This window comes from Dermochelys coriacea, chromosome 4 (assembly GCF_009764565.3).
Source record: "Dermochelys coriacea isolate rDerCor1 chromosome 4, rDerCor1.pri.v4, whole genome shotgun sequence".
NCBI lineage: Eukaryota > Metazoa > Chordata > Testudines > Dermochelyidae > Dermochelys > Dermochelys coriacea.
In genome coordinates this window covers 9,557,181-9,628,725 of record NC_050071.1, presented here as the reverse complement: position 1 = coordinate 9,628,725, position 71,545 = coordinate 9,557,181, and the positions used below count along the sequence as shown (strand labels likewise).

The 71,545-nt window shown below is 46.2% G+C and overlaps 2 protein-coding genes across 4 annotated transcripts in view; both read left to right on the top strand.

Annotated features, from left to right (window-relative positions):
- Window positions 1-24,581: 24,581 nt before the first annotated feature.
- On the top strand, window positions 24,582-45,635 carry LOC119854522 (transmembrane protease serine 11E-like). Its single transcript, XM_043513230.1, has 8 exons — window positions 24,582-24,753; window positions 26,704-26,771; window positions 28,184-28,416; window positions 32,085-32,123; window positions 40,094-40,271; window positions 40,696-40,961; window positions 42,072-42,214; window positions 45,039-45,635. Exons 1-8 carry the CDS (start codon window positions 24,643-24,645, stop codon window positions 45,198-45,200), a joined length of 1,200 nt encoding a protein of 399 aa, XP_043369165.1. The 5' UTR covers window positions 24,582-24,642; the 3' UTR covers window positions 45,201-45,635.
- Window positions 45,636-63,541: 17,906 nt separating this feature from the next.
- Window positions 63,542-71,545, top strand: part of LOC119854521 (transmembrane protease serine 11D-like) — a 48,228-nt gene continuing 40,224 nt past the window's right edge. The window contains exon 1 of one of the 3 annotated variants that reach the window (XM_043513634.1): window positions 63,542-63,668. In XM_043513634.1, the coding sequence (XP_043369569.1) occupies window positions 63,640-63,668 (29 nt within the window). In that variant the 5' untranslated portion in view covers window positions 63,542-63,639. Of the gene's footprint in view, window positions 63,759-68,508; window positions 69,027-71,545 lie in introns of those variants that run through there. The other 2 variants (XM_043513633.1, XM_043513632.1) reach the window with 2 other exon arrangements.

Here is a 71,545-nt window from a genome sequence, read left to right as displayed (position 1 = left end):
ACCAGGACTGTGTTGGTCTTAAAACCTTAAAACCTTACACAATTACACAAACATATTTACATTTTCCAAAAAACATTTTTGCTTAACATCCCTTGCACTGCTCTGATTATTTGTACACAACTGTACCCAGATTACATTCCCTTCTTGTACATTCAGAGGCAGTCAAGTTCCAGTGGAAACCCTTTATTTCCTGTTAGTGATTTTGACTAAATCATCTATAGTCAAATGATTGTCTCTCTGCCTGCAGCAGTTCTTTACAATTGATTATTTACAGATCCGTCCTTTGGGAAAAGGGTCCATTTTCCTTCAGAATGGCTGTAAAGGCACCTGGGAACAAAAACAGTGATGGTAGCAATGGTATTGGAACAATTTTTATAGTGGGGGTGCTGAAAGCCATTGAACAAAACTGTAAACCCTGTACATGATGGAAACCACTTCAAGCCAGGGGTTGCTGCTGCACCCCGAGTTCCAGCACCCCTGGGTGGTGGTAGCCACAACCAACCCCCATTGTATAATTTGTTTCACTACCAGGGTTCCACCTGGTGTGACTGTAATGCCATAACTGGGTTTTATTATCAAACCAAGCATTCTCTTCTTACAACATTTCCATAACCCCCTACTGTTTAATTCCCTCTGAACTCTGCAGTGTTAATGTGCACAAATGCTCCTTTTAACTCTGCACTCTCTTTCCTTCAATCACTTATCTCCCAGAGTAACCCCTTCATCTGCCAATGTCTCTTGGAGGTGCGGAGCTTATTTTTGTGCTTTTTTTGCACTCCTCCTTCAAGGTGGTGCACTTTGCCTGGAAAGACTTAACCACCAAGTACAATCCCTGTAAAGCAGTAACCTTCTGTATTTTCTTTACCTAGGGATTGTTTAAGAAGGCTGTATTGATATTTGTCTCTGTGGGCACCCACAGAGCATTTGGTTTTAAAATTTCAGTGGCCGTGTTCTGCCAGTAATGTATCTATTTACATCATTCAACTGATCTTTGTTGTGCTCTGCCAGGAATTCATTTATGGTATTCAGTGGATCTCTGCCATCCTCTACCAACATTCTTTTGCATGGGTATCCAAAGTACCTCCTGTAGTCTCCTTATGTTACTGAATTTCTCTTTAGGAGAGAAAAGAAGTACTTGTGGCACCTTAGAGACTAACAGATTTATTTGAGCATAAGCTTTCGTGAGCTACAGCTCCACTGTATGCATCCGATGAAGTGAGCTGTAGCTCTTGAAAGCTTATGCTCAAATATATTTGTTAGTCTCTAAGGTGCCACAAGTACTCCTTTTCTTTTTGCGAATACAGACTAACACGGCTGCTACTCTGAAACCTATCTTTAGGAGAGAATTCTATACTGGCCCAAGAGGACAGGCACTCCCCCTTCATCCTGGGGGGTTCAGAGCAACTGAAATTAATATCTGGGGTCCCATGTGGGTTGCCAAAATGTTGGAATTATTATTATTTGAAATTATTAATATGAGAATCCATCAAATACTAATTTAACCATAAATTCCTTTATTAAATCCAAAGGCCAAATGGTATTTATACAGTTACTGTAAAGGTGCCTAAAGCCTAACAAATAAGTAATTTACTCCAGTACACCCTTACTATAACGAACCTCTCAGAATCCAAGCCTTTTGTTTATTATAGCGAGGGGTTTGGTGGGGTTGGGAGGTGTGACAGCTCCTCCTGCCCCCTGCTGCAGCCACAGGTCTGGCAGGGCTTGAGAGGGGATCCAGGGACCTGCTTTGTTATATCTGAAAGTTCATCATTATGAAGGGTGCTATAGTGAGGGTGTACTGTATATCCAAACAGTAATAAAACGCTTATAAGCATTTGATCAAGATACTTACAAATGGGCTAAACCCAGGGTTGCTCAAACCCCTATTGGTTGGCTCCAACATGGTCAGGCAGGTATTCGCAATGAACCCTTTAAGACTTTACTTTCTATATCCTATAACAAACCAGTGATGTCCTTGCCAATGACTGGCTTCAGCTAAAAACTAATTGGAGACCGTTCATCCTTATTTCCAGTCTTAGCCCGGATAGGCCTTTCCTACTTATTTGTTCCCCTCCTTCCTTGTGACCAGCAGCTTTTTCGTGGCCCCTAGGTTCACAGAGGAGATAACACTGATCTGTGGGGTGGGAAGGGCGATGCTGGCTCCTTTTAAGAGAGATTCTTTTTTGTCTTATTGAAAGGCATCTGCAGTTACCCATGTCAGTCAGAGGTCTTCTTTTTTTTAGAAACTTTCCCTTTAATTATTCTTAGTTATTCTTTGACCCAGATGTCCTCCTATTTCAGTCCTTTTGGCCTTATAACTCATTATTTTCAAGGCAAGGTTCCTCATGCTAAGGGCAGGTGGTAATGAGGGGCCTCACAACCCTGGGTGTCTCAGGAAGCAACACATTGGTCCTGCCTGGACATAAGGGAGAGCCTTGTGGAAAGGAACTGACCCTGGAAGGAGCTGGAGGGAGTTGAAGAGGTGGCTTTGGTGTTCAAGCCAACCAAGGAAAATGCTCTTCTCTTAGGGGATGCACTTATGCTCACTTGCTACATGGTCCAGTCTACAAAGGCAAAGGAGACACTCAGGTCACCATGGCCCAGAGTTCCTCATCCACCTGAAGGAATCCAAGTTTCCATTGCTTGAGACCATCTCATCAGCTGGAGCAGCATTTCTTCAACAAGCTGGAGTGACAGACCTGGGCAGCGCATCCCCCCTCATGCACACAGAGAAAAAAACATGGAGATGTCACTGGTGCACTCAGGTGTGAATCACCAGGCTCTCTATATAACTGCAGAGGAACTTGTGTCAGGAACTGTGCAGCCCCCATGACAAGCATAAGGCTATGCCAGAACAGCATGTAATGCAGAATACATAGTAGTCAATGCTCCATGTCAGGCTAACAAAAACATGAAGACTCTGAAAATGAGCAGAACTGGATATAGTTGTGGCAATCACTGGAAGAATATAAATTTCCTATTGTAAAACTGATAATCTGATGTAGCTTTGGAAATCTTATCCAGGGAGAGAGAAGCAATAGGATGCCTTCCAGTCACTGTAAAGGACAAAGGGACCTTCCTACCATTATAGCTAATTGTGACAGAAGAAAATGAGCCTGAATTTGTTGACAGTTTATTTTGGTTTGGAGTACTGTGTCCTGGGCCACACTTTGCTCTGTCCCAACGAAGTGGGAAGTGCCTTTAGAGTCAGACTCCAAACAGTCCTAGCCGGGAGAGCATACCCAATGGGCTTCTTAGACCACAAGCTCTGTAGAGGAGAGATTGTCTTTGTTCTGCTTGTACAGTCCGAGCACCTTGGAGCCCTGGGTTCCAAGGTGCTACTACAATATAAATAATGCTCAGTTATGAAATGTTCCCATTGGGTGTAGCCGCTGAAACAGCAGCGTTTCAGAGAGCAATGGAGTAGGCTGTTGTGGGATTAAATCATTTCCTCTTTGGGTTGCGTTCATATTAACACCAACATCATTAACAGGATGACAGTGGAGCAGGGTGGAACCCTCAAAGGGTGCAGACACCATGCAAAACATATGGTGAGGGAAGGGAAAGACTGTCTCCTCCACAAATCAAGTCGCTTATTTGGGAACTAGCATCCCTGCAGAAGGGATATGTTCCTTCAAAACACACAACATTGATCTGCACCCCCCCCAAATGTTTCAGAGCTGAGGTCTTTCTTTGGTGAAGTTAAACTATTACAGCTGTACAGCAACTGGAATTTTTGTTGTGAGGCAGATTTGCTATTTCAAAATTTGTTCTGGTTCTGAATTGGAGCAAAGTGCAAAGAACTAACTTCCTACAAAACAACTTTGAAAAAAAATTGATTTCGGTTCAATATTGTTTCCATTCTGACTTTTCATATTAAATTATAACTAATAATATAGCACTTCAAAACTTTTTACATTTTTTTCAAATGGCTTTCATTGCAATTGACGCACTCTTGGAGAATGCGCAGACTGGGACAAATTGGTATTGCCCAACAGAAGAGCATTCCACTGGGTGACTTTCAACCAAGCCTATGCATTATTACACAACATTAACTCCAACTCTATCAACATCAACCGGCCCATTCTCAAGAAAAATTTGTGAAGTGGGGTGGGCCCAAGGGAGCAAATGAAGCTTTTGAAGATGCAAAAGCAAAACTATGAATAGCTCCAAGGCATTGGTGTATTTCAGTTTTGACTTTCCACTCCCCTTAGCACGAGGCCTCTCGGGTAAAGGTGGGAAATATCCAGGCTGTTGGAGAGAAGTTTCTCTCTCAGAGAAGCATAAGGCGTTGTTTTTTTGAGTCCTTTTTCATGAGCGTCTTCCCACTGAGTGACTTCAAGTAGATTGCAGGTTAGAGCTAGGTGGGAAACTGGTTCCCATCCTATGCATTTTCAAGACTTCAAAAGTTTTTCTCCATTCTGGATCAGGACAAAAAGTTGAAACCTTGAAAATGTGTTTGAACCAAATAAATTAAATAAATAAATAAAAATGCAGTTCTGGTCAACCAAATTTTTTTTGTTTCAACCACTTAAAAAAAAATTATTCTAATTTGCTTAAATTTCTAAACTTAGTCACTTTGAACCAGAAGTTCATTCTAAAAATGAGAGAGGCTTTTTCAAAAAGTTGGAGTTGAGAAATTTGGTGAAATTGACCCTTTCCTGAGGAAAGTTTTTTTGTTTTGGCAAATCAATCTATTTTGACAAAAAAATCAACTGAAAAATTCCCAACCTACTCTGGTTGCAGGAGGATAAGTCTTGGGGTTCTCTCACCACATCCTTTACTGTAATGCGGCCAAGATTTTCATTGTGAAAGAGGAGTAGCTGGAAGGAGTATTTCTCACCTCTACTTCTGAATCCCCTTCAATCTACTTCATTTCCCTACTCTCCCAAGTATCTCTTCTCCCTTGCAAATCTGTTAAACTTGCACTAGGAGGGGAGGAGGAGAGAGCATGGGAGGGGGTGCTATAGCACATGTTTCTCCTGCACTTATTTTGAGCAGCAGCTAAAACTTATTACATAATGATGAGTTTGTACATTATGCAAAATGATTAGGGATGAGATGTGCTCTAGCACTGTCAATCAGAGCACTAAGTCCAACAGAGAGCTGCGTTCATTTTCCAAGCTTGATTATTCTGAGCAGAGGGGCTGAAAGCTCAAGTTTTCCCAGCTTGTGTGAGGCTGCATCTCAATGAAGTGGGCAGACTCTTTCTGGTGGGGAAGGAAGTTTGCCATTTGGAAAGCAAGCAAGAGAGAACCTCTGTCCCCACATCTGCAAGTATGTGAAGGGCAAATCTCAGTGTATCTGTAAAACTTGAGAACTGAAGCCTCTGTTGACCCTAGTGGTTTGGTGGTCTTTTATTTGGAACCCGGTCCTTGTTTAAACCTCTCAACCCCACTCAGATGAGATTTTCTGAAAAAATTCTTCTCCTGAAAATAGTGCACCTCTCTTTAAAACTCACGTGTGCATTTGCTCAAAAAAAAATGCATATGCTGTTGTGCACTTCATTTGTGCATGCAGTTACCATGATTGCATGGGTGGATTGGGGAACGGCACACGCAAAAGTCGTCTTGCACAGGCTTCCAGGATTTTAGTGCTGAGGGCCTGGACCTCCTGAAAGACATGGGATGGAAGAGAGGTCCATGTGTCCAGCAGATTGGAGGGAGGTAGCAGGCACCACACAGGATATAAATGGGGTTTGCATGGGGTGAAGGTCCATGTGGCCTTGTGGTGTCCATAGGTCATGCCCTCAACCTAACCTGTCCAGCCCCATTGCCTTCAAATTATGCACTCATCAACACCCATGCAATCCCAGCAAGACTAATGAGGTAGAGCCAGTGCTGCTGAGAAAATAATGTGAAACAAAGGGGTTGTGTGCCAGTGTCACTGAGGAAATAATCTAGGTGGCGGAATCTTCATTCCAAGTGCTGATGCCAGAGATGGAAAGACCCAGGTTGATGTTTGGAAGCAGGGCTGGTGCATGGTAAAGACAGCTTATCTGATAGGGAGTTGGTGAGGCTGGGTAAAGCTGGAACTGCCCAGTGCAAGAGGAGAACTGCTGCCTCTCAGGCAGAGAATCTGCACTGCCCTCATCACCAGTAGACATCTATGTTGTGGGGTAACCGCTCCTGCCTGGCAGAAATCCTAGCCTCTCCAGTGCAGTGCCCCCAGGAGTATAATACCTTGGTGTCCCAGGTAGGCTAACTGCAATATTTTGCTCCCTGTGTGCAATGATTGTTCCCTTTCGTGGTGGTGATCTTGGTCTGGAGTTATCTCCTCTCGTCTGCCCCCCAGAGTATAAAATCAGAATATTAGGGTTGGAAGAGACCTCAGGAGGTCATTTAGTCCAACCCCCTGCTCAAAGCAGGACCAATCGCTAATTTTTTCCCCAGATCCCTAAATGGCCCCCTCAAGGATTGAACTCACAACCCTGGGTTTAGCAGGCCCATGCTCGAACCACTGAGCTATCCCCCTCGTTATTGATTTGCTTTGCGCCAGCCGTGTACCACTGACTTGGCTGTTCCAGAGGAGAGGGAGGGGATGTCTGCCAGGGACCTACAATAGCTTCAGACAAACCTTCCTATAAAAGGATTAAAATGTGAGTCACCTCCAGCTCCTCTCTCACTTGCCACACACGTACAGGCTGTATCAAAATCTGGCTGCTTTCTTCTCCATGGCCTTTCTCAGACCTGGCCTTTCCCCGGGCGTGCTCTCGCTTGCTCTCTCTCTCTCTCATCCAACTCCCATCACCTCTCTCACTCTGGGCCTCCAGCACCCACCTTGCCCCTCTCTGGTCCATTCAAACACTGCTGCTAGATTCATTCTCCTTTCTGGCTGTTCTGATGATCACACCCCTCCCATTCTTGAATCCCTCTACTGGCTCTCCCTGTTTGGCCACCTCCAGTTTGAGATGCTTGTCTTCACCTTCACCACTTGGCCCCTCCTTCTGCTTTCGTAGTGTGCCGCGCTGCTAGCCTCGTTCGCTTGTTTGTCAACTTCTCACATGAATGCCCTCCATGCCGCCTGCCTCGCCACCCCGCACGCGAAGGACAGCCTGCTGGAATGCATCTGCAAGGTCTGTACCCCTCTATGCTGCTCCTCACGTGGCCCACTTCAGCTGGGGAGCTTTTAAGACATCAGCCAGTCTGTAATGGCTGCACTGAGGAGCGCATGGGGAGAGAGTTAGCACCTACTCTGCTGTGTCTAATGAATGCAAATGTGTGTGTACAGATATAAAACTATGGTGTAGCTATTGGCCTAAATCCCTCCACCCCGCAACCTTCTGCTGTCCCTAATCTTAGACTATAAGCATCTTCGGGCAGGGACTTTATTGTCCCCTATGTTTGTACAGTGCCTAGCATGATGGGGCCACAATCTTGACTGGAGCTCTGTGTGCTATTATAATAACTTTTTGGCATATCAGTTCCTGGTGAATTTTCAACCCTTCTGATTGCAGGCTGTAGGCTGCGTTCTAGCTGATGGGCATTAGGGAGCTGTACTGACTCACCACACTCTTCCAGAACTCTTCCCCTTAGGACAGTGCAGCATGTGACATTCTTTATGGCTGGCCAGCTTGGCGGGCAGGTGCAGTGGGGTATAGCCAATATCCCATCTTCTCATCCCTTCCCAGTCTCTCCCTGACTCCTCAGAGGAGGCTGCAGCCCCTGGGATTTGCTAAGTGGGAGCCGACCCTGTGCTCCAAAGAGTGCCTGCCTTGTGATCGGCCAGCCCTTGCGTGGTGAGACGTAAGTGATGGAGGCTCCTTGTGGATTTTCTCCCTCCACTTCTCCCCCGGGTTCAGTTCCTGGCTCTGCTACAAATCCCTCTGTGGCTTTGGCAAGCCACTACCTCTGTGTCCGTTCCTACATCTGTGAACAGGGGATGGCAACATTTCTCCCACCCTATATTAGTTTTTCGCTTATTTCGATGGTAAGCTCTTTGGGGCTGGGACTGTCTCTTGCTATGTGGTTACACAGTGCCTACCACAATGGGACCCTGATCGCAGTTGGGGGGGGGGGGCCTGTGGGTGATACTGTTGTATAGCTGCTGCAGAAAAGAGTCAAGGAAATTGGCTCATGGGTTGGGTGTTTTGCACAGTGCTGAAACAAAGCATGCAACAATTGGATTTAATTATCCACGCTGTGTTACGCTTCCATTCAAACGACTTTATGAAATCAAGCACATTACACATCTTACTGGTACATCTGACTGCACAATACTTACTGCGTAAGAAAATCCAGTGGCAACAGCTGCTTTAATCTGGAATGAAAGAATAAAATCTAAACAGAGAGGATTACTACATGCATTTATACATTGCCCCTAATCTTGGTAACTGGACTCCCTTCACCTTACTTTGATCAAGGGAATGCAACACTTTCCCCCCAGGCAAAGAGCATACTCTCCCATCAGTGACAAACTACTTTCCTGGCATGAATTGGAATCAAGGGACTACCAGCCAGGAGATTAATTGTGCGTGCTTTTTGAATAATCTGATAATTGCCTCTCAGGACATGCATGGTTGTATTTGAAACTTGCCAGATGAAGATATCCAGACATAATGACTTTGCTTTATATGGGAACAAAGTTTTGTTGTAAAATTAGAATAGTAATTGCTGGAGAGATTCCATCCCTTATTTTTTTTGCAAAAAGCGTGAGCCAAGACAGGCATTTTGTGCTGTCCCCCAAGAGTGGGAGCTCTCCTCTTTGGCTTCAATGGACTTTAAATCAGACTTCAAAAGCAGCCAGGAGCAGTTTAGGATAAGGTAGATTTCTGCAGGGAGGAAAGACCCTGGATGAGGCCCTGCTGCTGAGAACAGCTATTGGCATCTCCTGCGAGTTTGTTGCTGGGGATGGAAGGATTCCCACTGAAGGTGGCGGGGAACAGGCCAAGAAGTAGTCTCTGAAATATCTAGGTTCTACCTTAATGAGGGCTTTGTATCTCGGAGTTGGCAGCCTGTGAAATTGGCAATGCAACCATTATGTTCTTTGTCACCTACTCTACCCAACAGGCAGGCAGTCACGGGTTGAGTTAACATGAAGTGTTGAGTGGCACAGCAGTATGGAGAAGACCAGCCTTGAGGTGATAAGGACATGGACTGCAACTTTCAAAAGTAGGGGCCTACAGTTATGTTCCTTCACCCATCTCTAGACCTCTAAGCAAGTGACCTCATTTTCACAAGTGCTGGGCACCCGGTCACACATTTACGTACCTAAATGTAGCCATCAGAGCCCTAGGGGGTAGATTTTCAAAAGCACTTAAGAATTTAGTAGCACAAGCCTTTTGGAAATCTCCCCCAGATGTGGCCAAACACAAGGCTGGTCCAGTGGTTTGGGGACTAGCATGGGAACCAGGTTTGATTCCTAGTTCTGCCACAGCTTTTTCTGTGTGACCTTAGTCAAGTCACTTAGTCTCTTTGTGCCTCAGTTCCCATCTGTACAATGGGGATAATAGCACTGCCCTTCCTCACAGCGGTGTTGTGAGAATAAATACATTAAAGATTGTGAAGAGGTCAGGTACTACTATGATGGGGGCCATGAAGATATTTTTCAGATCAGGTTTATCGTACTCCAGTGTCCCCCTCCTGCTGCCTGGTGTCCATGGCTATTTCTGTCCTGGTTTCTGATTTGGTGGTAAATTTAAATTTATGCTCAGCACATTGTATAGGACATCTGACATACCCCAGATTTTGCTATACTGATCGATTTGTATTACAATATAGATTTCAATGGTTTGGGCTGTGGTATTTCAAGGAACAATTCCGGTTATATGAGAAAGTTTAACTAATTCCTTACCTTGCCCTTTTACACAACTGACTCCTCTTCAGCCTTGTTATTTGGCTTGGGAAAGGTTCATTACTTCAGATTGTTAAAAGAGTACTTGCTCCTGTAATTAAATGGATGTCTTGGGATTAAACTCATTGTCACAGAATGTAAAAGAAAGCACAAGCTAGTCATGATTAAAGGCAGGATATCCCTGTAGCTATCCGGGCTAAGACTGAAAATAAGGGTGTCCAGGTTGTCTCTCCTTACTCAGATGGTGCAAAATAGCTGGAATTTGGTCTTAACTGCTAGCTGTGAATTCCCCTAGCATAGGAGTGCTCTGAGCTGATGTAAGATGGTATAGCTGGCTCTTGAACATTGTGAGAAAGGGGTGGAATGTGCCTGCATTATGCCAGTTCATACCTGGCGTATGGTCCTATAGAGACCAGGGCCAGTTGATGTAAATTAGAGCAGCCTCTGAGCTGCTCCAAGTTACACTGATATGACTGGCACAAATGTGTCGTAAGAGTCAGTGCAAAGTTACTTTCTTCATCCCCTTCCCACACCAAGCATATCTGTTTGCAGTACAGAATCTGGACCTATATCTTAACAAATAAGCCAGCTTTCAATGAGAAGGGAGGTAGAATAATAATAATAAGGGCAATGATATAAGGAGAAGAATTAATCTTCTATAATATTTATGCACACAGCAATCCTGATCCCAGGTTTTATTTTTAGCAGAGTCCTCTCCCTTCCTTTGCTCATTCAAGAAAACTCAACCTGGTGTGTGTGTGGGTGGGGGAATTTAATTATAGCCCAGAATCCATCTACTTCATATACCCCCACCCAAGAGGCTATGCTAGCATCTGCTGAGGGGTTTGGTTGCAGACCTTTTGCTGATTGATATGTGGAGGTTATTACACACTGAGGAATCCAACTTCACTTCATTTTCTTGGTTCAGTTTTCATGGTTCACTTTCTAAACTAGCTCCTTAGTAGAATATGTCTCATCAGCTACCACTAGTAATACTGTAATCTCAGACCAGACTGTTATTAATGTAATAATGGACCAAGTCCCTCTGCAGAGGGAGAGAAAAACCAATGGTGGGTTATTCTCTGATTCAGCATTCAAAGCATATCCAGAGCATCCGTTTTGATTCTCTGTAGAAATGAATCCCATAAAGGATAGTAATGTATTTCTCATAGAAGAAAACAGCCACGGAGCTAACCAGTCAGATTCCTGAACCAGCAAAGGGAGTCAGATGTAAAGATTTTTGAAATAGGGGGGCAAATAAAGGACTTGCAAGTCAGGTTCCTGAAGAATGGCAAAGTAGAGGAAGGAAGTGGTGAGCAAGGAAGGCCCAGGAGTTAAGATGGTAGCTGGGACTTAGAAGACAGGTTCACTTATCTGCTCTGCCACAAACTTCCTGTGTGACCTTGGCCAAGTCTCTTAGACTGTCTGTCCCTCAGTTCCCCATCTGTACAACAGAGATAATAGCACTGCCCTACTTCACAGGGTGTTGTGAGGATAAATATGTTAAAAAATGTGAGGGGCTCAGAGACTATGGTGATGGAGACCAGATAAGCACTTTTGCTAGATAGATGGCCAGTTCAACATAAGAAAATTATTTCTACTCTTTTCCCCTTAAGGTAGGATGAGTTCTCCTCCTGGACTTGATGAGCTTGCAGGGGGATGAAATTTCACAGGCATTAGTGAATTCTCTAGAGCTTTAACCCTGCAATTGACAGCATGCAGGCATACTGTCACCCGCTGTACCATTAAAGTCAAGGGAGCTCCATATACGCACAGCAATTAACCCGCATGCTGTTAACTGCAGGACTGAGGGATAGATTTATTGTATATTTGCAATATTTTGACACTGGAACCCTCCTATTATTTTCCAATCTGGCCAATATCACCTTCATTTTAAAACCTGATAAGAATTTCAAATACAGTGTGTGGGTCCTATTGTCCCAGATTTTATTTCTTAATCTAGGTGTCTAAATACTTTCCAAGGTTGTAGCTTCACCCTTGAAGCCTCTTTTGTCACCTGATCAAACTGAGTTTGACAAGGAAAGGCGTTAAGTAATAAATAATAGATGATTGCTCTGTGCAATGGGATCTCTGTCTCTGGGAAGCCTTTGGATGCAGAGAAAGCCTTTGACAGTGTGGAGTGGGAATCTTTCTTTTTCTTTTTTTCTTTCTGAGTCCATTGCTTTAATTTATGGCATGATTTTAAATATGTATTCTAGGCAGGGCCGTCCCTAGCAATTCTGGGGCCCTACGCAGCCTCTGTGGGGGGAAGGGGGGGCTGGTCCCAGGCCTCCGTGGGGGGACAGGCCCCAGGCCTCTGTGAGGGGGGGGGTGGTGGTGGCTTGGGGGGCAGGGGAAAACCACACCCCAGCACTCACCAGCGGTGCAGTTGGGGCCAGGTCCCTGCACTTCCCACCGCCGGTGAATGCAGGCCTGGACCTGTTGCACTCCTCAGGGGAGTAGGGGCAGGGCTGGGGCAGAGAAGGGGTGGGAAGAGGTGGGGCTGGGGTGGGACAGGGTGGGAAGAGCTGGAGCAGGGGATGGAGCAGCACACAACTGCACAGGGCACTAGGAAATTTGGCATGGGTACTTTGTATATGGGTAAGGATGGCCCTGATTCTAGGTCTTGTCTCCATCCCCAAAACTTCAGTGCTTTCTGACAAGGTGTTCACTAAATATTTCACCCAGGAAGGGGGCAAAAGTCAGGATGTGGCTTTATCTGCAGCTGTAGAACTTCTCACTGAATGAGATTCTAGTTATGTCTCTAGACCTGGGGGATGTGTGAGGAAAGTTGCCTTTTACTTAGATTGTAAACTCTTTGGGGGCAGGGATCATATTTGTTCTGTGTTTGTACCATGCCTAGCACAGTGAGATCCTCATCCGTGATTGGGGCTCATAGGCACTACTGCAGTCCAAATATTCAATAATAATATATGCAGACATATTTTGTTGTTTAACCAAACATCCCTGAGGTGACTGATTTTATTGGATATTTGGTTCTTTCTCTGGGTTTTCTCACAATTTCTCCCTCCCCCCACCCCAGTCACTTTGACTCTTCTCCCACAAGGGAAAAAGGATTTTCCCCTTTTAAGTTAAAGAGGACTATCCAGTACCACAGTATCAGGATTCCAAATAAAGTTTGTGATCTGTGTGGGAGTAACATCCCCTTCTCAGGTACAATTGTTAGGGGTGACTTTTCAAGGTGGTTGCAACTCGCTGGCTAATTATTTGAGACATTTTGTCTCTTTTCAAATGACAGTTGTGTACTGTGAGACAGGTCCTCAGGTGGGCCATAGCATCGTTAGTGAGGAAGGGCACTAGCCTAGTACTTAGGAGACTTGGGTTCAAACCCTTTCACAGCAGACTTGTGTGACCTAGAGCAAATCACTTGGTCTCTCAGTTCCCCAGTATAAACACTTACCTCACAGGGTTATTGTGATTAATACATTAAAGAGTGTGAGGCAGTGAAGATACTACAGTGAAGAGGGACCAAATAAGAAGTATCTAAAACAGGAGTGGGGAGCAGTGCAAAGGTGGCTTCTACTCACTTTTGTGGTTCCCCACTCCAGAGGCTGATAGGTGAAATCACTGCAAAACAGACCAGCCTCAAGGTTGCTCATTCATACACGACTGCCCTTGCTATCACACGGCAGCCCTGGGTTGATGCAGGATGATTCATAGATTCATAGATACTAAGGTCAGAAGGGACCATTCTGATCATCTAGTCCGACCTCCTGCACAACGCAGGCCACAGAATATCACTCACCCACTCCCACGAAAAACCTCACCTATGTCTGAGCTATTGAAGTCCTCAAATGGTGGTTTAAAGACTTCAAGGAGCAGAGAAGCCTCCCTCAAGTGACCCGTGCCCCATGCTACAGAGGAAGGCGAAAAACCTCCAGGGCCTCCCCAATCTGCCCTGGAGGAAAATTCCTTCCTGACCCCAAATATGGTGATCAGCTAAACCCTGAGCATATGGGCAGGATTCACCAGCCAGATACTACAGAAAATTCTTTCCTGGGTAAGTCAGATCCCATCCATCTAATATCCCATCTCAGGGGATTAAGCCTATTTACCCTGAATATTTAAAGATCAATTAATTACCAAAATCACATTATCCCATCATACCATCTCCTCCATAAACTTATCGAGTAGAATCTTAAAGCCAGATAGATCTTTTGCCCCCACTGCTTCCCTTGGAAGGCTATTCCAAAACTTCACTCCTCTTCATCTAATTTCAAGTCTAAACTTCCTGGTGGCCAGTTTATACCCATTTGTTCTTGTGTCCACATTGGTGCTGAGCTGAAATAATTCCTCTCCCTCTCCTGTATTTATCCCTCTGATATATTTATAGAGAGCAATCATATCTCCCCTCAACCTTCTTTTAGTTAGGCTAAACAAGCCAAGCTCCTGAAGTCTCCTTTCATAAGACAAGTTTTCCATTCCTCGGATCATCCTAGTAGCCCTTCTCTGTACCTGCTCCAGTTTGAATTCATCCTTTTTAAACATGGGAGACCAGAACTGCACACAGTATTCTAGGTGAGGACTCACCAGTGCCTTGTATAATGGTACTAAAACCTCCTTATCCCTACTGGAAATGCCTCTCCTGATGCATCCCAAAACCGCATTAGCTTTTTTCACAGCCATATCACATTGGCAGCTCATAGTCATCCTATGATCAACCAATACTCCAAGGTCCTTCTCCTCTTCCATTACTTCTAATTGATGTGTCCCCAACTTATAACTAAAATTCTTGTTATTAATCCCTAAATGCATAACCTTACACTTCTCACTATTAAATTTCATCCTATTACTATTACTCCAGTTTACAAGGTCATCCAGATCCTCCTGTATAATATCCCAATCCTTCTCCGAATTGGCAATACCTCCCAGCTTTGCATCATCTGCAAACTTTATTAGCACACTCCCACTTTTTGTGCCAAGGTCAGTAATAAAAAGATTAAATAAGATTGGTCCCAAAACTGATCCCTGCGGAACTCCACTGGTAACCTCCCTCCAGCCTGACAGTTCGCCTTTCAGTAGGACCCGTTGCAGTCTCCCCTTTAACCGGTTCCTTATCCACCTTTTGATGTTCATATTGATCCCCATCTTCTCCAATTTAACTAATAATTCCCCATGTGGCACGGTATCAAATGCCTTACTGAAATCTAGGTAAATTAGATCCACTGCGTTTCCTTTATCTAAAAAATCTGTTACTTTTTCAAAGAAGGAGATCAGATTGGTTTGGCACGATATACCTTTTGTAAAACCATGTTGTATTTTGTCCCATTTACCATTGACTTTAATGTCCTTAACTAATTTCTCCTTCAAAATTTTTTCCAGGACCTTGCATACTACAGATGTCAAACTAACTGGCCTGTAGTTACCCGGATCACCTTTTTTTCCTTTCTTAAAAATAGGAACTATATTAGCAATTCTCCAATCATTCGGTACAACTCCTGACTTTACAGATTCATTAAAAATTCTTGCTAATGGTCTTGCAATTTCAGGTGCCAATTCCTTTAATATTCTTGGATGAAGGTTATCTGGGCCCCCCGATTTAGTCCCATTAAGCTGTTTCAGTTTCGCTTCTACCTCAGATATGGTAATATCTACCTCCATATCCTCATTCCCATTTGTCATGCTACCATTATCCCTAAGATCGCCTTATTAAAGACTGAGGCAAAGTATTTGTTTAAATATTGGGCTATGCCTAGATTATCTTTAACCTCCACTCCATCCTCAATGTTTAGCGGCCCCACTTCTTCTTTCTTAGTTTTCTTATTATTTATATGGCTATAGAACCTTTTACTATTGGTTTTAATTTCCTTTGCAAGGTCCAACTCTACTCGACTTTTAGCCTGTCTCACTTTATCCCTACGTGTTCTGACCTCAGTAAGGTAGCTTTCCTTGCTGATCCCTCCCATCCTCCAGTCCCTGTATGCTTTCTGCTTCTTCTTAATCACCTCTCTAAGATGCTTGCTTATCCAGCTTCGTCTACAACTCCTGCCTATGAATTTTTTCCCCTTTCTTGGGATACAGGCTTCCGATAGCTTCTGCAGCTTTGATTTAAAGTAATCCCAGGCCTCCTCTACCTTTAGATCCATAAATTCTTCAGTCCAATCCACTTCCCTAACTAATTTCCTTAATTTTTGAAAGTCAGCCCTTTTGAAATCAAAAACTCTAGTTGAAGATTTATTTTTGTTAATCCTTCCGTTCAGTTTGAACTGAATTAGCTCATGATCACTTGAACCAAGATTATCCCCTACAACCATTTCTTCTATGAGGTCCTCGCTACTCACCAAAATTAAATCTAAAATGGCATCCCCTCTAGTCGGTTCAGCAACTACTTGATGAAGGAATCCATCAGCTATCGCATCTAGGAAAATCTGAGCCCTATTATTATTACTAGCACTGTTCCTCCAGTCTATACCTGGGAAGTTAAAGTCTCCCATGATCACGCAGTTTCCATTAGTATTTACTTTATTAAAAACATTAAAAAGGGCTCTATCCATATCAAGATTAGATCCCGGCAGTCTATAGCACACCCCAAGCACTATCGTAGGAGAGGCTCTACTAGTTATCTTCCCCAATGTAATTTTTGCCCCAACGGACTCTGTCTTATCCATTGCATCGCTTCTTATTTCTTTACATTCTTCCTCATCATTGATATACAATGCTACTCCACCACCTTTACCTTTATTTCTGTCTTTCCTAAACAGCACATACCCTTCAATACCTGTAGTCCAGTCATGACTACTATTCCACCATGTTTCTGTTATCCCTATAATATCTGGTTTCACTTCCTGCACCAGTAGCTCTAGTTCCTCCATTTTGTTACCTAAGCTCCTCGCATTCGTGTACAAACATCTTAATTTTTGCTGTTTGGCCTTGCTCACATTTTGTACCCTATTAGGCACAGTCATTCTACAGCCAGTATAACCTATTAGACTGGTATCCACACTGCCCTCGCTCCTTATATACATTCTCCTACCCACGGCTGTATCCTTTCTTACTTCATCTTCTTCCCTCTCAATGCTAAAATCTGGAGATTACCTGGACATCTCTCAACCATTTCCCCCAAATTCCTAGTTTAAAGCTCTCTTTATCAGTTGTGCCAGCCTCCATCCTAGAAGTCTATTTCCTTCCCTACTCAGGTGAAGTCCATCCCGAGAGAACTATCCTCTGTCCATGAATGCCTCCCAGTGGCCATACATCCCAAAGCCCTCCTTATAGCACCACTGCTTAAGCCATCTGTTGACAGTCATAATCTTGTCAGACCTTTGTTGCCCTTCTCTAGGAACAGGCAGGATCCCACTAAAGATCACCTGAGCCTCGATTTCCTTAAGCGTCTTCCCCAGCCTAGCATAGTCTCCCTTAATACTTTCCAGCGAGAATCTAGCCGTATCATTTGTTCCCAAATGAAGGATAATTAGGGGATTCTTTCCCACTCCCTTTAGGATCCTTTTCAACCTCAGGTCTACATCCCGTATCTTAGCACCCGGAAGACAGCACACCCTTCTATTCTTTGGATCCGCTCTAGTTACAGGCCTGTCTATTCTTCTCAATAAAGAGTCCCCGATCACATAGACCTGACTTTTCCTGGTGACGGTGCTATTCTCCAGTCTCTCACCTGTTCCCTCTGGCTGCAAGTTCTTTCCATTCCTATTTTCCGTTATAATCCTCTTCAACCCATCCTGTATCCTCCTGGGGCTCATATTTGGTGTAGTCTCCCTTGACTTTTCCCCTTTTCGTATAGGACTAGCCTCCCTTCTCTTCTTCCTTGCCCTTCCACCTTCAGCGACTACCTGCTGAGCCCCTCCTTCATTTTCCAACTCTGCAAACCTGTTCCTAAGCTCTCTTCTCCTTCACTAGCCCATCTTTTCCTCTGCCTGGTTCTTTTAGTCACATGCTTCCACTGACCACTTTCCTCACCCAGTCTCCCCTCAAAATTCCCCAGCCCTGCTTCCATCTGTGAGTCTGAGCATTTCCCTTCAGATACCTCATGTCTTTGCTCCATCATCTGCTCATACCCCTTCCTAAACTCAACCAGACTTTCCACCTGCATCTCCAAACCTCGGATCTTTTCCTCCATCAGCTCTATCAGATGGCATTTCATGCAGACAAAACTCTTACCAGGTCCCCCCTCCAGGATCATGTACATACTACAGCTTCCACATCCAGTCCTCCTCATTGTGTCTTCCACTACAGGAGTCACTCCCACAGCTGCCTCTGTATCCGTCATCGCCTTCCCACCTAAATCCTGTTAATCTGGGAAACACAAGCCACACCAAAAGACCCCCCCCCCAGCAAAAACAAACCCCAAACAAGCACCACAATACAAACTCCCCTTACAAACTCCCACTCAAACTCCCCTGTTTACAGCTCTGTTTGCTAGCTCCTGTGCCACTACAGCTGACTCGGGAAGGAACCCTCAGATAGATGGCACTGCTGGCGTTACAGTGGCTTTCAGAGGATTAGATAAAGTGGCCGGCCTGGGGGCCAGGGCATATGTTGCTGATCATGATATATGGAGCACCACACAGGAGTCTGCCTGGCCTGTCTGATTCAGACAGGGAGGTGGGACTGGCAGAACCTGCCCTTCAACTGTCTCTCTGAGCTGGGCAGTTGGGAATTGTTTGGGACTCCTGACAAGAATTATACTCCTGCCCGAGGGCTAAAATGGGCAATAAAATAGTACTGGTGGCACTTTTATCAGCTCTGCCCACAGCTCAAGGTCCACCCGCTCGAGATGCCAGAGTGAGATGCCATTCACAGCAGCTTGTGGAGCTGTTCAGTGTGGCACGATGTGTGCTGTACTCAGACAGGAAGTGCATGTTCATGGCTACGCTCCTTTCACTGCAGTGTGAGGAGCACCCTGGGCCATGTCTGCTGATTGGTGGGTGGTCCGATAGACTAACACAGCTACCACTCTGAAACCTATAGGCTCTGTGTCCCCCTTTAGACTGATTCACATCCCTGAGGGCACTAGAAGGGAATGAAGTTTGGTCTGGCCCCTGAGCAAGGGAGTGAGGCTCCTTTTACCTTCCCAATCTCTTGTGTACCAACTACAATCTGGCCCTTATGTGAGCAGTATTTGTGGCTGGCACCTCTGTAGAGACTGAGTGTTCAGCATTCTCCATGGATTGTACCCCCAGAGCCTGGATTCTCTCCCAGCCCTAGGGTATTGAAGGCAATTATTTTGCTCTTTGGGCACCTCCTGTAATGTCTAACAGCGAGGCCAGCAAGTTCCCGCTACAAGTTCCCTGCTTTAGCTGAGTTTAGCTGAAAGCATTCTGCTGCATCCAGGACTGCCTGATATTCGTTTCAGCTTGGAGGATGGGGTGTTCACAGCTTTGGATAGGACATAAACAGAGAGTGATCGTAGAACAAGGCGAATGTTACAATGGGAAACCGTACAAAAGCATGTTTGTTTTAAATTACTAAAATAGAGACTTGGTGTAGGAAATGAGCATTTCCTGTCTGCCCTTTGGGTCCAGAGTAAGCGCCTTACAGAGTGTATGTCAGCTAGAAAGCTCCTGAAAGGAGAGGTACAGTATATGCGCTTGGAGCCTCCTTTATTCCTCCTCTAAGTGCAGAAATGCTCAATGCACCCATGTAGCCATCCTCCTGGCTAAGCACAGTGTTGTTGCTATTCCGTCAGAAGGTGGGGTGTGTGAAGGTAACTGCCCAGATCTCCAGCTCAGGTAAAGCAGCGTAACTCCATTGAAGTCAATGGAGCTGAGCCAATTTATCTGTGCAGACAATCTGGCTCAGGGATCATTATTATAGTTATGACAAAGTCTGATTTTTTTTTCTCCCCCCTTCTTAGGCTGACCCAGCTGGACATAAGAATGAAGCTTCTGGAACCATGGAAGTTAGCCCTTATTGTTCTGGCAGTCGTGTTCTTTCTGGCACTAGTTATCGGTCTGCTTGTCTATTTTTTGGTCTTTGGTAAGTGCGACAGTCATGGTAAATTGTACGTATTGGGAGTTTTACTGTTGTGATCTTTGTGTATTGTACAAAGGATGGAATTCACCCCAGGGTGTGAGCCCACTTAGGACCTTTTAGTCCCATGCCAAGGGTGTAATTAACACTTTTCTAAAAACACCTCTTAAAAACCAGCCATTTGTCTAAAGTAGGGATTTAAAGTCTCTGTCCATTCTATTTCTGTCTCCTCTGCTGGGGTCCAGGTAGAGCGGTCGATGGACAGTTATCACAGTAAGTCCGAGGTCTACTAGCATCCAGCCACTGGAGGATTATGTTCCTATTTTATTACTTTATGTAATGATGTCCCTAGCTGGGTTGTCTTCAAGGACTGAACCTAGGATGTCTGGATCCAGCCCCTACTGCTTCAGCTAAAGGAGCAACATTTAGTTGAAAGAAGATTGCAAATTCATAAACTTGGCACGTGGCCCATCCTGTTGAGGGTGGCGGATAGAGCTGACTGGGAAAGCCTCCAGTCACTTTGTAGCTCTGGTTCCGTGATGCACAGTGCCTTCTGCTGTCTTGCTTCAGAGTTGGAAATCAATGTAGGCTCGGATGCAATACCCTGTGTCGAATCCTCCCCTTTACCCCTGTGTGGACCTGAGCCTTGCGCAGGGAAGTTGAAGGTGGTGTAGCCAGCTCTATGCTGCCTCTACTGCTCCCTCTTGGGGATAGGGACATGCCAGAGCAGGGCATGGAGCAGAGGGGAAGGGTTGTGCTGGGACGGAACGGGTATGTGGCTGGTGTGCCTTGTATGCTGCCAATCCCTGGCTGACAGAATGGTCCCTAAGGGCTCTATTGCAGCTGGCCTACCTTAGAGCATCTTAAAGGGGTGGTGGTGGTCGGGGACTGGGTGGTGGTGGTCGGGGACTCTCTCCTCCGGGGGACTGAGTCATCTATCTGCCGCCCTGACCGGGAAAACCGAGAAGTCTGCTGCTTGCCAGGGGCTAAGATTCGTGATGTGACGGAGAGACTGCCGAGACTCATCAAGCCCTCGGATCGCTACCCCTTCCTGCTTCTCCACGTGGGCACCAATGATACTGCCAAGAATGACCTTGAGCGGATCACTGCGGACTATGTGGCTCTGGGAAGAAGGATAAAGGAGTTGGAGGCGCAAGTGGTGTTCTCGTCCATCCTCCCCGTGGAAGGAAAAGGCCTGGGTAGGGACCGTCGAATCGTGGAGGTCAACGAATGGCTACGCAGGTGGTGTCGGAGAGAAGGCTTTGGATTCTTTGACCATGGGATGGTGTTCCATGAAGGAGGAGTGCTGGGCAGAGACGGGCTCCATCTTACGAAGAGAGGGAAGAACATCTTTGCCAGCAGGCTGGCTAACCTAGTGAGGAGGGCTTTAAACTAGGTTCACCGGGGGAAGGAGACCAAAGCCCTGAGGTAAGTGGGAAAGCGGGATACCGGGAGGAAGCACAGGCAGGAAGGTCTGTGAGGGGAGGGCTCCTGCCTCATACTGGGAATGAGGGGCGATCAACAGGTTATCTCAAGTGCTTATATACAAATGCACAAAGCCTTGGAAACAAGCAGGGAGAACTGGAGGTCCTGGTGATGTCAAGGAATTATGACGTGATTGGAATAACAGAGACTTGGTGGGATAACTCACATGACTGGAGTACAGTCATGGATGGTTATAAACTGTTCAGGAAGGACAGGCAGGGCAGAAAAGGTGGGGGAGTAGCACTGTATGTAAGGGAGCAGTATGACTGCTCAGAGCTCCGGTACGAAACTGTGGAAAAACCTGAGTGTCTCTGGATTAAGTTAGAAGTGTGTGCAACAAGAGTGATGTCATGGTGGGAGTCTGCTATAGACCACCGGACCAGGGGGATGAGGTGGATGAGGCTTTCTTCCAGCAACTCACGGAAGCTACTAGATCGCATGCCCTGATTCTCATGGGTGACTTTAATTTTCCTGATATCTGCTGGGAGAGCAATACAGCGGTGCATAGACAATCCAGGAAGTTTTTGGAAAGCGTAGGGGACAATTTCCTGGTGCAAGTGCTAGGGGAGCCAACTAGGGGGAGCGCTTTTCTTGACCTGCTGCTCACAAACCGGGTAGAATTAGTGGGGGAAGCAAAAGTGGATGGGAATCTGGGAGGCAGTGACCATGAGTTGGTTGAGTTCAGGATCCTGACGCAGGGAAGAAAGGTAAGCAGCAGGATACGGACCCTGGACTTCAGGAAAGCAGACTTTGACTCCCTCAGGGAACAGATGGCCAGGATCCCCTGGGGGACTAACATGAAAGGGAAGGGAGTCCAGGAGAGCTGGCTGTATTTCAAGGAATCCCTGTTGAGGTTACAGGGACAAACCATCCCGATGAGTCGAAAGAATAGTAAATATGGCAGGCGACCAGCTTGGCTTAATGGTGAAATCCTAGCGGATCTTAAACATAAAAAAGAAGCTTACAAGAAGTGGAAGCTTGGACATATGACCAGGGAAGAGTATAAAAATATTGCTCGGGCATGTAGGAAAGATATCAGGAGGGCCAAATCGCACCTGGAGCTGCAGCTAGCAAGAGATGTCAAGAGTAACAAGAAGGGTTTCTTCAGGTATGTTGGCAACAAGAAGAAAGTCAAGGAAAGTGTGGGCCCCTTACTGAATGAGGGAGGCAAGCTAGTGACAGAGGATGTGGAAAAAGCTAATGTACTCAATGCTTTTTTTGCCTCTGTTTTCACTAACAAGGTCAGCTCCCAGACTGCTGTGCTGGGCATCACAAAATGGGGAAGAGATGGCCAGCCCTCTGTAGAGATAGAGGTGGTTAGGGACTATTTAGAAAAGCTGGACGTGCACAAGTCCATGGGGCCGGACGAATTGCATCCGAGAGTGCTGAAGGAATTGGCGGCTGTGATTGCAGAGCCCTTGGCCATTATCTTTGAAAACTCGTGGCGAACGGGGGAAGTCCCGGATGACTGGAAAAAGGCTAATGTAGTGCCCATCTTTAAAAAAGGGAAGAAGGAGGATCCTGGGAACTACAGGCCGGTCAGCCTCACCTCAGTCCCTGGAAAAATTATGGAGCAGGTCCTCAAAGAATCAATCCTGAAGCACTTAGAGGAGAGGAAAGTGATCAGGAACAGTCAGCATGGATTCACCAAGGGAAGGTCATGCCTGACTAATCTAATCGCCTTTTATGATGAGATTACTGGTTCTGTGGATGAAGGGAAAGCAGTGGATGTATTGTTTCTTGACTTTAGCAAAGCTTTTGACACGGTCTCCCACAGCATTCTTGTCAGCAAGTTAAGGAAGTATGGGCTGGATGAATGCACTATAAGGTGGGTAGAAAGCTGGCTAGATTGTCGGGCTCAACGGGTAGTGATCAATGGCTCCATGTCTAGTTGGCAGCCGGTGTCAAGTGGAGTGCCCCAGGGGTCGGTCCTGGGGCCCGTTTTGTTCAATATCTTCATAAATGATCTGGAGGATGGTGTGGATTGCACTCTCAGCAAATTTGCGGATGATACTAAACTGGGAGGAGTGGTAGATACGCTGGAGGGGAGGGATAGGATACAGAAGGACCTAGACAAATTGGAGGATTGGGCCAAAAGAAATCTAATGAGGTTCAATAAGGATAAATGCAGGGTCCTGCACTTAGGATGGAAGAATCCAATGCACCGCTACAGACTAGGGACCGAATGGCTCGGCAGCAGTTCTGCGGAAAAGGACTTAGGGGTGACAGTGGACGAGAAGCTGGATATGAGTCAGCAGTGTGCCCTTGTTGCCAAGAAGGCCAATGGCATTTTGGGATGTATAAGTAGGGGCATAGCGAGCAGATCGAGGGACGTGATCGTTCCCCTCTATTCGACACTGGTGAGGCCTCATCTGGAGTACTGTGTCCAGTTTTGGGCCCCACACTACAGGAAGGATATGGATAAATTGGAAAGAGTACAACGAAGGGCAACGAAAATGATTAGGGGTCTAGAGCACATGACTTATGAGGAGAGGCTGAGGGAGCTGGGATTGTTTAGTCTGCAGAAGAGAAGAATGAGGGGGGATTTGATAGCTGCTTTCAACTACCTGAAAGGGGGTTTCAAAGAGGATGGCTCTAGACTGTTCTCAATGGTAGCAGATGACAGAACGAGGAGTAATGGTCTCAAGTTGCAATGGGGGAGGTTTAGATTGGATATTAGGAAAAACTTTTTCACTAAGAGGGTGGTGAAACACTGGAATACGTTACCTAGGGAGGTGGTAGAATCTCCTTCCTTAGAGGTTTTTAAGGTCAGGCTTGACAAAGCCCTAGCTGGGATGATTTAACTGGGACTTGGTCCTGCTTTGAGCAGGGGGTTGGACTAGATGACCTTCTGGGGTCCCTTCCAACCCTGATATTCTATGATTCTATGAAAGGCTCCTTCAGGTTAACACTGAAGACAAAAGAGAGTCTCTGGTTGCCCAAAAAGAAAAGGAGTACTTGTGGCACCTTAGAGACTAACAAATTTATTAGAGCATAAGCTTTCGTGAGCTACAGCTCACTTCATCGGGGAATGCATCCGATGAAGTGAGCTGTAGCTCACGAAAGCTTATGCTCTAATAAATTTGTTAGTCTCTAAGGTGCCACAAGTACTCCTTTTCTTTTTGCGAATACAGACTAACACGGCTGCTACTCTGAAATCTGGTTGCCCAAGGATCGGAGGAGCTAAAGGTGGCTTAGAGCCCCCTTTGCCCACAGCACTGAGCAGAGCTCAGCTGCAGATCTAGTCCATGTAACTCCACTGACGTGGAATAAGTGAGATTAGAACCAGAAACCCAGAGTCCTGTTCTGCCTGCCTGGGAGACATGACATCTGCTACCGAGCTCTGCCATGCTACCTATCTCCAAATGGTAACATTGGCATTGACCGTTCCTTCTCTCTCCCTCTATAGATCAGGATATGTACTTTTACAATGGGACCTTTAAAATCACTAATGTCCGGTACATCCGTGAGTTTGACAAGCATACCTCAAAAGAGCACAGAGACCTGAGCATAAACATCGAGCAGCTGGTAAGTCAGAATTGTTCTTTCTCCCCCTGAGAGTGTCCCTGAGAGTCCTGGCTTATGTGACTGGAATGAGATGCTGTTCTACTCCAGGCTGTAGTGTCCAGGCTCCACCCAAAGGGAAGGATAGTCTTGGGGGTAAAGAAGAGGGCTAAGAGTCAGGAAATTTCCATTCAGTTCCCGGTTCTGGAATTCACCTGGTGTGTGACTTGAGTTACTCAATTCCTCCATGCCTTAGTTTCCCAGTGGAAGCAATGAGAATGATAATTCCTCCTTCACAGGGTTAATTTATTAAGGCTTATAAAGCAGGCTAAGATAATCCAGTAGAAAGGACGGCATTCAGTCTGTCTGAGGCCTTTTTCTGGCCCCATTTCAGTAGTATTTCAGTGCCTCACAATCTTTAATGTGTATATTCTTCCAACAACTATTACCACTTCGTTTCCAGCAAGCCTGGGACATGCTGGAACAGCACTTCGGGAACTGAGGGCCTGATCCAAAGCCCGTTGAAATCAATGTGACTCTTCCCACTGGCTTCACTGAGTTTTGGCTCAAGCCCAACACTGGTGCTGTGTGAATACTTAGACAGTGCAGTCCCGATTAGTGTCTCACTATTGAATCTCAGAGCCAGAAACCAGGGGGGCATGAAATGCTAGCCAATTAGTCAAATATGCCACAGGCTGCAGTTCTCCGCAGCTGCTGGGGTGAGTACGCGGTTGAGAATATGGGAACAGAAGCAACACGTGGACGCTCTCCTGTTGAGCGGAAAGCACATAATTCATAGCTCAGGGCAGCCATCCCCTAACTCACTAACCCACTTGCGGGGGGTCCTGATTGGGAACAATGTACTCGCTCTCCCTTGTACTCTGTGATGTGTTCGTACAAGGTCAAACTGAGTACAGTGAACCTCATCAGCTCTGTGAATGGGCTGTGGCTGCACCATGCCAATTGGATAGTTCTTTGAAAGCAAGACTCTTGGATCGGATGAAGGACATTCATCTATGGCAGAGGTGGGCAAACTACGGCCCGCGGGCCACATCCGGCCCGCGGAACCCTCCTGCCCGGCCCCTGAGCTCCTGGCCCGGGAGGCTCACCCATGGCCCCTCCCCCGCTGCTCTCCCTCCTCCACAGCCTCAGCTGACTGCACCATCGGCTCCAGCTGGGCGGCATGGCTGCCTGTCCTGGTGCTCTGGGCAGCGAAGTAAGGAAGCACGGGGGGTTGGATAGAGGGCAGGGGAGTTCAGGGGTGTGTGTGGTTAGAGGTCGGGGTGGTCAGAGGGTGGGAAACAGCGGGGTTGAATGTGGGCAGGGGTCCCGGCAGGGCATTCAGGAAGGAGCAGGGGTTGGATGGGGCAGCAGGGGGCACACAGGGGCAGGGGTTCCAGGGCAGTCAGGGGACAGGGAGAAGGGGTGGTTGCAGGGGCAGAGGTCCCAGGGGGGCAGTCAGGAATGAGAGGAAGGGTTGGATGGAGCAGGGGGTCCAGAAGCTGTGACTGCACCATGCCAGTTGGATGGTTCTTTGAAAGCAAGACTCTTGGGTCGAATGAAGGACATTTGGGTCCAGGGGCAGTCAGGGGACAGGGAGCGGGTGGATGGGGCAGGAGTCCCAGGGGGGCCCGTCAAGAGAGAGGGGGGTTGGATGGGGAGGGAGTCCCGGAGGGCCTGTCAGGGGGTGAGAAGCAGGGGGGATCGGATAGGGAGTGGGGGCCAGGCCATGCCTGGCTGTTTGGGGAGGCACAGCCTCCCCTAACCGGCCCTCCATACCATTTCGGAAACCTGATGTGGCCCTCAGGCCAAAAAGTTTGCCTGCCCCTGATCTATGGGCTTTGATAGAGTTAGGAGCCTGAGCACTGTAGTCTTGTATTCTGGATGCTCTCCGAACAGAATGCCTTAGCTGAGAGTGCGCTGCTGTTACACCCGATTGTATTGTTTCACAAACATTTTCTCTCCTTTTAACAGGTGACCAATACATTTCGAGCCTCCATTTTAAATAAGAAGTACATCAGGTCCCATGTCTTCAACCTGAGGTATGTAAAATGAAATGCCACTTTCTTCCTCAGCAGGTCTGTTTCCTACTTGAGGTTCGCTCGGATGAACCTTTCTCCCATTCTGGGGCGGCGCGAGGGCAGGGGAAACGCATCCTGTCACCATCAACCAGGTCTTTTCAGCAGCAAGATGCTGGCCTGGAGACTATTCCACATCCCCGGCTTGCAGTTGCTGGGGGTATGGCTGCCCCCTGCCCTTTCTGCTGTCACTTACACCTGTGCAAAATTGGTGTGAAAGACTGTCGTGCTGAGCTGATATAAGTGTCTGCACAGGGGGCAGGGCAGGGGGAGTCAGAGGAAGGCCCAGTGCCTCTCTCTTTCCCACAACAGTGTCTTTATGGTCACTGATCCCCAAGAAGCCAAGATTGAGCATTCAAGGTATCCGCTTGACCCAAGAGGAGCAGAGAGCTCTAGTGGGACCTGACCCAGTTCAGGGTGTCTAGATTGCTCTGCAAAGTGGCCCAGAGTAACAGGATCTTTCTCTTCTTGATGTCCGAGGAGTGGGTTCAGTGAACCTTATATCAGATGTTCATAAGTGGAGTGGTGCATGCAGTGTGATAGAGCAGTGCAAAAATAAGAAAAGCCCATGCAGGTTTGAATAACCTACCCAGAGGCAGCGTCATGGGAGAGACAGGCTACAGACTATGGCTGCTCTATAGCACAGACGACACTATGTGGTGCTGGTGTGAGTGCTGGGGGAATAGCGTGTCCAGATGCTTTGTTACCACACAGGTACTGACAATTGGGAGGGAGTTCAGTGCTGAGCTAGAGAAGTGGTGAAGTTGCTGGAGGGGGGTTGGCTTTCAAGGAGAGCAGGAAAGCGTTAAATACATGGAGCTTCATTCAGTGCCGTCTAATGGCTGGGGAGCGTATCCAGGGCATGGTCACTAAGGAAGGAGAGGGACCACGGAGTGCTGTGGAGCAATGAGTGAAACTCGGAAAGGGTGAATTTAGGCTGCAAGGGAAGTGGTGGAAGTTCCATCCTTCAACACACTTAATCCAGATGCCTCAGTCAGAGCTGTCGGGCACAAACCTCTTCTGGTTACTGCTCCGTGGTTCTAATGGCCATATGTCACCCTGTGACCATGATCCACATGGTCGTGTGCTGAGCTCACCCTCACCACCACCCTCAGATGTTGCCCTCCTTAATATCCTCCTTTGCCCCTGTCTTTTTCTTTGCTCTTGGCAAGATTCCCACTGGCCTCCCCAATCACTCTGACAGGATGAGCTCAGTCAAAATCCCCTGCTAGCTGCTTAGATCCTTCCCATGCCCCTGTCTTCTATTGTGCGTCAGTCCCCAGGTGGACCTAATGAAAACTAAAGCCATGTAGAAAGAGAGGACAAGTAGCAAACATGCTCACTCACCTCGGTTTTAATGTCATGTCGGTTTGCAGCCCAGACGCCAGCGGAGTGGTGGTAGAGCTTGTGCTGATGTTCGAATTCGCCTCAACCGATAACAGAAAGGCCTTCTCGGAAAGAATCAAGAGCATTTTGCTTCGGTGGCTGCAGACAAACACAGGGGGCTTGAAAATTGACCCCTCGACTTTTAAACTCTCAGGCAAGTTTCTTGAGCTTTCCTTTTTCTCCTTGATTTTGCTGCTCGGGTCATCCCTTTCCTCTGTACAATGTGATTTGTTGTATAGGGCTTATGTGAGTCCCTGCTGTTTCCTTCTTCCCTCTTCCCAAAACAGCCCTTTCACCCTCATCAGCTGACAGCCTGGAAGGGTACTATAAAGCTATAACAAGGATACAAACATGGGCCAGATCTCTAGCTGATGCAACTTTACCTTATGCCACTGAAGTCAGTGGGCCAGATTCTAAGTAGACATAAATCAGTGTGACCCCACTGAAGTAAGTGAGTCAACATTGATTTACACCAGCAAAAGCTCTGGCTCCAGGTTCCTTTGTTTTCAGAGCATTTTGCTTTTGCTTTGAAATTTTCTAAACCAATGGTGCAGAAAATTCTGGAAGAGCATTCCTGTTCGTTCCCTTTATGTCTCCTGTTTTGCAGCTTCCTTTCTGGACTTGTTTTCCCCCACAGATAGCCCCAGAATCCAACTCCATATTGAATGAAGATTGCTTTTGTGTCCTTCCATCTTCTCCCTTCCGAGCCTGCCACAGAGAAAAATGAATTTTGGTGTGGACTCAAATGAATAAAAGGTCACTTCTCCACTCTGTGGTCAAATATAAAGCTGTCACACTATTAAAAAGATGCAAAACTTCCACCTTCCACAAAAGGGACCCTATTTTTCTGTCCTCACTGTTATCATCTGACAGAACTGGGCAAGAAACTGTTTTCTCATCTAATGAATATTTTTTGAGAGTTCAAAACATTTTCCTATCTTGAATCAGGATGAAGAGTCAATCTCAGATTTTTGTAAACAAACAAAAAGAGGTGGATTTGGGTCAACTGAAATATTTGGTTTTAGTTTTGATTCCGCCCCTCCTTTCAATACTCACCAGCAACCATGCACCACACAACAGAACCACTAACCCAGGAACCTATCCTTGCAACAAAGCCCGTTGCCAACTCTGTCCACATATCTATCAGGGGACACCATCATAGGGCCTAATCACATCAGCCACACTATCAGAGGCTCGTTCACCTGCGCATCCACCAATGTGATATATGCCATCATGTGCCAGCAATGCCCCTCTGCCATGTACATTGTTCAAACTGGACAGTCTCTACGTAAAAGAATAAATGGACACAAATCAGATGTCAAGAATTATAACATTCAAAAACCAGTTGGAGCACATTTCAATCTCTCCGGTCACTCGATTACAGACCTGAGGGTGGCTATCCTTCAACAAAAAAACTTCAAAAACAGACTCCAACAAGAGACTGCTGAATTGGAATTAATTTGCAAACTGGATACAATTAACTTAGGCTTGAATAGAGACTGGGAATGGATGAGTCATTACACAAAGTAAAACTTTCCCCATGTTATTTCTCCCCCCACCCCACCCCCCACTGTTCCTCAATTGTTCTTGTTAACTGCTGGAAATAGCCTACCTTGCTTGTCACCATGAAAGGTTTTCCTCCTTTCCCCCCCTGCTGCTGGTGATGGCTCATCTTAAGTGATCACTCTCCTTACAGTGTGTATGATAAAATCCATTGTTTCATGTTCTCTGTGTGTGTATATAAATATCCCCTCTGTATTTTCCACCAAATGCATCCGATGAAGTGAGCTGTAGCTCACAAAAGCTTATGCTCAAATAAATTTGTTAGTCTCTAAGGTGCCACAAGTACTCCTTTTCTTTTTGTGAATACAGACTAACACGGCTGCTACTCTGAAACCTGTCTTTAAGGATCTCCGTTTCCCATTCTTCTTGCTCCCTCTGTTGTGTTGCTGAAGGCTGAGGACACTTCCAAAAAACACATTAGGCTCTTGTCTAGGCATGTGAAACAGGCTGAGTTTTATTTATTCTTTCTTCCTGCGGGGGAGGAACCGCCCCCTGTTTCAGGGTGAATGCCTGGGTGGAAAGAAGAGGTAAATACCTGTGCCATTATGAAGTGCCGCCATTCCCCGTACTCCCAGCCAGCCCCATGCTTGGAGCCACCCAATCCCGCCGTCCTGTAATAAAGCAATACACATCTAAGCATGTCTCCTTGTAACAGGAATCAAGGCTTTTAGAAGAACACTTTAATTCCTAATGGGCTGGAGTCACCTACCCCATTTCATCACCACATTATTTTAGACTATCCCTTGCAGATAGGTACAGGCCATATGGGTATGTGGAAGCATCAGGAGTAACCATGACAATGCAGGAGCACTGGGTCAGACTCCATGCTTGCTGGATCTTGGGGTCTTTCCAGGCCAAGATGACAGCCAACCACCATTCTGTTGTAATGGATGGAATGCCTCCAAGGAATGGAGTTGGACCCAGTTAACGTGGTTTCCTCATGGCCCTCGTTGGAAGAGAAGAAGCTTTTGCGTGTGGAGCAGAGAAGCCAGTGACTCCACTGGGCCAGCATGTGAGATTTGCTCCTCCCTCCCCCCCCCAATGAGTTGGAGTGTAGTTCTCCATCTCACTGGACAGTAACACTCCCATATGGGTGTATGATTGCTTACAATGAGGATTATGCTCCTTTTATACGGAGAGGAGATGAGGTGTTGGCAACGATGTTTAAATAACTAATTGTGCTGACATGTTGCATGCAACCAGATAATTTTTTTAATGATCCAATTACAGGCAATGGTTACTTTTTAAATGGCAAAACTGAGACATAATCTGATCAGCTTTATAGCTGTGAAGTACAGTGGCTATCTTTCAATTGCTTTTCTTGGTTATCTTGGCCTCAACATAAACAATGTCAGGATAATTACACTAGCCATATTGTATAACTTGTAGGAACACAGGAATTGCTGCACTGGATCAGGTCAGGAATCCATCTAGCCCAGTATCGTGTTTCCAACAGTGTCTAATATCAGATGCTCTAGAGGAAGAGGAAGAATTATTGTAACAAAGCATTATGGAATAATCTGCGTTTATGGGAAATTTCCCCTTATGCCAGGCAGTAAGTGGTTAGTTAATCCCTTGAATCAGAGGAGATTATGTCCCTTATGTATCTTTCCTATCTAATATACCTCTGCATGGTCTCATTATTCATATAAATGGCTCTAACCCTCTTTGGAATCCTGCTAAACTCCTGGATTCAGTGGTATCATGTGGCAATGAGTTCCACAGATTAATTATGCATTATTTGTGTGTGTGGTGGGGGAATTCTTGTATCAGTTTTAAATTTGCCACCTTTAATGTAATTGATTGCCCTGTTGTTCTAGTATTATGAGGGAGAGAAAATAGGGGTGTCTGTTCATTAGATTGTCATGTAAACTTTCTAGAAGAAAGATCAGTAGCTGATTACAACTTGGATCCAGCAAATGGTGATGTCAGAGACTTCCAGCCTTATCTTGTCTAAACTAATCCATTTAGGGTTTTATACCATGCTTATCCTTACAATGTGTTTGCAGTTGGTTGCATTTACAGGGTTACTTTAGACCAGCACTTACAGACACTCCATCCAAGACCGCTCTTCAAGCCAAATGACTATCTGAGGGCTCGTACTTGGGGGACCCCATAGTAGCCTAATAAAGTCCCAAATAGACTTACTAACTGCAAAATCCCCACAAATAGTAAGGCATGCTCATTGGTTTCCTATTGCAATACTCCTGGCAGCGCTCCAAAACAATCATCACTTATGTCCCTCAAGGACTTTAAGGAAATCCACCCTGACCAACTGGGACAAGAAATGTGAGCTGTTCTGACAGTCTGCTGTGTGTTTCATTTCAGGGATAAAGAAGGAAAATGGAGAACACCTTTTCAACAACTGTAAGTACAAGCCATTTATTAATGGTCCTTAGAGACATGTCATGATGGGGTTTCATGCTTTCTGGGTTTCAGTGATTTCTACATGACGTGTGCTCAGTCTACAGGCAGAAAGGTGATTCTTCTGACTGTGCTATAAAATCTGCAGGTCAGCCTGGTACCCGGAATGGGGATGACACAGCTGAAATTCAGGTTACAATTCTGTTAAGGATGCATGAGGCAGAAGAGAAATCAGCTCACTTTCTTGTAGCTGGGTTGGCACTGTAGGGCTCGTAGGACTAGGTGCTTGGACAGAGGGGTGATGGGAGGGCCATATAAGTACCTAGGCATTGTCTACATGGGGACTTACCTCCATTTCAGCCACAGGGGATGACCTGTGTTGTTTAGGAAAAATTAGGGACAAGCTTTCCTAGTCATGGTGACTAGCTTGCGTCTTCTGGTGGCTGTGGGCTCCTGAGAGGTCTCCCTAAGAGAAGGCAGGTGACTTTAGTGTTGATGAAAGAGAGAAAGTGTCCTGCTTCTTGCCTCTTGGACACATAGAAGAGTCAAGAGGCCTTCTTGGTCCTTGCTGCTCCTCCCAGCTGCCATTGTTGCTCTTTCTCCTCGTCGTTTAGATGTGTTAGGGGATGGCCTTCATGCCAGAGTGCTGGTTAGCTCCTTTCCTCTTCTCCTGGGCCTTAGAGGGGGTCTGGAGAGATGGCCTTTTGCTCCTCCCAACCTCTGACTGTAGGGCTTCCCCAGCATCCACTCAACGGGCCTACCCCCATGCTTAACGTTAAGTGTGAGAGTAAGTCTGTAAGTCTTTCCCTTAATCTCTCTGGACCTCGATTCCCTATAAAATGTGTATAATAACAATACCCCTTGTCTCCCAATCTGTCTACCTTGTCTGTTTAGACCCTAAAGTCTGTGGGGCAGGGACTCTTTCTGTGTTTGTACAGGGCCTAGCACAATGGGGCCCTGATCTCTGCTGGCCCCTCTAAACATAAGCCAAAATTACTCCCTGGCATATATTTTCAGTGCCTCCCAGCCCTAGATCCATTCTTCAGTGTTCCAGTCGAACCATAGTGTTTAAAAACAGGATCCAAGCACATTCTAGTGTGACAGGATCGGGCCAGATGGCTACAGAAGAGTGATAGAAGGCAGATATATTAGCCCCAGGTTAAGTAGGTCCCTTTTCCCTGGGTAAGGTAACAGGGAAGGTTCCAGAACAATCAGGAACTTTCTGGAAACAATTAAGACAGACAGGCTGATTAGAACATCTGCAGCTAATCAAGAAGCTGCTAGAATCAATTAAGGCAGGCTAATCAGGGCACCTGAGTTTAAAAAGGAGCTCACTTCAGTTTGTGGTGTGCGTGTGAGGAGCTGGGAGCAAGAGGCACTCGGAGCTGAGAGTGAGAAGGCGTACTGCTGGAGGACTGAGGAGCACCAGGAGGAAGGTCCTATGGTGAGGATGAAGAAGGTGTTGGGAGGAGGCCATGGGGAAGTAGCGCAGGGAGTTGTAGTTGTCGCACAGCTGTTCCAGGAGGCCCTCTAGACAGCTGCATTCCACAGGGCCCTGGGCTGGAACCCGGAGTAGAGGGCAGGCCCGGGTTCCCCCCAAATCCTCCCAGCCCCTGGTCAGACACAGGAGGAGTTGACCTGGACTGTGGGTTCACAAAAATGGCCAAATTGAGGGCTTCCATTAATCTCCGAGGCGAGCAAATCCGCCAATAAGCGCAAGACCCACTAAGGTAGAGGAGGAACTTTGTCACACTAGCCATTAATAATCACACGAGGGACAGGGAGATTGATTTTTTTCTGGCGACAGATGTAACTGATATTATTTGTACCTGGTGACTCAAGAAGTGAAGGATTTATTTGCAGGAATCCCTAGCTAGGAAATGTACGGTATACCTTGCATCAATAGGGCCTGATCTAAAACTCACTGAAGTCAACGGAAAGACTTCCACTGACTTTGCATCAAGCCCATAGCCTTTGGACTTGATTGTCTTTATGCCATATTATTATTCAGCACTGTAGTTAGACTATTGGTGCATCTCTTTGTAAATGACACAGTAGTTAGGTGGGGTTTTGCAATTACAGTAACTATGGTTGAAGTAGTTCCCAGCTGTTCACAATTCATGGACTAAACAGTGTCATTTTTTGCAGTTCTATACTAGGTTTTATTCTCCATTGTACATAGTTACTGGCTCGGGGACTCTGCAGTAATGGAAAAGAACGGATGTACCTGTCATACAGGTTTTCAGGACACAGTGCCTGCAGACAGATCCTATTCGCTGCACTGTGCCTCATGTACATGCTGGGATGCAGGTCCCGATCCTGAGCTGTTAAGCTAGCTAATAGATATGGTATGGAAGAGCTGGGATGGCTCGTAACTCCCTGCCCATCCTACTGATGGTGGGAGAGTCCTTTGCTCTGCTGCTTTGATTGCTTGATTCATCCCTCCTCCCTACGCTGCCTGGGGAAACGTTCCTCTGTGCTGGAAACCTGCCACTCAACTCGTTTGTTCCTAAAACTTTGGGGGGGGGGAGGGGAAGTATTTTTGTTTTGCTCATACAAATATGTAGAGGTGTAGGCCACCTGCTGGTGAGGTGCCATCATGAACACTCACCTGTGAGGCATGGACCTACCTGCCTGGAGCTATCTGTCCCCACATGGATCTATCCTTTGCAGAGGTTAGCCTTTGGAGAACATGCCTCTGTCCGGCTATCTAACTACCATACTGTGCTGCTGTGTGTGACTAAGGTGAGAGCTTTCAAGGTGGGTATCCTACCACTGCTGGATCCATCGCCATCCCTGAAATGGAGTGGAGGAATCCCCTGTTGCTCCAGCTGCTGGTTCCTCTCCGACTCTGGTTGTCAAGGAGCTCCACTGAGTAGTTACAACTGGCTGCAGTAGATGCACGTCCACCTTATTCCCCGCAACAACTCTACCTTGTTTAGTAGTTTGACAATAGGTAACAGCTGTATCAGTCCATCAGACGAGCATTCCCAGCCCTTGGGACTTGCATGTTCATGCTGACTGAGGCTAATGACAGCACCACCACAGATGTATTGAGAATTTTCAGCTCCTCCTTGGAGCTTTGGCTTCCGCCCGGCTTTGTATGGCACTGTGCTGTCTGGACAGGTTTTTGACAGCTGTTCCCCATAGAAATTCCATCCTGGACCTGAGACAACACCCTGATGAACGTTTTGGTTTTGGCAAATCAGGATTTTCCAAAGGAAAAGAAGTTTCACTGAAAAATTCCCAGCAAGCTCCAGTTCCAAATGCAGACTGGACTGCGCCTTTCCTGAGCAGATACGGCTGCCTCGAAAAGGACCAGACAGCTCTGAGATTGGTTCACAAATGTCGACATGGATGGAGCGAGAGCCTGGAGTCCCTGTTGGTCTCCTCCCTGTAGGGGGAGTTGCCCACAGTTCTGAGTCCCAGGTAGATGATAAGAGCTTCTGGGTACTGAGCACTTCTGCAGATCCAGCCATGAGCATCTGTATATACACTGCTTGCTGGATCTACACTGCTCACGCTGGCACATCCTATGGTGTCAGCTAGACCTTATGAACTGAGATAACTGGAGGGCCCAAGGCTTTGAAGTCCTCCTTGCCTTGGTGCATACCCTGTTGGTGGTTGACAGAGCTCCTCCCTGGTTGTGTAATTACTGCCAGCAAAGCGCTGAGCATCTCAGTTCTCACCTGATATGCAACCAGCCTCCAGGAGCAACTGACCGAAGCCACCGATTGCTCCAGACCCATTCCTGCTCCTGGTGGTAGAGATGCAACCCCCAGTGACAGCGGTAGGCCTCGATGTCTTCTTTCAGGCAGAGCACTCTAATTTCATGAAGGGCTTTGTGCTCACCCTGGACTGATAATGCATCTCCCTGATGCTAGTGTCGCATATGCTCTCAATTCCATGAGAACTCTCAGTCAAGCCTTGAGCAGTGACTCCGAGGACAGAGTGACCAACTTTGGCCCCCGCCACCCCAGTTCAGCTTGGGCTGGCAGCTTTTACATAACTGGTGTTGATGCGTGCTCTGGCTATGTCAGCATTCCACCCTGGACATTGGCCCGCAGCATACTGTACCTGACTGAGGTCTGGGGGACAATGTGAAAGGTGATGTTCAGGGGGCATACTTAGACATAGAGGATGTGGGACCAAATATAGCTTCACTGGGGAAGAAGAGAAAGCCAGGCCTTTACACAGGTCACAGAGAAAAGGCTGAGGTCATAGCTTTTATTTGGGGATCATCCAGACCCCTGTTGCTGTTGTGTATTGCAGCAGGGGCTTAAAGGCTCTAGCTGAGATCAGGGCCCCATTGTGTGGGGTGCTGTACAAGCAAAGAGCAAGAGGCAGGTCTTTGTCTGTGTCGACACAAGGAGAGAGAGGAAACAGAGGTAAAGTGACTTAGGTCATTCAATAGGTAAGTGGCAGAGATGGGACTAGAACCCAGGTCACCTGAATGCTTGTCTAGTTCAGTGCCCCATTCTTTGCACCCCCGGTGCCTCTCAGCAAGGCAGACCTATTGTGGTACTTGGAGATGGGGTCTCAGGTCTGAACCACTTGCTGATGGAGCTCTGGCATCATCCTCATACTTTACAGAGACTGTTCCTGAAAGCATCTCTGCCTAGGGTTACCTCTGGCTACACAATATGGTGCAAGAGCCTTCTGTTGCCTCAGGCAGGCGTTTCTACAGGCATAAGTTTAAAGGGACAATGTCTGTGAGCAATGGTTTATTCTGGGGCCTGACTTCATTCCCGTTGAGCAGTACGTGGCTCTGCAGTTGGCATAGAGCTCACTAGCGAATGACTTGCAGAGTTAGCTAGCACTCCAGGAGTACAGAAGGCTGAGTCAGGCACTTAGACGTAATCTTTACATCAGTTACTCAGGACTCCCGATAGGATTTAAACCCAAAGAATATTAAGCATCTAATTTATGTTGCTTTTTGTCTTTTGCTAAGCTTAGGCTGTCATAAATATAAAGGGAAGGGTAAACACCTTTAAAATCCCTCCTGGCCAGAGGAAAATCCCTTTCACCTGTAAAGGGTTAAGAAGCTAGGATAACCTCGCTGGCACCTGACCTTAATAACCAATGAGGAGACAAGATACTTTCAAAGCTGGAGGGGGGGGAAACAAAGAGTCTGGGTCTGTCTGGATGATGCTTTTGCCGGGGACAGAACAGGAATGGTGTCTTAGAATTTAGTAAGTAATCTAGCTAGATATGCATTAGATTATGATTTCTTTAAATGGCTGAGAAAATAAGCTGTGCTGAATGGAATGGATATTCCTGTTTTTGTGTCTTTTTGTAACTTAAGGTTTTGCCTAGAGGGATTCTCTATGTTTTGAATCTAATTACCCTGTAAGGTATTTACCATCCTGATTTTACAGAGGTGATTCTTTTTACTTTTTCTTCTATTAAAATTCTTCTTTTAAGAAACTGAGTGCTTTTTCATTGTTCTTAAGATCCAAGGGTTTGGGTCTGTGGTCACTATGCAAATTGGTGAGGTTTTTTTTTACCAAACCTTCCCCAGGAAGGGGGATGCAAGTTTTTGGTGAGGATTTTGGGGGAAAAGACGTTTCCAAACGGCTCTTTCCTAATAAAAAACCCGGTTAGACGTTTGGTGGTGGCAGTGAAAGTCCAAGGGCAAAAGGTAAAATAGTTTGTACCTTGGGGAAGTTTTAACCTAAGCTGGTAAAAGTAAGCTTAGGAGGTTTTCATGCAGGTCCCCACATCTGTACCCTAAAGTTCAGAGTGGGGAAGGAACCTTGACATAGGCAATGAAGATAGACTAGTCAGTTTCACTCTTCTTTAGAATTGGGTTCTAGTCAATTCCACCATCTGGCTATCCTGCACTAGCAAAAGGCTGCAGTATTGAGGTTGCAGACACAGTTTAATAAGAGTTCTTTTGCAATTTCCATTTAAAAAACCATAATGGAAACATTCCTGTTCATTTTACAAAGGCGTGCTCTTATAACACCTGAATTTTAAGCTAAACATGACCTGACTCGAGCTGGGCAAAACATATTCGACCGATAGATTCTTTTTGTCAAAAAATGCCCTTCTCCCCTCCCCCTCCCACTCCCTCCGCCCCCCATGCTCCCAAATTATTTGTGAATTTGGTCAACAAATAGTTGTGGCTGAGAAAACAGTGAGAAAAAGAATTCAAAGAAATGTTTCATTTCATAATGTTGTTTTGTTCTGACTTTTCATCTTGAAATGACATTTCAAATTCAAATGTGGGCAATTAACAAAATATGCAAAAAGGGTGAACTCTGTCCACAGGATCTGTGCTGCAGCCAGCTTTTAAGTAGCCCTTTGGAGGAAACCTGTCAGTCAGCCAGACGGTCGACCCACAAGAGTTGGCCACATGGCCTCAACACCTCAGAGACTGAGCTTCTGGGCTCATCCCTCCTGCCCCACATCATGAGCTCTGCCTAGCGAAATCAGCTGAGACAGGCTCCTGGTCTGAGACTTTCACACTCTTCAGGGACCAGTGCACCTCAACAAACATTTTGCATTGACCCCAGTCAGCCTTTTCAAAACAGAGTAGGATTTATTAGTCACCTGGCACACAGCACTGGCAAGTCCTTAGGTTAGCCTGGAGAAATAGACAGAGTCCATTCTGGTCAAGCCAGCTTTCCACCCAGCAAAGCTCCCAAGGAGTCCTTCTGGCTTGCCATCTCTCTCTGTCAGTCCCAACTGAGAGCTGCTATCTCTCTTCCAAAAGAGAAGAGCCCCATGATACTTCTCTGTCCAGTTCCTGGAGGCCTATGGTGAGTTCCACCTGCCAGGCCATACCTTGGATAAGTGTCAATTGCTCAGTTCTTGGGGCTTCTGTTATCTTTGTGAACCCGCCATTGATATGTGTTGGTTTCAGCCAGTCCTTTAGCAACCCACTCATTCCACCCCAGACTGTTACATGACACAACACTTTATGTCTCCTGCTTTGCCCCAAGAGCAGCTTTTTAACTCTTGTGTAGCCATTCAGAGGCAAACTGAGGCAGGCATAGGAATCATAAAAATATTTCAGAAAATTCCCACTTTTGTCAGACCTCTTCCCCCCCCAACCAAAACCAACCAAAAAAAAATCTGCTGAATTGAAACAAAAACTGAAAAAAAAAGTTTTGAATCGACAAAAACATTTTGGGTCTGTTATTGATTCAAGCACATCTTTTGAGCTGATGAAAAATTTTGAAAAAATTTTGGTTTTGTTTCTCATCGAAGTGGATATTTAGTTCAGTCCCCAAATCTAAAAATCAATTATTTGCTCAGTTCTAGACCCGACACAATCTGTTGTACAAAATATACTTTAATAGATCTCTACAAAAATCCATATTTATTACATCCTCCAGACAAATGTTGACCTTACAGGAAATGGGCAATCATAGATGGAGTTTAGCTTATTTTGATTAAATCAATGTATACAGATTAATCCTACCTGCAATTGTGTTTTACTTCTGGGTTATGATTTAGATATGTATTTAGTTTTTAAATGTTTTTACTATTCTTCTCATTATTTATAATAATAATGGTGTTTTTCTTTATACAGCTAGATGGGAGGATTAATATGGTTAGATACAAGGTGTGGGGTGGTTATTCAAATGGCATAATTATAAATATAATATATTTTGGTTCATTTTTATTTTAAGATTGTTTGTTTGGTTTTTGTTATCATTATACTTGACTATGTATGTCTTTTGTGTGCCTAATAGTGAGTGAGTGTGTGTGTGTGTGTGTGTGTGTGTGTGTGTGTGTGTGTGTGTGTGTGTGTGTGTGAAATCTCACCCTGTGTGACTGTGGTTGAATATCAGTACAGCTGTGGTGTCACATCTGTTTATCTGAATGCTGTTCATTTGATGACAGCCATGTTTATAACTAACAAAATGCAAGCAGCCACTTGCATGCTGGGAACATACACCAAACAAAAGCCTGTCTTTCTTTCCTGGGGACCAGTCCAGCTAAATCAGTCCTTTCTTTGCTAGATTGTGGGATACGAACAAGTAAATCGCTTTCCTACGCAGACAGAATAACTGGAGGCATCTCTGCCCAGGAAGGCGAGTGGCCATGGCAGGCTAGTCTTCAGCTGAGCGGTATCCACCGCTGTGGTGCAACGCTGATCAGTAACACGTGGCTTATAACTGCAGCTCACTGCTTTAGAGGGTAAGATCCAAGCTTGGAGAAAGGATGCTGTAAAAGACTGTGTGCCCTTACAGACACCAATCTGCAATTCTGTGACATTTGGAACCAAAACAGAACCCCTAAATGTGTCCAGGTTCTGATCCTTCAGTTTAGCTCTGAGCTGTGCTTGGGGAGAGACCTGAGAGGTGGTGGAAGTCAAAGATGGCTGTACTCAGGCTGCTCGGTGTCAGTTCAGCCACCAGTGCAAGTTAGAGCAACCTTGGGGCTGTTCTAACTTATACCAGCTGGCAACATCTCCCAGGGGATTGCTGGAACACAGCAGTGTTCTGGCCAAGCTCTGTGCTTCCCAACACATGTAGCCCTGCATTTGGGTGCCTAACTGGGAGCTGAGCTCTTTGAAAAATTGTCTGTGTATGTCTGTGATCTAATCTTGTATCTCTTTAAGACAACAGAATCCCAATAGGTGGACGGCTAGCTTTGGAACTGTCATAAGACCTCCGCAAAGCAGAAGATCCATCCGCAACATCATCATTCATGAAAAATACACTGATGCCGTTCAAAACCACAATTATGACATCGCTGTTGTGCAGCTCTCTGCCCCTGTGGAATTTACAAATGTCATACGCATGGTCTGTCTCCCTGAAGCATTTTACGTCTTCCCACATAACACTACCTGCTTTGTCACGGGATGGGGCGCTTTACGGAATGAAGGTGAGTGTCTCCTCAAAGAGCCCTCCCATGACGTTATGCATTTAGTTCATTTTCAGTTCATTATGCAAGTGAACGTGGTTTCTTATCTGATAAGTCTGGTGGCTAATTACCCATTGGCACAGCTTACCAAAGGAAGCGGGACATTCATTCTGACACAAAGGTTTTAAATTGGGATTGGATATCTTTCTAAATGAGATGCCCCCACTTGACCAGCAGCTGTTGGGCTCAATAGTGGTTACTTATGTAGTAGAAAGAATAATTCCTTCCACTGCAGGAGTCACGGGGTGAAGTTGTACAGGAGGTCAGACCAGGTGATCAGAACGGTCCCATCCGACCTTCAAATCTATTACCAGGCTGAGCATCAGTGTGTTATATTCAGGTTGGCTCAGTTCATTGTATTCGGCATTTTCTGGGACATGGCAGAGCTGCAAGCCACTAGTGCAAGGACGAGAAAAGAGTCCCCCATTGCTGTTTCTGCCATTAGCAAGTCTAAGCACATTTCGTTCACGCATTCAGTCACAAGCTTCCTTTCTGTCCCATTGCCTTTGTTTATACATCTGGCATCGGCTTGGTGTTATCTAGCTTCCAGAACCTTTAAACTTGCCCTAGAAGTTCTCTTCACTTAACCACTGAGCACATGCTTAACTTTAAGACAGATTGACATCAGGACTTAACGCTAAACCTTAAGAACATTGCTGAATTGGAGCCTATACCTATATTAGACTTTCGCTGTAATCATGGATTGTCCAAAACCATATTCTGATTGGGGCTTTCTGATCTCACAGACATGTATTAACTCCCCACAGTGCACAGCTGGGACCTTGGCACCAGAAATCCCCGTGTCCGTTATATTACAGGGGTGAGGAAATTAAAGGGGTGGGGGACTTGGATTAAGGCACCCTGTGGGGATGGATGCTGAAGAGGCAGCTGGGTTTGGGGTAAATGAGAGGCCGAAGGAGGATAAACTGTTCTCTTCCCAAAGTGTCCAACTGGCCACTTCTTTTAGGCGCTGAAATAGAAGCTGAGCATTTGTTGGTTCCTCCTGCTCCTCCCAGGCCTTGGCTTGTAGAACCCATTTGTAAATTCTAAATCCTTTCTTTCCCTTTTTAGGTTCAAGCATTAATAATCTCCGGCAAGCGGAAGTGAAGATCATAGACACGAACATTTGCAATAGAGCAGAAGTGTACAATGGGGCCATCGCACCTGGGATGGTGTGTGCTGGATACTTGGAGGGGAAAATAGATGCCTGCCAGGTAGGTCTAATATCAATGCCGAGAACTGATCAGCATGAGAACTGCAGACAGATACTTCCCTGCGCCTGGTGGTCTCTGAACATATACATTTTAACAGACTACACCAGCATCCAGCTCAGGGTTCTGATTTACGGAGCTCCAGTGGGAGCTGGGGAGGGAAGGGGTAGTCTATTACAATCCACAACTTCAGAGCACATTACTTATATTTGCACCAAAGAGACCAATGATAGCAGATTGCTATTTTTGGAGATTATAAAAATCAAGGGATGATGCTAAGAAAGAAATAGGAGACTATAAGGGGGTGGGGCAGGGACGTGATCAAGAGGGGGCAAGCAGGGGCCCGCCCCCCGTAATCACTGGGGCCACAGAACTTCTCTGGCCCCAGGGCCATGGAGGCAAGGAAGATTGAGCTCTGGCCGGGGCTGGGGCAGGGTGGAGGGAGGGAAGATCAGGCAAGGGGGTGGAGGGGGAAGCGAGCTTCTGTGCCCCCCCCACACCATAGGGCTAAGATTTAAATTCCTGCACATGCCCCTGGGGTGGGGGTTTGCAATAGTGAACATGGGGCACATACCCTAAGCAACTGTAATGACAAAACTGTAGGGGCCTGATTTTCGGATGGTGTAAATTAGCATAGTTCCGTTGACTTCAGCAGTCCTAGGCTGATTTACAGCAGGTGAGGCTTTGGACCTGTGTGTATAATGTGTGTGTGTGTATGTATGTATGTATATATATGTGTGTGTGTGTATATATATATATAGATAGAGAGAGAGAGAGAGCATATACACGAGGGTGTGATAGGTATAAAGGTTTCACCAACATATGTTTGAGGTGGACACACAATGACATTGACCATCTTCTCAATAAACGCAGTGAAGGTTGATTTCTACTGAGGCTGTTTAATGCCTTTCTCACAATTGACAACGGCATTTCCGTTGTCCTGTGGGTCTGAATAACATTGAGGATCATCATCCCCTGCACATTCCAGTTTGCAGTACAGTATACTCTGTGATGGGGTAGATGCACCAATGCTGGATTGGCTGCAGCTGTTAGGAGGGCAGCTTAGAACAGGATTTTCAAATGCATTTAGTGCTGGCCTAGCTCTGCACCCCTGGAGTCCATGAGAATATTCCCATTGGCGCCAGCAGGAGCAGAGCTAGGCCAGGTCTGAATGCATTTGAAAATCCCACCCTCCGTTTTTAGTATTGGGCTGACAGTGGCACCCAGGAGTTCCAGTTAAGATCAGGGCCCCATTTTGCCAGGCGCTAGAGAAACCCATTCAACGATAGGGGCCAAACCGTAAAGAGCTTGCGATCTAAAACACGTATTTTAAGTCTGTAATTACATGAATAAATACTGGCATTCACTAGCAGATCCTGAGGCTAGCCCATTATATAAGATTGGCTGATCTGACCACTGTTATATTGGGAACCAATGAATTGATTCCTGTCCCCCTGGCAGGTGATCAATTTGGAGTGTGGGCGTAATTTACCTTTATTAAAGCATGCATGGAAACAGGTGTTATTGCTGGGCATAGAATTACCCAGTCCTTTGATAATTCCAGCTATAGTAGTTGACCTTCTAAGACCTTCTGCAGCAATGAATTTCCACAGGCTAGCTGACTGGTTTGAGAGGACTTATTTCATTTATCCTAAATGGATTCACTTTGGCTAGTTATGATAATTACAAAAATATTTACCCTGTTTAATTGTCAAAGGGTTCGTAAACATTAATTGAATCTTCACAGTGCTCCTGTAGGTTAGGTCAGTATGAATTCATACACCTCTTTTACAGATGGGGAAACCAATGAAGAGGGAAAGGGCCATCAGGTTAAGATTTTCAAACCTCAGTGCCTATGTTTAGGTTCCTAAAGCCTTATTTAGACATTTAAGTAATTGGTTTGATGTTCAAAAGTGCTGAGTACCTAATAGCTCGTAACGAAGTCAAGAGTAGCTGCTGTATGCTAGGAACATCTGAAAATCACGTCACCTATTGAACGACTTCAGTAAGGATACAGAAGCTTGAATTTAGGCTGCTATTTTTGAAAATGTTGGCCCTAAATCGGTATTTAGGCATCTACGTAAAAGTAGATGGATTCACAGAGGGCACGAGACCATCCGGTTTGCTACATTAAGGAGTTCTGGGTGCTTAACACTTCTGAAAAACGGGTCTCTTCCATTTTGGTGCTTAATGTAGGAGTCTAACTCTGTGTTGCTAGATTTGAAAATGTTGGTCTAAGTGAATGAAGGAGTCCATTTCAAAACTGGGATTTTAACTGACTCCTAAAAGGCATTGTTAGTAGCTAGGAATAGGGTAATATCCCTTAAAATAGTTTGTGAGCTCTCTAGTGGTGCTCACTGTATTACATGATTTAGAAGCCAATAGAACCCGGCCAGAGCAGCCGCGTGTATATGTAGCCAAGGCTTGCACGTTGTGTGTATTCAATATACATAATTATCTGGGCCCCACCGTGCCTGTATAGTTTCTTCATTTATTGTTGTGTAAAGATAAAATGACGTCACACTATTGGAGTAAGTCTCCCGCCAGAGGATGAAAGAATATATAGCTCCTCTGCTCACCTGGCATATACTGAGAGGGGAAGATACAGCTTCTATCAGCGAAGTTGGTAGGAAAAAGTCCTTCAGGAATACCAGAAATAACTTACCCACCAGCCAGCAGCCTGTGATCTTATTCTCAAGTGTGATGTTACTTATGTAGTAAATGAATTTGAACAATTGACTTTAATATTTGCTTTAATATTTAAATAAATCCCTCTGCTTTGCTCTCACTTCCTTCCTGCTGAATTCCACCTTTCTCTCCCCTGTAGGGTGACTCTGGTGGCCCTCTGGTCACTGAAGATAGAAGAGGAATCTGGTTCCTTGTTGGAATAGTGAGCTGGGGAGACGAATGTGCTAAAAAAAATAAACCTGGCGTCTACACACGAGTGACTTACTATCGGGATTGGATTGCCGCAAAAACTGGCGTCTGAAGGAGTCACAAGTGGGTTAAACTGCACAGGCTGGGTATACAAGCCAGGAACTCCAAAACACTCTTTACCAGTCTATGTTTTGTTTACTGTCCAAAGCAAGCGCCGGATTAGCTTGTGGTGACATTCCTACCGCTCAGTGACTCGTCTCTGAACTGAATTGCTCTGGCCTGTCGAAGAAGAGGAACAGACTCAGTCAAACATGCACAAGGAGCACAAGCTACTGATTGATTTACCACTTAGGAAAGTGTATCTACTGCTTCCAGGAAAGGCAGGTTATTCTGTATCCTCAGTCAGGACTGAGAATAACCCTGCTTTCCACCCTCTGTGCTACTCACCTCCTGCTGGGATCAGATGTCTTGGCCACAGTCTTCCTAGCTGAGCAAAACGCCCCCTTGGTTGGAGCCCATCTGTGCAAATCGTCAGTCACCTGGACAGGTTGTGATTGATCCACAGCCAGTGGTGAGCTGGAGCCGGTTCTCACCGGTTCGTGTGAACCGGCGGTTAAATTTGGAACCAGTTGTTAACCTGCTTCCCTGCAGGGGGTGCTGAGGCTTTGATGGGTTCAGGCCGGGAAGTGATGTAATTCCTCCTCCGGGCACCGGGGGCGCTGCGCTGCGGGAGCCATGTGGGCTGCCCCCTGGCCATGGCCACGTGCCCTGGTGCTGCTGCTGCTCCCCTGGCCCTGGGGCTCCCGCTGCTGCCTGGTGGGTCCCTGGCTGCTCCGCTGGGCCTGGGCTGCTCTGAGCCGCTCTCCCCATAAGCACCCCTCACCCTGCCCACAGCCAGCCCCTGCCTGCAGCCCCGCCGCACCCCCTGCCCTGCCTGCAGCTACCCCCTGCCTTCTGCCAGCCCTGCACCCCCTGCCTCCAGCCAGCTCCGCACCCCCTGCCTGCAGCCAGCCCCACCGCACCCCCTCCCTGCCCACAGCCAGCCCCTGCCTGCAGCCCCGCCGCACCCCCTGCCCTGCCTGCAGCTACCCCCTGCCTTCTGCCAGCCCTGCACCCCCTGCCTCCTGCCAGCCCCGCACCCCCTGCCTGCAGCCCCGCTGCACCCCCTGCCCTGCCTGCAGCCACCCCCTGCCTCCAGCCAGCTCCGCACCCCCTGCCTGCAGCCACCCCCACCGCACCCCCTCCCTGCCCGCAGCCAGCACCTGCCTGCAGCCCCGCCGCACCCCCTACCCTGCCCCCTGCCTCCAGCCAGCCCCGCACGCCCTGCCTGCTGCCACCCCTGCCCTGCCTCCAGCCAGCTCCTGCCTCCAGCCAGCCCCTGCCCTGCCTGCAGCCAGCCCCTGCCTCCAGCCAGCCCATGCCCTGCCTGCAGCCAGCCCCTGCCTCCAGACAGCCCCACACCCCCTGCCTCCAGCCAGCCCCTGCCTCCAGCCAGCCCCACACCCCCTGCCCTGCCCGCAGCCAGCCCCTCCCTCCAGCCAGCCTCTGCCTCCAGCCACCCCCTGCCCTGCCTGCAGCCAGCCCCTGCCTCCAGCCACTCCCTGCACCCCCTGCCTGCAGCCAGCCCCTGCCTCCAGCCACCCCCGCACCTCCTGTCTCCAGCCACCCCTGCCCTGCCTCTAGCCACCTCTGCACCCCTTGCCTGCAGCCAGCCCGTCTCCAGCCACCCCCACACACCTGCCCTGCCTGCAGCCAGCCCCTGCCGCACGCACCCCCTGCCCTGCCCGCAGCCAGCCCCTGCTGCACTCAGCCCCTGCCCTGTCTCCAGCCTGCCCTGCACCCCCTGCCTGCAGCCAGCCCCTGCCGCACCCCCTGCCCTGTATCCAGCCAACCCTTGCTGCATGCACCCCCTGTCCTGCCCGCAGACTGCCCCTGTCTCCAGCCAGCACCACACCCCCTTTCCTCCAGCCAGCTCTGCACCCCCTGCCTCCCACTAGCCCTGCCCCACGCCCCTGTCTGCAGCTGGCCCCACGTCCACTGGTGCCCTGCAGTTCCCAGGGCAGTAACCCTGCACACCTGCTTCAATGAGCCCACACATGTGCACACCCTAGGGTGACCAGACAGCAAGTGTGAAAAATCAGGAGAGGGGTTGGGGGGTAATAGGAGTCTATATAAGAAAAAGACCCCAAAATTGGGACTGTACCTATGAAATCGGGACATCTGGTCACCCTAACACACCCCCAGGGAGTGGCGGGGACCCACACATGTGAAACGGAGCTCATCTTTAGTTCAGGCCCATCTTTTTATAAAAGAACTTTAGGCAGGGTTAACATACATCTGTATTTTCCCGACAGGTCAGGCTTTTTGGTTCTTAAATCACCGTCTGGGAGGAATTTTTAAATTTTAAAAATACGGATGTATGGTAACCCTGTTGGTACAAAAAATACATATAGGGGCACATCCCTTCAATCAGAACTTTTTATAGGGAACCGGTTGTTAAGATTTTGGCAGCTCATCACTGTCCACAGCATTTCCCTCCAGTTGCCGAGTGCCTGGCCTCTTCCATTACTCCACCACAGGGGTGGAAATCAACCAAAGTTCACTCCATGGCAGCACAGGGCATTAGCAGTAGGCCATAGCACTTGACTTTAAACTGCACCATTACGACTGGCACCAGAACCCTGTTCGAACCAAAGGCCGGTAGGGCTGTCTTCTCCTGCAGCACTACATGGGGCTTTGTCACTGAGCACGTTCTATTGGAGGTACTCAACGGATGGCCAGGGAGGCCACTTGTGAACTGGGTTATGCCACACACACAAATCCTTGGCCAGTGTGTAATTAACACACAGATCTTCCCGCCAGCAAAAAGGAACACCCACCTCCAATGTGGCTGGACTTCCTGGGAGAGGAGATTTGACCCAGGAGACCGTACTTATTGATCATGTACATCACAGTAGTGCCCACGCGCCAACCAAGAATAGCAGATAGTCCCTACCCCAAAGCGCTCACAGTCTAAATAACCTCTTAGCTTCTACTTTGCTTCCTGATGGGGTGGAGGGAGGAGAGTCTGTATCCCATTGCTGGGCGCGAATTGGGATGCAGGCCAGTCCTTGCATTCCTCATCTCAAACAGCCATTTCTCCTGTGCCTTTTAAAACCCTCCAATCCTCTGCTTCCCATTACTGCGGAGCAGTTCTGCTACTGCAAGGCTCTATGTGCAGATGTGTCAAGCACATGTGCTCTGCACTGGGCATCCGGTGAATCCCCATATTTTCCCCAGTGTCTCACCTTAACTCTGCCCCCTGGGGAGCTGAGCAGCCCTGTCATTTGCTAGATAGCTGACAAGTTGCTAGATCAATGACGTCCCACCTCCAGCCGTCACCAATACATGCCAGAGGAGAGAGAAATAAACAGAGGAAATGCTGGGTTGCTGATAGCTGCATCCAGTCCAGTGCTACCAGTCACAGCTACCTCATACACCAGACAAAAAAAAACAGCCTCATGCCTGACCTTAGAAGATCTCGGGTCAATGAACCCATCACACACACAATCTCTCATCACCAGTAAACCTCCTATCTGCTCTTACCACTGGCACTTTAATGCATTTCTAGGTTGGTGTCTCTCATGCAACACAGTGCCCTTGAGCTCCAGTAAGAGGCTCTGCTGTATTTCAGGGCTCTGTTTTATGTAGTATATGAAAACCAGCATCTATGAGGGTGCCTACTCGTTATGTTCAGCTCAGCGATCAGAATAGTCACTGTAGCAGAACTTAGCTTCACAAACATACTGCATAATACATAGGGCGAGACACAAAGGGCAAATCTAATTCTTTTGGTGATAAGTCATCTTTCTAGGAAGGCGATCTAATCTGTGAATCTACTTATAGAGAACCCCCTATGCAAGTGATTGTGAACTAGTTGGCAAAGTGTTTTAGGCTGAGATTTTCAAGGGGTCTAAAGATTTGGGCACCCAAATCCACTGAATTTCAATGACATACCTAACTCCCTTATGCTCTCTTAGGCCTTAGTGCTGATTGTGCCAAGAAATCAGGTAACCGGCTGTCTAAATGGGCTAATTTACCTCCATAATTTTGCACCTGCAGTTGATTGTTGGTGCAAAATCAGAGGCTGGGTTGTGACCCTTTGAAAACCAGGCACTTATATTTCATATTTAATAAAAGTTGAACTGGAAACCATTCTAGAAGGTCATATACAAGGCTGAAAAGGTTAACACCAACATTTTCAAAAGGTGCCACTAACTTAGGGTGCCCAAGCTGAGACCCCCTAGGGCATAATTTTCATTAGTGCTGCATGCCGACAGCTCCAGTTGAAGTCAGTAGGGCCTGCAAAAGTTGAATCCTCTCAAGATGGGCACCAAAAGATTGAAGCACCCAAAATCAGTCGTCTTAATGACTGGTCCCTGTCATATAGCGAGAGAAGTGGGTTTAATCCTACTCCCATAGATGTAATGTTACCGGGATCAGAGTCTATCAGCTCAATTCTATAAAGACTAATGCAAGCACATGCTTATTGTTGTGCACTGAGAAAAGCCCTGTTGAAATCAGTGGGACTAGTCACAGAGCATAACATTGAGCAAGTGAGTAAGTCTTTGCAGGACCAGGTCCCTTGTATGCAATCTGGTTTTTGGAGGAAAGGTAGCATTTTAGTTCTTATAGAAATTTTCCCTGTGAGACTGCAGAAAACCGAAGCAGCCCAAGGAGGCAACATGTCCATAAAATTCGGGGACTTACTGACTAGCTGGGGTAACAGCTGGACTGTTTGCCTCCTATTTCTCTCTAGCTGATAAGTTCTTCCCTGTTTCTGAAGCCAGGGTCAGTGTCTGTCCTAGAACAGAGTGTGAGAAAAAAGGAATCCATGGCAGAACTAAAGACGGAACGGCAAATATCTTTCATTATGATCCATGGTGGAAAAGAGGAGTGGTGACAAAATCAATGTAAATTTCATATGTAATGTTATTAAAATGGATTTTTTTAAATGGTCACACTTTTTTGCTTAGTTTGGGGAAACTTTTGGGAGGGGGGAGCCTATACAGGAAGGGTGGGCTCCACCTAAACCAAAGTGGATTCAGACTGCTGGCACTTAACATTAAAAAGGTTGCAGCGCAGTTTTTAAACTAAGAGATGGAGGAAAGCCAATTGCTGCAGAGGCACACATGGATCGGACAGAGACTTCTCTTAGAGGAGAGTCTATTGAGAGAGATTCTCTAGGTTTTAGTTAGGAGGAGAGGATGGAAGAGGATAAAGTATGGGCCAGATCAGATGAGAAACATTCACATAAAGAATCTGACACATCAGAAAAGGGCAGACAAATAGAAAGTTACAAGTTTTTAAAGTGCCTTGTACACGAATGCTAGAAGTCTAAATAATAAGATGGGTGAACTAGAGTGCCTTGTGTTAAAGGAGGATATTGATATAATAGGCATCACAGAAACCTGGTGGAGTGAGGACAATCAATGGGACACAATCATTCCGGAGTACAAAATATATCAGAAGGACAGAACAGGTCGTGCGGGGGGGTGGAGTGTCACTATATGTGAAAGAAAATGTAGAATCAAATGAAATAAAAATCTTAAATGAATCCACATGTTCCATAGAATCTCTCTGGATAGTAATTCCATGCCCTAATAAGAATAGAACAGTAGGGATCTGTTATCGACCACCTGACCAGGACAGTGATAGTGACGATGAAATGCTAAGGGAGATTAGAGAGGCTATTAAAATAAAAAACTCAAAAATAGTGGGGGATTTCAATTATCCCCATATTGACTGGGTACATGTCATCTCAGGACGAAATGCAGAGACAAAATTTCTCCATACTTCAAATGACTGCTTCGTGGAGCAGCTGGTACAGGAACCCACAAGGGAGGGGCAACTCTCGATCTAGTCCTGAGTGGAGCGCAGGATCTGGTCCAAGAGGTAACTATAACAGGGCCACTTGGAAATAGTGACCATAATATAATAACATTTAACATTCCTGTGGTGGGAAAAACACTTCAACAGCCCAACACTGTGGCATTTAATTTTAGAAAGGGGAACTATGCAAATATGAGGAGGTTAGTTAAACAGAAATTAAAAGGTGCTGTGACTAGAGTGAAATCCCTGCAAGCTGCTGGACACTTTTCAAAGACACCATAATAGAGGCTCAACTTAACTGTATGCCCCAAATTAAAAAAACACAGTAAAAGAACTAAAAAAGAGCAAACATGGCTTAACAACCATGTAAAAGAAGCCGTGAGAGATAAAAAGGCATCTTTTAAAAAGTGGAAGTCAAATCCTAGTGAGGTAAATAGAAAGGAGCATAAACACTGCCACATTAAATGTAAAAATGTAGCAAGAAAAGCCAAAAAGGAGTTTGAAAAACAGCTAGCCAAAAACTCGAAAGGTAACAAAATGTTTTTTTAAGTACATCAGAGGCAGGAAGCGTGCTAAACAACCAGTGGGGCCCCGGACGATCGTGATACAAAAGGAGCACTTAAAGATGATAAAGTCATTGCAGAGACACTAAATGAATTCTTTGCTTCAGTCTTCACGGCTGAGGTTGTTAGGGAGATTCCCAAACCAAGTCACCGGGACCAGATGGCATTCACCCAAGAGTTCTGAAAGAACTCAAATGTGAAATTGCGGAACTATTAACTATGGCTTGTAACCTGTCCTTTAAATCAGCTACTGTACCCAATGACTGGAAGATAGCTATTGTAATGCCAATATTTAAGAAGGGCTCTAGAGGTGATCCTGGCAATTACAGACCAGTAAGTCTAACGTCAGTAGTGGGCAAATTAGTTGAAACAACAGTAGAGAATAAAATTGTCAGACACATAGAAGAACATAAATTGTTGCTCAAAAGTCAACATGGCTTCTGTAAAGGGAGATCATGTCTTACTAATCTATTAGAGTTCTTTGAGGGGATCAGCAAACATGTGGACAAGGGGGATCCAGTGGACATAGTGTACTTAGATTTCCAGAAAGCCTTTAACAAGGTCCCTCACCAAAGGCTCTTACGTAAATTAAGTTGTCATAGGATAAGAGAGAAGATCCTTTCATGGATTGAGAACTGGTTAAAAGACAGGGAACAAAGGATAGGAATAAATGGTAAATTTTCAGAATGGAGAGGGGAATTCTATTCAACTTATTCATAAATGATCTGGAGAAAAGGGTAAACAGTGAGGTGGCAAAGTTTGCAGATGATACTAAACTGCTCAAGATAGTTAAGATCAAAGCAAACTGTGAAGAACTTCAAAAAGATCTCACAAAACTAAGTGATTGGGCAACAAAATGGCAAATGAAATTTAATGTGGATAAATGTAAAGTAATGCACATTGAAAAAAATAACCCCAACTATACATACAATATGATGGGGGCTAATTTAGCCACAACTAATCAGGAGAAAGATCTTGGAGTCATCGTGGATAGTTCTCTGAAGATGTCCACGCAGTGTGCAGCAGCAGTCAAAAAAGCAAACGGGATGTTAGGAATCATTAAAAAAGGGATAGAGAATAAGACGTAGAATATCTTATTGCCCTTATATAAAGCCATGGTACGCCTATATCTTGAATACTGCGTACAAATGTGGTCCCCTCATCTCAAAAAAAGATATACTGGCATTAGAAAAGGGCAACTAAATGATTAGGGGTTTGGAATGGGTTCCAAATGAGGAGAGATTAAAGAGGCTAGGACTTTTCAGTTTGAAAAAGAGGAGACTGAGGGGGGAGATGATAGAGGTATATAAAATCACGAGTGGTGTGGAGAAAGTGAATAAGGAAAAGTTATTTACTTGTTCCCTAATATAAGAACTAGGGGCCACTAAATGAAATTAATGGGCAGCAGGTTTAAAACAAATAAAAGGAAGTTCTTCACTCAGTGCACAGTCAACCTGTGGAACTCCTTGCCTGAGGAGGTTGTGAAGGCTAGAACTATAACAGGGTTGAAAAGAGAACTGGATAAATTCATGGAGGTTAAGTCCATTAATGGCTATTAGCCAGGATGGGTAAGGAATGGTGTCCCTAGCCTCTGTTTGTCGGAGGGTGGAGATGGATGGCAAGAGAGAGATCACTAGATCATTACCTGTTAAGTTCACTCCCCCTGGGGCACCTGGCATTGGCCACTGTCGGCAGACAGGATACTTGGCTGGATGGACCTTTGGTCTGACCTAGTACAGCCATTCTTATGTTCTTAAGTTCTTATGATTGTCTTTCCTCTTTTATAAGAAGAAACTGGATTCTGAGGACTGTCATATATTTCAGAACAGTTTATACTAATTGTATATCATTATTTCCCCAGTCTTGAGGCCTGTGCTCTTTGGGCTTGACTCTTATTGATACTAAAGGTAACATTTTCAAAAGTATCTAAATGATTTAGGGGCCTTTGTCCCATTGACGTGGGCTTCTGAGTGCCTAAGTCACTTTCAAAAATGGAACTTAGGCTCCTAAGTCCCTTGGGTGCTTTAGAAATGTCATGTGAAGGCTGTTCTGCACTGCTATGGCAGTGTACGGGGGCCTTAGAGTGGATGTAAATTGCAGCAACTCTCTCTTTTAAAGCTCTTCTACATTGCCAGAGTGGTGCAAAGCAGCAGCCGCCGTGTAAATGACAATCAGGCCTTTCAATTTTCTCCAACTTCAAAAGTCTCTAACTCACAGGGGGACAGGCTGTGCTTGCCTTACTCACATGGGCAGCCCCCTTGACATTAGTGGGAATTAGAATGGACTGCTAGCTCCCTTAGGCTCCTTTGATAATTCCAGCCAAAGCCAGCCCTCCAGTGATAGCTTCGTGCACAAACAACCACTTCAAAGACAGCGGGAGTAAAAGTCAACTTCTGCAGCTACCATGCTGGCCACTACAGGGCAAAGTCACTCCCTCACTTAGATGCACAAATTTCTCAAACCTGGCTGTTCAGAGCTAGGCTCCTAAACTCAGGTCTAGCCAGCTATGTGGAAGTGACCTGACCTTTAAAGTAGGTCTGATGCCAAAATATGGATGCAGGAGACTCACTTTAGGCACTCAGGTTTCAAAAGGTCGGTCGAGGTCTGTACATTCTCTGGCAATTTCAAAAAGTTAGAAAAAGTGGTTTTGGGACAAACCAAATAGTTTGCTTCAGTTTTGAAATTTTATACTTTTTTAAAATGTTTTTAACAATAACAATTAAATTAAAAAAAATTGTGAAGCAAAGCCCTTTCAGACGAAACCCTGCCCACCACCCAAATATTTCTTTTCGAAAAATGAAACATTTTGATTGTTTTGGGGGGGAATTTGTGTGTGTGTGTGTGTGTGTGTGTGTGTGAGTGTGTGAGATTAAATAAATGATTTATTGTGAAACTAACTAGTTGTGTGAAACTAACACAAAGTCGTGAAACATTCTGGTGTCTCCAAATCCGCATATTTTTGTATGCATCCTCCCACTGCCTCAAAAAAGAGTCTTGTTTGAAAGATTTTGCCCAGCTCCACGGTTTACACATCTCCACAGCAGTTAGTTTGGGATAAAAGACCTCACTCTACCTCTGTGAACCTCTGGGAGTTTGCACCAAACTCTATTTCCCTGTGCCTATGTGGGGGATGGGCAGCTGACCCTAGATGATATGGATGGGATGGGGGATGTTTTGCCTGATCCATAGATTATGTATTAATTATATTGCTTACTTAAGAATTCCTAGTTAACACTCTGAGGTTTGATAGGTCTTGGCCCAGTATTATTAAACTTACTGTTCAAGTGGGAACCCCAAGATGCACGGGTGCAACACTCTCACATAGGAAAACCCTGCTGTATGCGAAGTCATTTATTAGCAAAGTCACCAACACTCCAACCCTGCGAGGCAGACAGAGCTAATATAGCATGTACCTTTGAACAGCCATATACTCACACCATCCCTGGCAGAACAACCTGAAACACTAGCCATCACCATTGCCCGTGGCTGTCAAGTACCTCCATCTCTGCCTTTCCCCCAAACACACAGGCTGGGATACAATGTCCATGATGTGTTATGCTGATGAAACCATTAGGTCTAACGCCTATTTACTAGGGGTTTCAGCCCCTTTCCTTATTTGGATTGCCTCACCCTATTAATGTTCGGGTGCACTTATCCCATGGGTAATATATTCATGAGCTCAGCTTACCATATACGTCAATTCATTGCCATGGCACTCTTGTGGTCAGAAAGCTGTGGATGTTCCTGTCCTAAAATAGCCAAAACCTGGTATCAGTTCAGTATTCTTGTGATACCTGATCTACACTTCCCCCTTCAACTCGTTTCCCAGTTCCCCAAAACTCAGGGTAACAGGCGGGCCATTTACCTGTGCCAAAATTCACAGGCCTCAAAGCCTTATGCTAACTGCTTAAGCCAATATCTTACAGGATACACAGACCTGCAGGTTCATTGCAATTCTTCCTTCACTTATGCCTGTGCATTATCTATCGGTACAGCTTTGCTCCAGCACCCATGAGGTTTGTGCTCTGTCTGATTCTCTCTTTCCACAGGGCAGCCCAGCATATGTTGGTGTTCTGGGCCCGCTTCCCCCACAGCTGCAAGCTGCAGTTTGGGGAGCTGCTGGTACCATGATAGCATTGGAGGAGCAGCTGGGTGGCAGTGTAGTGACTTACCGGCTCTGTGCAGAGTTGTCTACACCCTTGGCAGATCCCGCTCCGATCTATAGATTTTGGAGGGCTGATCCCGCTGCCACTTATGCAGGGGAGCAAACCCTGCCGCTCACCTCTGCAGAAGGCAAAATTAATACTGGGTGTCCAGTCTCTTGCGCAAGCCAGTCTCACACAGGGAAGAGAGGGCTCTTGTGAACGAAAAGTGCAGGAGCTCATCCGATCTGCTCTGTAGCACCTAACAGTGGTGGAGAAAAACTGGCCTATTCAAAAAGCATCAGCAGAGATCCGGCAAGAACAATACAGTACGTTTGGTCCAGCCGTATTCTCACTAGAAGTAAAGGTGGGATGTATGAAGACTCTTACGGATCACATGCTAACTAGTCGTTTGGAAGCACAGGAAGTGTCTGAGTTTGAAGTGCCAATATCCACTTGAGAAGGGCCCAGAGCATCAGCAGAGAGCAGAGACAAGATCCAGCAAAAACAATACAGGCAGCACCCAGTTCCCCATCTTGCATTCTTTTCTAGGAATGCCCCCAATTACTGTATGGAAGGGCAAAATGCACAGAGGGCTTTTTCCAAAGCTCAGTAACTACACACTGACCAGATGCAATGAAGAGCCATAAGTCAGAGACATGGCTGCTTAAGAAACGCTTGATTTTATTGTTTTAATGCATCCCTTGTTATGGCTCAGTGAAATGCATCCCAGGTTATGGCTCAGTAGTTAGGTAATTATATCATGACCTAAAGATATGATCAGCCACTGAGAGTGCTCTCCTTATCTTGTGCTTGTAACTTTGTACCTTGCTGGGGCAGCTGTGGGGGTGGAGTTTCTTTTGACTGGTTTGAATTGGAATGCTTGAGCTGGGGAAAGATTCACTTGCTCCTTTGGATAGTTGAATGTAGCTTTTCCGTCACATGAAATTTTGATGTCTCCCCGCAACTTGCTGACAGACTCAAAAATAACTGCCCCAGACACGACCATTTGAAAAATACAGTCGGGCAACTCAGTGAATAAAGATTTCAGTGTTATTAATCAATTCATAAGCTGTTTCTACACAGACAGAGAACATCAGCATCTCAGGAGCTGGTTATTCCAAGAATGCACTGCATCTGCTCTCCTCTGGCTTTCCATACATGCAGTAACCCGGACTGACAGGCATGGCTCTGACTTTCAAGAAGTTCGACCTTGTTCTATTATGTAATGTATTCTGACTGCATCTGTGCTCTTAGCATTCTGGGGATTTGTACTTGGTAACCCAACGGCCAGTGCTGGCCAAGGCCGTAGGTGTTAGCTAAGAACTGAAAAACTCATAGCTGGAAATCAGACCAGCTCACCTGCATGTCAGCGTTGTTCAAAATAGGTATTAGTCCTTCTTTAACGGTTAGACTGTACGAAATGCTTGTGAGGTGCTGCCTGCATTAATCTCTCATATAATGTCTATATTCTAGGCTTACAAGGTAAAACACAGGTTTGTTTTATAATTGTAAGAGGGCCTGCCCTGACTTGTGACTCAGACAGGAAGAGTAGCTCCCCCCGCTCGTCTTTTAATAGAAGGACTATTAAAATTAAGTTGGCCATTGTAGGACAAAAGCTTTGTTGATTGCCCCATCCACCCATGGAGAAATACATGCAGGAGGCCTCGTCCCATTGGTTGGAATGCTGGAGGAGGGAAATAAAAATAGCTGACTGGAAGATTTTTCATCTCTTTGCTGTTTGGCTTCTCACAAGGGCTGAAGCTCATGGCATGTTTACACTTACACCAGTGCTCAGATCCAGGCGAGAATTAACCCCAGCATGAGGCTTGCAAAGCACCAGATCTACCAGGAGATAGTACCAGAAAACAGCTTCAACTTCCCCTTCCCCAGGCAGCCCTGTAGGGACAAAATACCCCCCTCCCCACCCCCAATGCATGGCAATATGATTCAGCTCACTTTCTCAACTGCTTGGACTGGTCAGGAGTGCTGATTGCAACCTAACTCCTCCTCTATGCCTCCTCAATGACAGAAACCCCAATGGAGGGTGATGACAACACCTGCTCTTCCGAGGTGGGGAATCTCACTAGAGAGGCAGAAGCCTGGGGTTATGGAGCAGTATAATTTGCATCATCTTGTACCAACTTCTGCACCTGGCCTGGTCTGTACTGGAGAGGTGGTTGGAAAAATGGGACCAGAACAATTACCATAGAAAACTGTAGTTTGGCTAAATTGAAATGTTTTGCAGGAAGGTGTCAATTTGGCCATTTTTGGTAGAAAAAAGGCTATACAAGTTATTCCAACTTTCTTGGTTCACTTAAATAACATCAACACCTGTCAATTCGATAAGGTAAAAGTTTTTCTTTTCAACTTTATCATTTTGATTAATTCCATGTAGACTCCAAATATTAATGTTAATATATTTGGATATATACATTAAAATATAATATTTATATGAACATCAAAACAAAATGAATCACCATAACTTTAAAATGACACTTTCCTTACCTTATTAAAGCGACAGTTTTATCTTACTGAAACAAAATATTTTGATGGTCCTGAAGTAAAGTTTTGGGATTTTCCATCTCACGGGAAATTTAGAAACCTCGACCTTTTCATTCCAGTTCAGAACAATTTTTTTTTAAATGTTGGAATCTGCCTTGGAACGGAGATTTTGGTTTCTGACAAGCTCCCATACACTGAGATTATGCCCCCACTCCTGAAATGCAGCCACTCCTGGGGTGAAACGTAGGCTAAAGGCTCACAACAATTTAGACCAGGGCAGGGACAGTCTTTGCTCTGTGTTTGTACAGCATCTGGCCCAATGGGATCCTGATCTTGGATGTGCTGCCAGCATACAAATAAATAATAACAGGACACAAGAGTTAAATCTGTTACCCTGGCAAAAAAAAAAAAATGCCATGGACCCTTTCATGTTGTCACATGGTCTTAAGTCTGATTCCAGCATCAGGAACGAGGGTCTGCAGCGGGGCCTGGGATCAGCTAACTGGCTGCAGCTGAAACCCCCAGCTCGTTGAGTGGTGTTGCACTGGAGCCAAGCAGTAGCACTTCTGCTCGCAGCTGTGACTGCTCCTCTGCCTGCCTTATTTCCACCCTTGCTCCAGCCTTGTTCCCAGCCCTGTTCCTGCCTTGCTCCAGTCCCCTCTAGCTCTGTTCCCTTGCTTGCTGCCTGACTCGGGCTCCGACCACTAGGCCTGACCATCCCTGCTCTTATCCATGACACAATGGCAGCCCAGTGCGCACTAGGACGGGCTGGGACACTAGCTTGGAACTGACCTGCCAATGACTGAAGCCTCCAGGATGCTCTGACATGGTTCCCAGCAAAGAGCTGCCTAAGCCTTACTCTGCTTAGCCAGTGAAATGGACAAACTCATGGCTAGAGGGGATTGAGCTGCAGGACAAGGGTGCTTGGGCTGGAAACGGGCTAGCTCTAGTTTGGTAGTCAGTAACATCCAGCTGATGCGATGCTTAAGATTTATTCAAGAAGCCTCACCATAGGTAGGGCCTTGCATGTCCTCCCAGAGCATCTTCCATGCTGGAGGCCAGTGGCACAGCTCCTATTCTTGGTAACAAAGGTTCTTAAGGCAGAAAGTATCCCAAAGGGCCAGAATTAGTTTGTTTTCCACTGGGTAACTTAACTGTAAGGAGTCAATAGGGAACCAAAAGCAGCAACAGCATAAATAGAAAGGACTAATAACCACCTTTAAAAAGAAAAAAGAGATGGCAAAATATTGCCTTCTCCTTTGGTGCACCTAGCCCTCAATTCCCCCCTCTCTCTCCCCCCCCCCCCCCCCCCCGATTAGTCATTCTCCACTCAGCCCTGTGGCAAATCTTCTGGTTATAGAGGTGACTTTTCTGTAATGTGACATTATGCCTTTACTTTGCTCTTTGTTTCAATTGCTCAGCAAAAGGACCCTCTTTCTTTCTTGTGGAAACTCTCAAACCTCTCACCGTTCCCTCCTTGAAACCACAGTCCTGGTTAAAGCCCAAGACTCGCTGGACTTGTTTTCTCTTACCTTGTGGGTGACTCCTCTTTAGAAGCTGTGTCTGACCAAGCGCTCCCCTGACATCTAGTGATGAGCTGGGGGAAAGCCGTCAGGTCCAGACTCTGTTTGCAGAGACATGCCAACGCTGCCTAGGGACACCACGGATGGAGCTAGGGTGACCAGATAGCAAGTGTGAAAAATCGGGATGGGGGTGGGGGTAATAGGCATCTATGTAAGACAAAGCCATGAATAATGCTGCCAGTCTGCCATGGAGGTCATAAAAGTCACAGATTCAGTGACTTTCCAGGACCTCGGGGACTTCTGCAGCAGTGGGTGTGGCTGGCCTGGGGGCTGCCCCCTGAGCTGCTACTGGGGTAGTTTAAGACCGCCACACGCCCCCACCCCACCCCATTCCCCAGCAGCAGCAGGGGTCCCAGATCGTGTGCCACCTGCCCCCTCCCAGAAGCAGCGGGGGGGGGGGGTCCCAGGCTGCACGCTGTCCCCGCCCAGAGCACCATGGTGCCCCAGGATGCTCCCCCACGAGCATCCACGGTGTTTCCAGCCCCCACCCCCGCCTCAGAGTACCTGCAGCACCCCCGGTATGATGCTGGCAGGCCAGATGTCAGCTCGTACCCAGGTTGCAGGCATTAGCTAAGAACCGACACTCCTCATTGCTGGAGACCAGGTCACCTGTATGTGAGTTTTGTTCGAAATAGATATTAGTCTTATAAGAAAGTTCTCAGTGTTTAGACTCTGTGAAATGCTTGTAAGTTGCTGCCTGCATTAATTGCACTTGCAGTGTCTGTATTCCAGGCTACAAGAAAATATGTAAGTTTTGCTTTATAACTTTGAAAACGTTTGCCCTGAATTTATGAACTCAGGCCCAGGAATCATCCCCGCCCATCCAGAAGGACTATCACAATCAGATGGGTCATCAAGGATCATTGCAATACAGAGGAATGGTTAACGGCCCTATCCGCACCTGGGAAATATTCCATGCAAGGAAGCTTGTCCTGTGGGCTTGGAAGCTGAATGAAGGAAATAAAACAGCCACAGGAAAAATTTCCATCTTTTTGGCTCTTTGAATGCTGAAGGGTCAGAGATTCTAAACTGAAGCCCGAGATCTCCAGGTGCTGTTTCCTGGGTCCACCCTGAAAGACCCTTTGAATTGACAGATCACTACAACTCTGTCACTCTTAGGATGTAGATGGTGACTCATGGGTGTGTATATGTTTGCTTGCTTTAATCGGTAAATAACTCTCATTTATTTTTCCTCATTAATAAACCTTTATGGTTTATTGCAGGATTGGCTACAGGCATTGTCTTTGGTGTAAGATCTAGGGTACCAATTGATCTGGGGTCAGTGACTGGTCTCTTGGGACTGGAAGCAACCTGAATGTGGTGTGATCTTTGGTGTAAGTGACCATTTATCACTAAGTCCAGTTTGTCTGGGTGGCAAGACACAGTAAAGAGTCTAAGGGGACTGTCTGTGACTCCATGGTGAGACTGGTTTAGTGATCCAGGAGTTCACATTTCTTACTGGCTTGCCGAAATCTAATTATAGATCACACCACCAGCTTGGGGAGTCTGCCCTGTTTCTGACCAAAGTACTCATGGTCATGAGCCACTCTAGACAGTGTGACGCAGGGGTAATGAAATGTTGTTATCCTTAGTGTATGAGTAAAGGGCAGTAGAACTGTGTTTAGCCTGCTCTGATTGAGGGGTTCCCCCTAAACTGAAGCTCATTTGCTAAGCAGAGGGAAGGAATGGCAAATCCCAGTGAAGAAGCAATTGGGTGAGGCCGGGTGTTTATATATGGTGAGATAGACGCTGCCTAAGGAGCCCTAGATACCATTTGATCTGCCCCACTGCATCATTTAAAAATAGAGCTGACTGGAGAAACCCCCTAGACATCGAACCCAGCCCTTGTTGCTGCCGATCTCACCGGACACAAGGGTCACACCTTTGTTATCCTAGTCCAGCCCATAAAAGCCTTACCTCTATGCTAAAGATGTCACACGTCAGGTTGAGAGGTCAGAGCAGAGTGTAGGTTGGACAGAAGGGATTTTCCATCTCCTCGCCAGCTGGCACCCAGTGGTAAATGCTGCGTAGCCTGTTCTTCTGGACCGGTTGGTAGCTCAGGACAGGGAGCACTGGTGCATAGTGCAGAGAGGTGCGCTGTGGCCATCTGTTTCTGTTCCTGGACTGGGAACGTGCTGGGAATTTCCTGCTAAGGATTCTCACTTAAAAGATTCCTGTGACTTTGGACTTCGTTAATATTCATGGGGGGCATGGTGGCTGCACCATAGTGCTGGTTGAGGAGCGGTTGCTGTTAAGAGAGATTATTCCACATCTTGGAAAGATGAAGTATTTGGAAATTGACCAGGTTTGCGCTAACATACGGAGGGAGGGGGGTGATGGTGGGAGGAGAGAGCAAAGAGGTCTCGCTCCACCAAATGCAAACGTCAAGGAACATTTTCTATTTTATTCTATTTGCTTAGTGTCTTCATTGATGCAATCTGGGTATTTAAAGGATTAAAATGTATACAAAAGTAAAGTGCCAGGACACAGGATTGATCTGGGTAGTTTTGGAGAGATTTTTCTATTGTAAACCATAATTAGGTGCGAATGCAGGATACAATTTGCAAAAGTGCCTCAGTCACTTAGGTAGAGAGACAGAGATACAATTTTCAGAAATGCCTAAGAGATCTGTGCTAGTGCTTATCACAGGATTTGGGCACCTTCCATATAAAATGGATTGGCAATAATCTCTCTCTTTTAGGTACTTATTACCATAGGATCTGAGAACCCCTCTCATTGCTGTATTAAATGTGATGCGCTACAGCTGTGCCACTGGAGCATTTCAAGTCTACGTCTAATTACAAATTATTCATAATTTATGGTGCTCAGGGGTGTAGATAATCCACATCCGTGAGCAACCTAAATTATACCAACCTCAGTGCTGATGTAGATAGTTCTATGCTGATAGGAAAGCTTCTCCCGCCAATATAGCTACTGCCTCTCACAGAGGCAGGAGTTAAGTTGATGCGAGCACTCTCCCCCGTCAATTTAGAGTGTCTTCATCAGAAGTGCTACAGCAGTACAGCTGCATTGGTGCAGCTGCACCGCTGTAAATGATCTAGTGTAGACGTAACCTAGGTGTAGACAAAGCCATAGTAAGATGATCCTTGACACCCCTAGTTTAATTAGTCCATTTTACATTTAAATTTAAGAGCTGGATTATACTAGAAAATTAGATCAAACCAGCTACGTCACTTAGGGGTGTGAAAAATCCCCACCCCTAAGTGACAGGTAAAATGACCTAAATCTGTGTGTAGACAGCACTATGTTGATGGAAGAATTCTATACTGTGCCATTGGAGCATTTTAAGTGTAGATATAGCCCAAGTGAGTGTGCACTTGTGGAATGTTGCCAATTCTTGTGGTCAAGAGATTTGGAGTTTTTCTTAAAGCGCCAGCTCATGGGATCCTGATATTATGTGGTGAGATGTGAGAATCTCAGCTTTCACTTAAAGAAAAGAAAAGAAGTTTCTAGCCCTCGCCTTTGCAGAGAAAAGCTTTAAAATGTAGTTTGTAAAGATTCCCTTTGACCCCCAGTGTTCTTCTGCAGAAGGGAAGCCAACCTCTTTGCTTAGGTTTTGATCTTCGATTTGGAACAGATAAGATGGGTAGGAGCTGCTCCAAATTTGGAATGTCCAATTTGTGTGAAATCTCCTCATTTTGAAATTTCATTTAGCTCTGATTTGGAATGTAGTGGGGTGGCTGCCCCACTTCAGCAGAACAGGGGTTAAAAGCAGCCCGGGAGAGGGCTGTAGCTTGGATAAAAGGAGCGAGAGCAGCTGAGGGAGTAGCTGACCACAGGTGTGCCCAGCTCAATCAGGGCCCAGCTGGCCCTGATAAGAGGGCTGGGGGGGCCAGGAGCTGAAGGAGTCTTGCTCTAGCCCTGGAATGGGAAGGGCTAGCTGCCTGGGAGCAAGGTACCCGAAGCGAAGCAGTGCTGGGGAAGGACAAAGGGAGCTGGGGAGCTCCAGCCTGGTAAACCTGCAGGCCTTGTTGAAGGCCAAAAGGTACTGGGGCTGCAGAGGGGCAGCTCAGGGATTGACAAAGGTAGCAGGTCCTACCCCCTTGCCAATGATGAGTGGCCATGACAGACTGCAGTCTGCCCCAGTGAAAGGGGGCTAGATGATGCCTGGCAGTAGCCACTGAGGCAAAGTGGGCCTAGAAGGTTGGGGGTTCCCCTGGGAGGGGAGACCCAACATGTGGGGGTACTGCAGTGGGCAGAACCCCAGGGTAAGGGGCACTAGGGTCTGGGAGGAACACGGGAGGGCCCGAGGCAGGTGAGACACCAGCCACCAGGAGGCACTCTGAGTATTGGATGAGCTAATTCCCAAACGACCACCAGGAGTTGCCACGCCGGTGAGTCTTTGCTCTGCTACATGGAACAAAACCAAATATTTTTGACATTCCCCATGAAATGGAATTTCTGGAAAATTTGAAATTTTATTTAGAATTTTATTTTATGTTGGAGTATTTGTATTTTTACATTTCATGACATGTCAATAGGTGTGATTAATATGACAGTTTGACACAACCCTTTGATTACAACACAAACAGGAAACTTTGATCTAGATAAGAAGTACTGATTGAAAATCTTATCGAAGTAGCAGCTGCCTTTTATTTAAAAATTTATATAATAAAAGAATATTTCAGCTATTATGGTATGATAGCACATTATAAAATAATGGAAATAATCCTAATTATAATAAATAGTTAACAATGTTTTCACTTTTGACCCGAGTGGCTAGTCAAAATTCAGGGCTGTGTTCTGTGGGTGCTCCAGCTGGAGGAGAAATTGGTGATAGCTGAGTATTTCTCTGATGCAATCTTCCTTATTTACAAGGAATGTACAATGTCCTATTTCTTTGAACTAGGCAGGCCATTCATCCAGTTATAAGCCAGCCATCCTGTTTTTGGAAGGGTTGTCTCTGGCTGGTATTGGACAAGGTTTTGTCTGGTATTATCATGCAGGACACTGTTTTGCAGAGTATGTTGCTCTGTCCTCTCCAGCATGACCTTACCATGGGGTATCACTGGTGGGGATGGACCATGCTGTTCTGGAAAGTCCGGTGTTCTGGGGATGTGTCAGTGCCCACCCTATTCTGAATGCAGAAGGGACCAAAAACAAAAAGGAGCATTTTCTTAGCTTACCTGCCCCCAAGTGTCTTTCGCCAAGATCAGACCCAAAAGCTCTCTCTAGCTGGCTCTAGGGTCATACCTTGCTCACAGCTGGCTCCTTCTTGGCTTTTTCTTGCCTCTTCTCTGTGCCTCTTTCTCTCTATTCTTGTCTGTGACCTCAGTGTCTGTTTTTCTCTCACTTCCACCCAAAACAATACTCACCCCAAAAACTTCTGGGTGGGCTTACATCCACTTTTTGTCCTAGGTGTTATGTTTACAGCTGCATTAATTGAAGGGCGAGTTCACCCCAATCAACCTCAATGGGGATTTAACCCAACTCGTAACAACGTTTTACCCAGCTCATAACAATATCATAAAAATGAGAAAAATCCATAAAATAAAACAAATGCTGAAATGAAATTCTAAAATGAAAATGTTCTGACACAAATTCATTTTTCTGTTGGTGGCATCTGACAGATGATGAAAGTGAACATGCTGTTGCAATTTTGGGTTGCATTAACAGAGGCATTGCCTCCAAGTCATGGGAGGTGATACTACCACTGCACTCGGCGCTGGTAGGCCTCAGCTGGAGTAGCGTGCCCAGTTCTGGTCACCAATGTATAGAAAGGATGTGGAGAAACTGGCAATGCTCCAGAGGCAAGTGGCAAAGAAGATCAAAGGGATGGTATGCTTCGTTTGGAAAAGAGGAGATTGAGGAGGAACATGATAGTGGTCTTCAAATACTTGACAGGATGACATAAAAAGATTTGGGGGGGGGGGGGGGAATTTTCTCTGGCCACAGAGGGCAGGACAAGAGGCAATGGGTTCAAACTACCACAAAGCAGATTTAGATTAAAGCTCAGGAAAACCTTACTAACTGTCCTACTGGTCTGACAATGGAACAGATGCCTAGGGAAGTTGTAGAAGCTCCTTCACTGGAGGCTTTCTATATAAGGCTGGACAGAGCCACCGTCTGGGATGGTTTAGACACAAGAAATCCTGCCTCTTGGCAAGGGTTTGATTAGATGACCCTTGTAGTCCCTTCCAACTCTATGGCTCTGTGATTCTCCCCAGGGGCTTCCTTCTTGTTCCTGGAGTCCTCCCAGGGAACAACTGCAGACTCCTTCCTCTCGGCCCCCGTTTATTTGCAGCTCTCTGGTTTTCAGTGCTGTCCCAGCCAGGCTTCATTCTCAGTTAACCCTGACCCTCCTCTCTCAGGTGACCTAAGTGGCCTCTCAGGCCTTTGTTACCCCTATCAGGGCTGGTGTGGGGTGCATCCCCCATCACAGTAATTGAATTGACCAAGCTGTGGAGACAGCCAGTGTCAGACTGTCTTTCAAATCTATATTTGGGGTGATGGTTTCAGAAACGCCTCTTGGAGTGAGATACCCAAATCCTATTGAAAGTTCCTCTTAGGAAATAAGCATTTTTTAAAAAATCTCACCCTTAGTCCACGGGGCCATGCTGCCCCTACGTGTGAGGACAAATCACACTAGGTGCCGACACAGGAGTGGGCTTGATCTCAACCAGTTAGCATTAGGCCTGCTTTATGTCTGTCTTCCCCCCCCCCCCCACTGCCCAGCCAGCTATTGGCATAACCCTGGGTAGCAGCGCCCCCCACCCAGCTGCAAACTGAACCAAAACCAGAGGGTGTTACCAGATGTGCCTGTTACTTTGGGGTATGCTCATTTATTAGGGTTACTCTTTGGGGGGGGGGATTGTACTACTTGTGTGCTCATATGGAGCTCTACTCCTTCCTTCTGCAAGTTCCCTCCCAATGGAGCTACCCTGCAGGTTCCCCAGGACTGGGTTCCTCCAGCCCTAGTACTAGATGAGCGAGGGCGCGCGCGCACACACACACGCAGAGCAAGTCTGAGCAGACCGGGTCAATCAGCACTCTCAAGCTGATCCCCTCATATGTCCCTGTACTCAATGGGCTGGGTTAAACAGCACTTTCAAGCTGTCACCTTTATGTGCCCCTGGTTTCAATAGGCTGGGCCAAGCAGCACTTTCAGCTGCCCCCATAGAATATCAGGGTTGGAAGGGAACCTCAGGAGATCATCTAGTCCTACCCCCTGCTCAAAGCAGGACCAATCCCCAATTTTTGCCCCCAGATCCCTAAATGGCCCCCTCAAGGATTGAGCTCACAACCCTGGGTTTAGCAGGCCAATGCTCAAACCACTGAGCTATAACTCCCCCCGCCCCCTTAATATACCACAGTTTTAACCCATCCTTATCTCATCTTCACATCAGAATTGTACTGGTAGTAACCCATTTGGTGAGCAAACCCCACAGTATTTTTGGGTACTACAGGGATTGAATAATAGTGATAACTACACAAGGAGAGCCTAAACCAACATAACATACCATACATTATTAAAGGTTAATACCTGAGGTAGAAAGGAAGACAGACAGAGAGAAAGAAGGGGCTCTCACCGCTCCCTGAAGCTTGAACTGGTTGGGGTTCCCAGGTGATAGTGGTAGCTCAGGATCCTGAGTGCCGGAGACAGGCAGAGCCCCCAGCACAATCAGTCAGGAGATGGAGTCCCAGTGGAACTGATGCAGAGTTTGAGTCGATGCATCAGAACACTTACTTGGGCATAAGTAAGGGTTTTTGTAGAGAAAATACAATGGTTCAAGGGAAAACACTAGATTTTTTTTTTTATGGGTAAACTGATGACTCAAGGGTTTTTGTTAGGCTAGACAATAGGAGCTGATCACTCTTGGCTATGGGTGGTGGTTTCTTCCAGGGACCTCACAATGCAACTAGGCTGCTTCAGTATCTTGGATATCAATCAAGGATTCATTACTAGAATTGGTCTGATAATTGCTGAGCTGGGTGGGTGCAGGCGTGGGTTCATTAGCATCTGGAGCAGAGATTCCCATGATGCAGTGTGTCCCTGCTTTTCTGGTCCCAGAGTTCAGTGCGGTTCTCTGTTCTTCATGCTTTATGCTAATCCCTCTCCCATCTTTCATGCAGATGAGGCTAGGGGAGTTGTCGCTGGTCTTCATTCTGTATGCTAATGGAGATGTCTCAATCTTGTCACCCTTGTCAGGAGGGGTCTAGGTGTGTCTCCCAACACCCTTCACTGCTCTCTGCAAGCCTTTTCTCTGATCGGTTTTGGCTCAAGCAGAGACTGGTGGTGGTGGGGCGGTGTCTTTCATGAGTCAGACAGGCTAGATACTACGCCCTGGTTCTCCAAAAACACAGAGCTGGCTGTGATTTCCAAAAACCCCAAAAGTCTGTCTTGTGGAAGTGTGGATTAGCTGAATTTTAGGAAAAATCAGTGGCAAGCTTCCAACCCCAGCAGTCAACTGTCTGCTTCTATCGGGTTCAAGGTTGTTTTTGCAAGGGAGAGGGATGGACACTCCCTCTAAATGAAAGACAGAATTCTTGATACACCTTCTAGGTTGCCCCACATCACGTGTCAGGGCTGTAGCCCTGAGCTATGCAGGCCCAAAGGCAGGGATTATGCTAATCACAAGGTACCTAACATATAATTACCTGGCCAGATGCACACGTAGTTGTGATCCCTGATGCCAAGCGAGTTTGGGAGGAGTGAGCAGCTGGGGAGAGTTGGACAGGCAGAAGCCATTTGTTTTTGTATTCATTTATTTGCGCTCTCTCTCATCGTTGTGTAGGAGGGGTGCTGTAGGAAAGCCAATGATGCAGGCTCAAGAACAAGGATTTGACCTGGAGTTCACACTAGCGGGTGCTAGCATTTAGGTCACAGCCCAGTGACACCAGCTTGCCAAAAAGGGACTAATGCAGACAGGAGCTTCCTGTTATGAATCCTGTCTGGTGAAGAACAAGTCTTCTCACCTAGCTGGTGTGGCTGCTCTGCCATGTGAGCCTGTCGATGTCAATCACAACTGAGTGCTGATTGGCAGCTTGGAGTCTCCTTGTTGCCTCCGTGCTCACATCTGCTTGGGGTTTTACTTGCATGCCGGTTCCTGCGTTTTGCATTAAACCTACACGCTGCTGAGTGTTGCACCACAAGCAGCTCAATGAAGGCTCTTCGCTTACCACCTTATTCTTCCTGCAACACCCAGCTGTGTGATGACTGTATGTACCAGCAACATTCACAGTGCTTTCGAGACTTCAGTCGATCTCAAAGAGGCTACCAGACCTACCGGGGCGTGCCATGGGACCTTCAAAGGTAGTTGGCATGTTTAATCCTTCTGAGCAGGACTTGGGGGCTTAATGGTAGCAAGGGATGCTGTTTGTGGATATATTTTCTTTACATTAAGATGTGTCTGAAGGGCCTGGAGCGAGGCCTTCAGTCATCTCCTCTCTTCCCCCGGTCCAAAACCCAGTGGCTTAATCTCTCCCCACCTCTCCCTGTGAGGATGCTTAGACAGAATGCTGTTCACAATTAGGGTGACCAGATAGCAAGTGTAAAATTGGGAGGAGAGTGGAGGGTAATAGGTGCTTATATCAGACAAAGCCCTGAATATCAGGACTATACCTATAAAATTGGGACATCCGGTCACCCTACTCATGATTGACCATTCTGAAATGTAAGATCCCCAGAGGAGAGAGGATTTGCTGCAGGGGCAGCAGCAGGAGGAGGGGGAAGCTAACTGGAGGGTCACAGATTGAAAGCGCAAGATGGTGGCATGGTCTGGCTCAGTGGTTCTCAACCAGGGGTATGCAGAGTTCTTCCAGAGGATACCTCAACTCACTAGTTTTTACAATGGACAACATAATCACTAGCGAAGTCAGTACAAACTAAAATTTCATACACACAATGACTTTATACTGCTCTATATACTATACAGTGAAATGTAAATACAATATTTATATTTACTTTATGTGGTAAAAATGAGAAAGTAAGCAATTTTGTCAGTATTACTGTGCTGTGACACTTGTGTTTTTTGTCTGATTTTTGTAAGCAAGTAGTTTTTAAATGAGGTGAAACTTGAGGGTATGCAAGACAAATCAGACTCCTGAAAAGGGGTACAGTCATCTGGAAAGGTTGAGAACCACTCCCTGGGATAAAAGGGGGGGTCACAGTTTGGGGGGGTCATGGGCTGGATGCAAGGGGAACCTGGGGTTTGATGTGTAGGTGGGGCTCATGGGCAGGATGACTGGGAGAGTTGAGGTTTGATTGGGGGAGTTGGATCATGGGCCAGAAAAGCAAATTCAAGTGAAAATCCTTAGCCAGACTTACCTAGACCTTTAAAGCTTTGGTTTTCATTTAGAAATGTATGGTAGCTGAGGCTGTTCCCTTATATTTCCCCTAACTTAGTTGGCCCCTCCTGCCCCCAAACTGAACAGCTTAAGGTGCCCTTTTTTTTTTTTTAAGGGTAAAGCTTCTGTGGCATGAGTCCTGTATTTTTGCCTGTGTGACTCTAATTACTCAGGTTTCAGAGTAGCAGCCGTGTTAGTCTGTATTTGCAAAAAGAAAAGGAGTACTTGTGGCACCGTAGAGACTAACAAATGTTTTTGAGCATAAGCTTTCGTAAGCTACAGCTCACTTCATCGGACCAAATGCATCCGATGAAGTGAGCTGTAGCTCACGAAAGCTTATGCTCTAATAAATTTTAGTCTCTAAGGTGCCACAAGTACTCCTTTTCTAATTACTCAGGGACAGATTGTGATACCCTTTCCCTGAATAGCACTGTACTCCAAGTGGTCCACTGAAATTGACAATAAAACTATTTATATCCAGGGAGTAGTTTATTATGGAGTTAAAGAATAAGGCCCTGATCCTGCAATGCCAGGATTATTTCAAATTTACTGCCGATTATAATTTCTCCCTGGAAACTTGAAACAAAAAAATCTTGGTTCTGGATTGTTGAGATTTAGTCTTTAAATGCACTGAAACTTTAAGATTGTACAAAATATGGCATTGTGTTTGCAAACCAATATAAAGGAAAAGAACTAGTTCACCCTATGTCCTTGCTAACCGTAGCAGCACCCTTTCCAACTTTTTATCTGTAATAGATTATGCATATATTCAGCTACTTCGCTTTGCATTTCAATGTGGAAACAGAGCACCAGTGTGATCTTGCAGTTTCTCTACACGAGAGGCTGTAGTATATTTAAAGCAGTGCAGCCCTCCTATTGTGAATGCAGTTACACTGGTATAAAGGTGCTTATATTGATATAGCTTATTCCTTTAAGAGACAGGAAATATATAATACTGGTAGAAGGGACTTTTTATATTGATAAAACTACATCCATGCTAGGGGTTGTAACAATGTAACTATTTCAGTATAATAAAAAAATATCATACCCCTAACCAAAATAGTTATGCCAGTACAAAAACTGCATAGACCAGGTTTGAGTAAAGTGTGTAGCCTCCTTCTGACTGGAAAGGAAGCTTGCCATTTGGAGAATATGTAAAAGAATTGCATCATTTACCCTGCAAATACGGGGCAAATCTCCGAATTGAATTGTTGTAGATCTGGGAAGCAAGGGAGTACACTAGCTTGACTTCTCAGCAGGCTTATCTCACAAGAAATTTCTAAGTGCCCTGTGCAGAACTCCATCCTGGCTGATGCTCACTGTACAGCAATGACTTCAGAGTGGCTGCATGGCTCTAACTGAGCACAGAGTTTGGTCCACTGTGCATACTTTTCAACAACCTCAGTCCTTGCTAGGATCCCTTGGGAATGAGCTTTCGCTAGGTGTGAATTCAAACTAGTTTTGGAACTAGAACAGCTGAGAGCT

Bases quoted from the DNA above. Each gene is read 5' to 3' on its own strand.
- LOC119854522 (XM_043513230.1), top strand. From the start codon at position 24,643: ATGTACTTTTACAATGGGACCTTTAAAATCACTAATGTCCGGTACATC. The intron at 28,417-32,084 runs GTGATTTGTTGT...GTTTCATTTCAG, and splicing joins ATCCCTTTCCTCTGTACAAT to GGATAAAGAAGGAAAATGGA. The intron at 40,962-42,071 runs GTGAGTGTCTCC...TTCCCTTTTTAG, and splicing joins GGGCGCTTTACGGAATGAAG to GTTCAAGCATTAATAATCTC.